This window comes from Platichthys flesus, chromosome 5 (assembly GCF_949316205.1).
Source record: "Platichthys flesus chromosome 5, fPlaFle2.1, whole genome shotgun sequence".
In the NCBI taxonomy this organism is placed as follows: Eukaryota; Metazoa; Chordata; class Actinopteri; order Pleuronectiformes; family Pleuronectidae; genus Platichthys; species Platichthys flesus.
The window spans coordinates 12,567,143-12,621,827 of NC_084949.1; the positions used below are offsets into that span (position 1 = coordinate 12,567,143).

Below are 54,685 nucleotides of genomic sequence, written 5' to 3' on the forward strand. Positions count from 1 at the left end.
AAATAAATAGTTGGAAATCTGAAACTTAAAATGTTTACTGCAAATACATTTATTAACCTCAACATGTGAAAAGGTTCTTGTTTTATTTTAAAGGAAACACTCTGACTTACAACTGGAAAGCCCCATTATTTTCTTACATGACCTTAGAATCTTCTCTAACCAACAATCACAATGTACAAAATACTGTTTCGTTATAAAGCTAGCTAACTATAGCATATTCAGAAATACTCCAATGATAATCATAGTCAGACTCAGTAGAGGTAACTTTTCAATTTCTGGTTTTATCACATTCACCTGTTGAATTTCAGAGTGAGTCACGGACAGCATGTGTCGTCCACACAGGATGAAAATATTAAACTGAATTAAAGAAAACTTACAGAGAGCAAGACGCAGGGAAATGTTGAGAGCAGCTTGCAGGATACACAGGAGTCCGAGGGTCAAGACAACCAGTTTCCTATCTGTGTGCAAAACAACACACATATAGATGCAACACCACCATTGTTATGATTGTTATTGTTATTGTTATTTATTTTAGGAAGCCAGGTCTGATATTGTGTTATTTGAGACAGAATAACCAAAAAACTTGGACACTTTCCCTAGGTGAAAAACAAGCCAGTAAAAATGTTGCATGTTGCTAAATCCAACACAAGAACAGTATCAGTCTGATCACTCTTAAAATAACTTACTTGTGGCTGAAGCATCAGGCAGGTTTTTGTCCATGGTCACCTCAGACTGTGTTTTACGGACAGAAGTCAGAATACTGTGAGCGCTGCAGTCGTCACGATTCTCGGTCTTAACTGTGGACTGCTTCTGTATTTCTGTCCCTGATATGAAGCTGTTCAAGTCAGCATTTTACTTCTCTTTATCTTTCAGCTTGTTGTCACCTCCAGTTTTTTTCATTTTGACCTGTCATTGTGACCTTCTTGTTTCCTTAACTCATAATAACAATAAATGTCAATGAGAGCAGAGGGGTTTTCATACAAAAGTATCATCACGTATTTGTGATTGTGAAACATTTTCAGCCTGCCTGATGTTATATGACCTCAAACTGGGTGTAGATGCAGCTGCTTTGAGCTTTTGCTTTTTCTATGGAAAAACATGGTTTTTGTGAAACCAAGGTTCGGCCACATGTAGACAAATCCTGCTGCCGCATGCCCTTTTGTTCTGGAGAAGCCTCCCGAAGTCAGTCTCCCAGGTTGCAACAGGTTCCATTGTCCTGGAAAAAGTCAAAACACAGGGAACTCACTCTCCCAGGATTCTTCAGCTTCACACAGAGGTGTGAAAAACCACAAGGGTCAACTCCTACTGGTCACTCTGGCCTCATGACCTGTGAGGTCACCTGGCCAATATAACGACAGGACCCTCCCAATTCTATCTCTTTCCACATCTCATTCCAAGGAGTGAGGCTGCAAGCCTTTCTTCCTGCATCGCTGAGGGAGAAACCTGATTTCCTCAGCTCAAATCTTCTCTTCGCATCCAACGAGAGGAACGCAGAGTTGTAGCTCCCAGCTCATCTCATCAAGGAAACCGCATCTCAAACCAAGCTCTACAAACTCCTTGTAGCTCAACAGGGCCGCAAAGGCAAACCTTCCGACCAGCCCGGAGTCGCACAGAGTTGAGAACGGAACTGCAACTCAAATTTCCCCTTTCTAAGGACTGGTAACATAATCTGGGTTCAGTAATTATACAAGGCTGAGCAAGACTGATTATTTGATTCTGTGTGGTGTTTATACGTTTGATAAGTCTGGTGATTATTGTGTTTATAAGTTATTCGAAAGTAAGGTTAGTTTGTAAGGCCCTTCACAGGATCTCTTTGACCCTTTCATTGTCTGACTTAACATTTACACAGACACACGCATAGTCTTCACCTCATTTAAATCTTCCCCCGCTACTATTTGTAAAACCACTTCTGAAGAAAGGGGGGGGGGGGGCTGCTATCTAAAGGGGGCCAGCGACCATTTTGAAAACATAGTAATCAAGGTGTGAACTGTGTCAAGCCACCATTTTAAGAACACCCTGATTTACATAGACACCCACACTCACATACATATCTTTGTTTAGCTTGTACATTGTTAGTGATTTGTGTTTTTATACTTTATTATATTCATAATGTTTTCTTTCACAAATGTTCTTTCATTAATGTTGCATAAGTGAATATTGCAAACCTCTACACTGTCAAGAACTCCATAACCTTCACTGTTCATTATATAATCTATAATAGTAAATATTGAGATTTCTAATTGAACTAGATCTAAATGAGACTGATCTTAATCAATAAATTGGCTATCTTTTCCCTTTCTTTGAAGGTTGGTGCCCCGCGGTAACTCTAACCAATTCAAGTTATGATTTAATATTAATATTTTAAATAATGTTTTTTTATTTTATTTAGCTAAATTGATTGAATGCCTAGAGGCACACCATTCTATGGTATCCCTTTTTAAGCATTATTGCACAAAACCTGAAACTGATAAAAAGGACTGAGTGATTAAAATTAGGAAATCTAATCAAAACTAGAATGCCACTCAGAGCACATACCCAACAGTCTCTTAATTAATCAAGCTGCACCAAATTACACACATTTATAGATATCAGTTTCTTGCTCCACCTTGGTATCAAACATTGACTATGAACAAGTACCAGAGAAGTAAAGGGTGTGAACAGACCAGCTAAAAATAAACTGCACATGCTGCATCCGAAGACCCATTATTTTATTGGTTCTGTGGCTATGTAATCAAAGAATAAGGAATTAAAAACCGGTCGAGGTCCCATTATACCTTTAACATTTGAGAAATATGATAAACCGAGCTGGTGGCCGCTTTATGGCCCCTGATTTAGAAAAACCCCACATCCCCCACTGAGCGACCAGTTCACAGTTTTTACTATGACTTAAAGAGAGACAATTTTTTCACAGATGCAGAAGTTTTTATTTTCTCATAGCAGGTCATACCAGCTGTTGGATGGTACTGCACAGTCTTCACTTTGGCCCAAATTGTTGGGTTCCCCAGTATTCCACTTGCACAAACCCCTAATATCACAAGTTAATTTATCAAAACCCATGAAGCCTTTGACGGACAGTCAGCAGTTACTATAAGGTCAGAAGGTGCAGCTTAATAACAGAGTAAGCTGTGGACCTTTGAGTCAGCGGAGTGCCATCCACCCATTTCCATGCCCCTTCTTTCCCCCTGTCAGTCAGTCCGATCCACATGGACTTTTCAAATAGAGCAAAAAAGTCCTTGTTTACCATAAAACTGAATATATTCTCATATTAAGCTGCTCAAGTCAGCATTTTGCTTATCATTATCTTTCAGCTTGTTGTCACCTCCAGTTTTTTTCTTTCTGACCTTGCATTGTGACGTTCTTGTTTAATTTACTCATAATCATAAGATTGTAAATGAGAACAGAAGGGTTTCATACAAAAGTATCATCATGTATTTGTGATCGTGAAATATTTTCAGCCTGTCTGATGTTATATGACCTCTAACTGGGTATAGATGCAGCTGCCTTGAGCTTTTGCTGTTTGTATGGAATTAATATCAAGGCATAACCTGAAACTGATAAAAAAAAACACAGTTAATCTAGATCAAAACTAGAATGCCACTCAGACCATAAACCCAACAGTCCCTTTCATACTAATCAAGCTGCACCAAATTACACACACTTATAGATATCAGTTTCCTGCTCCACCCTGGTTTCAAACATTGTCTGTGACCACCAGAGAAGTAAAGGGAGTGTGAACAGCCCAGCGAAAAATAAACTGCAAGTGTTAGCTGATCCGAAGACTGTGTTATCAGAAAATAAGGAAGTAAAAAACAGTCCAAGTCATATTTTACTTTTTTTTTAAATTAGATTATAGTTACATAGTCAGGGTTTACATGATTGTATTTTTATTATATCTTGAACATAAGACAAATATGATAAACCTAGCTGGTGGCCGCTTTATGGGCCCTGATTTAGAAAAAACCCACATCCCCCACTGAGCGACCAGTTCACAGTTTTTACTATGACTTAAAGAGAGACAATTTTTTCACAGATGCAGAAGTTTTTATTTTCTCATAGCAGGTCATACCAGCTGTTGGATGGTACTGCACAGTCCTTACTTTGGCCCAAATTGTTGGGTTCCCCAGTATTCCACTTGCACAAACCCCTAAATACACAAGTTAATTTATCAAACCCAAAGAAGCATTTGACGGACAGTCAGCACCTTGCTATAAAGTCAGCGGGTGTGGCTTAATGACAGATTAAGCTGTGGACCGGGAAACAGCACCAAGGGAATTTAAATTGTTTTTTTCTTTATGTTGTTGTTATCTTCCTGTTTAATATTCACCAAATATTTCCAACATCCTGTTCAACTGGTCCCCCTCTTCTGTCAGCTCTCTGATCACAGCCTTGTAATCTGGCTTCCTCGCACCAGAACAGTCTTTGTGAGCAAAGAGATTTACACATGACCTTTAGTTACTCTCTTCAACTCTGGCAACTCCGCTCCAGGGTTGGATAAGGATCCTAAACTTGCTGTGGATTGACTGCACCGTCATAGGAGTTCCATATCCCGAGTCCACTCCAGCACAGCCTGATGATCTGTGGATGACAATGTGAACAAAGCCAAAAATAATAGCCAACTCCGTACCATGCTCCAGTAAAGTCGCGATAATGTCGCAGCATCACACTAAGCACAGGGGCCCCACAAGGATGTGTGCTCAGTCCCCTGCTCTTCACCCTGCTGACTCACGACTGCACATCAACCTACAGCACAAACCACATGGTGAAGTTTGCGGACGACACAACTCTGGTGGGTCTCATCACCAAGAACGATGAGACCCACTACAGGAAGGAGGTCAACCTCTTGACCACCTGGTGCAGAGACCACAACCTCCTGCTGAATGTCAGCAAGACAAAGGAGATGGTGGTCGACTTCAGGAAAAGCCTCACTGAGCACCCCCCACTGACCATCGATGGTGCTGCTGTGGAGCGAGTGAGCAGCACCAAATTCCTGGGGGTGCACATCAGCGAGGACCTCTCCTGGGCCACCAACTCTGCATCACTGGTGAAGAAAGCCCAGCGACGCCTCTACTTCCTCCGCAAACTCAAGAAAGCGAGAGCTCCCATACCCATCCTGAAAACATTCTACCGGGGCACCATTGAAAGCATCCTGTCCAGCTGCATCACTGTGTGGGGCAGTAGCTGCACTGCACACAGCAGGAAGAGACTGCAACGCATAGTCGACAAAGCTGGTAAGATCATTGGTGCCCCACTCCCTTCCGTGCAAGACACTTACACCACCCGCCTCACCCAGAAAGCCACCTCGATCGTGGGCGACAACAGCCTCCCCGCACACGGTCTGTTCAGCCTCCTACCCTCTAGAAGAAGGTACAGGAGCCTCCGTTGCCGCACCACCAGACTCGGAAAAAGTTTCATACACCAAGCTGTCAGGAAGCTAAATTCTCTCCCCTCACTCCCCCCAGCCATACCTCTAGACTGACTGGAGGCTTAAATCCCCCCCCAAAAAACTAAAAACACTCAGGACTCTCTTGTACTTCTTGTACTGTTGCACTTTATGACTTAAATCACTACGTTTACACTTTTAGAGAACTTTATGCTGCTGTACAAAAATTCGGTATGTTTACTTCTGCAACAAACTGTCTCTTGTACTGTTTGCACTTTATCACTTAAATCACTACGTTTACACTTTCAGAGAACCTTATGCTGCTGTATTAAAAAAATTCTGTATGTTTACTTCTGCAACAAACTGTCTCTTGTACTGTTTGCACTTTATCACTTAAATCACTACGTTTACACTTTTAGAGAACCTTATGCTGCTGTACTTAAACAATTCTGTATGTTTACTTAGTATTAGGAAATGTCTTGTGTTATCTGTTGTGCCTGTGCACTTTATATGTCTCACTGTGGGAGAGTGGGAAACGTTGTATCGATTCCTTGTATGTTCTGAACATGTAAGAAATTGACAATAAAGCTACTTTAACTTTAACTTTAACTGTACTGTGAAGGCTCTGACTGCTCCCTGCAAACAGGAGCAGTGGATTGTAGCCGGAAAAAGGATATGCACTGTGCCGGACGCCTGTCACCCCCTCATCCACCTCGAGACCTCCATCTGTCCAACAGATTTGACATCCTGAATACTGAGGACTTCTCGCCTATGGAAGCACCATAGGCGAGAGACCTGTGGTCAAGTCCACCACCTCCGCCCGCTGCAGGTTATTGACGGATGTTGTGATCAGGCGTAGCAGCGGAGTTCTCACTGGATTGGCAACAGCAGGGAAGCCATGCCCTCAAAGGAAGACACCACCTCGCTTCTCCACCCTACGGTCTCCTCCATCATGAGAAATAGCCACTTCATAAATGCAGTCACACACTGCTTTCCTGGAGCCACAATGCCAGAAATCTTCGGCGAAAACCTGGCTCCAGTCCGTACGCTCAACTCAGAACATTGGTTTAATCCACAACTTCGGTTTATTCTGGAATCGCTCTCTATGACTATCTACAATCACCTGCTACCCCCTGCTTTTCTTCTACCACTTTAAACAGTCATGCTTCCCATACAACCACTAGCCCCCCACTGTGGAGAATTTTCAGTACTGCCCCCGGTACACTATCTCCCACAGCCTCCGACATTCCTGTCATGATTACTCCCATGCTTCGTCTGCGCTCAAAGCTGTACAGTATTGACCTAACTCTACACAATGTTCTGATTAGTGCTAGGTCTATAACAAACAGACATGTTGTTCAAAATGACTTTTTCACATCCCGTGATCTGGACTTTATGCTCCTGACGAGACCTGACTTCAACAAGGACTTTATGCAAGAGTTTGCTGAATTGATAGTGGGCATATCGATGGATTATTACTACTTTTGAATTTACATTTTAATGTACACATATGCTGTGAAACTAAACCTATGGCTAAAGACTTCTTGAAACGTATATATTCCTTTAATCTCACCCAGTCAATCTCTGGACCCACACATGAAAAGGGGCACACATTAGACCTTGTGTTTTCTTATGGCCTATAAGTTCATGTCAATGAAATATGTGATACTTGCATATCACATCATCTCCCTTTTTTGTTTACAGTTACTGTCCCTGGCTCTATAGTCAAGACAGCTCCTCCTGCATGCTGCCGCCATATAACTGATAGTCAAACTGTGTTGCATTTCTCTGCTATTTTTAAAGACTCTGTGCTCCTTAACTTGGATTGTGGTGATGTTCTCAGTGCTGATGAGCTTATCTCTCTTTTTAATTCAACCTATGCAAGCACTCTGGACTCTGTTGCTCCTTTGAGGACGAAACGCACCAAAGCACTCTCAGAGCCATGGCTAAACGACTCTAACCACGGTCTCAGACGTGCATGTCGTCAAGCAGAGAGGAGGTGGAAAAAGGACAGACTCAGAGTATCATTCAGAAATCTTACAGAGCCGTCTATCTGATTACCAGAAAGCGGTAAATGAGCAAAAACTAAGTTTATATCTAAACTGGTCTCCAATAACTATTGCAGGCCTCAGTTTCTTTAATATTTTTAATTATATTATAAACCCCGGTAATTCCCTGTATGTAGGCTTAGACAAATCCTCCATTAAATGCCTGCAGCTAGTCCAAAATGCTGCTGCTCGCCTGCTGACTAGGAAAAAAAAAAATATATAGACCAGAGAGACCATATCAAACCCAAGTTGCGCCTCCTACACTGGCTTCCTGTTTGTCACGGGATCGTTTTTAAAATCGTACTTTTAACTTTTAAATCTCTTAAAGGACTGGCACCGTCTTACTTAACTTCTCTTTACGCACACTCCAGTTAGGGAACTGAGATAAGCAACTCAACTGCTCCTTGACAAACCTTAGACAAGGCTAGTAACCAGAGGTGATCACGCAGTAGCCGTCCCAAACTTGTGGAACAACCTACCACTTCACATTAGATCTGCCCCGTCTTTAACACACTTTAAACCACTACTAAAACACACCTGTTCTCCCAGGCGGACTCCTCGAGTTGAGTACGTTTCATCGCAGCTGATTCTATTTATCTTATCATATATATTATATATTATATATACATATATTTTTTGTTTATTATTTTACGATGATAATTGTATTTGAGTTGTATTACTTGCTATTGATATGATATGACATATTAGGTTTTTATTGTCGTTTTGTTGTACCATTACACCTGTAAAGCGCTTTGGTCAACCAATATGTTTAAATGTGCTTTATAAATGAAATTGACATTGACATTTACATTGACTATGGTTGATTGTGAGTTAACTGTACTACAAAAGTCTGTGTGAGACCAACAAGATGAACATGTTTTTTGAGAAATGCATTCCACATACAGAGAGACAAACAGACATCTGGAATTATCAGATAGATGATATAAATCCTTCTCATACGTACCAAGTGAAGAATTAGGTTTAGGGTCAGAGCAGGGTGTCTTCTCAGATTTTTATAACTGGCTGCAATAGCTGTTTTTTTATCCCATATGATTGTATTGTAGCCACTGATGCTGTGCCGAGGCTGCCAGCAGGCCCAGGTTGAGATAAACTGTAATTCCCCTTGAAAAATTCATATAACATTCTTTTGTTTTGATGTTTTGCCTTGTTACTCTGTGTGACTCTACACTTCCCCAAATTTGTTTCAATCTGAACATTGAGAAATTCTTATGCAATAACTAGAAGGTTCAGCAAGTTGAACAGGATATTACTAAATTGGATAAAAAACAGAATTTGAATGAGGCCTAGCTACTGCATGTTATATTTAATACATTTACACAATAAAAATGTATGAAGATGAGAACTTGCTTGTAACACTCAGATAAAGAGATTGCCATGTCTCATATATGAGCAATTGTTCAAACTGTCCACCTAATATTAAAAGAGTTCATAATTTGTTTTAATGTCTAGGAAAGCATTGGTAAAGATAAGAGACACAGTTTAACTTGACTCACAGAAAGCAAGGTGCATGGACATGTTGAGAGCAGCTTGCAGGATACACAGAGTCCGAAGCTCACACCAACCTGTCTGAAGAGTTTTCTTCCTTCCAGCAGAAATCACACAGACAATGATCACTGGATAACAACGAGAGCCGGCTGCAAGACACACGCTGGTTTACAGAGTAAAATCTGACACCTGCTTTGGCTTTTAATTGAAGTTACTCATTGAAACAGCTTGTTGTTGTAAAATGCAAGCATGAGTATGAATAAAAATGCATAATTATAAGTATACATATGATAGGGAGGCTGTGGCAGCCTTCAGTTCTCTCAAAACTCAAAAGATGTTTATTTTGATACAGTAATTCATGGGTGGTGTAATTTTGTTCACAGCTACATCCCTATCTATAATATGATTTTTTCTTTAAATCAGACTTTGCAAATTGGTTACAAAACATTTATTTATAAGAAAAAGCGTGATTCTGATAACAAATAGTCAGAACAGCAAACACATATTGACAGAAGCTACAGTATGAAAACAAATGACACAGGCAGCATGTACAATACCAGGAACCAGGAACAAATCAAATATATATCATACGTTTAGTTACCAGTGCCTCTTACTATGGGGACAAGCAAGGCTGTTTATGTCTTTGCATTTTATTGATTCACTTCCTCTGCAGCTAAGCAGTTACCAGTGTGGTGCGTGTGGGTGCAGCGTTATCAAGCCAAACTCTTTTCACAGATCCAGATGTTCAGCTCGGTACATTGTTCATCGTTCCAGTTGTTTTCGACTTCGTTGAACATTGTCTCTCCACAGTCTTCATTAGGGAGATCTCCAATACGGTTTTGATAGGAGTTTGGTTCCCCAGGGTGCCAGAAGCTGAAACCAAAACAGATAAACAGCTGATAAACAGCCAGAAACTATGAGGCAGATTAAAGATTGATATTGAATATGGTTATGAGACATTAGCCTCTGTTTAGAAACCTGCAGCTGATGGTTTGTACATGCAGCTTCTTGTCAAACCAGAATATTGGATATATACAGTTGATGTGGATTATGAATAAAACTAGATTGCTTTGATAAACAATATGTCTACTCATATATACCACCATTATTGGTTATATCCCTCTCATTACATTTGTCATTTCTGCTCACTTCATCTCTGTCAGATATTTTCGTTTGTATAAATACTTAAAATATAGTGCAAAGTGTTGCAGAGTAAATGGATTTTATATGTTGCGTAGGACAGCCGTCAGGGTTCAGTGTCTGACCAACAGACAGTTAAAGAAAGAGATTATCTTTTTATTCAGTAATAGGACCATAATACAGAAGTGCAACTCATAATAATAAAGAGTTATTTATGAACCTTGTTGTTGTGTTCAGCAAAGTCCCATCCACCCATTTCCATATCCCTTCCGTCTCTGTGTCAGTCAGTCCGATCCAGAAGGCCCTTCTGAACTGTCTTGTGAACTCCTTGTTTACAGGGACAGAGGGACAGACCATAATTATATCAAATTGGAATATAACCGGTATGATTTTACTCTTTCAGAAGAGTCACTCTCATACGCACATTTTCCTCTTTGCTGTTGATAATCACCAGGTCGGCTCCTTTCTGCAGACAGTCGTCTCTACTGTCTCCCCAGGATTTCTCGTCAGAGGAGATGAAGTAGAAACTAGAGCGGAAGTATACCCATCCTTCTCGGGTGTAATGATCTGTTGAGGATAAGGAAAATAAAATAAACTTGACATCTCAGCAAAAAAAAGAGAAAAAAATAGCAAAATTAATTAAAGTTGTGTAGTGAGCATCTTTCTTTATGTTACTTTTATCTTATTCCTTCCATGACATAAAGTGTTCAGCTCATATTCACCAAATATATTCATCTTCTTCTTCAACTGGTCCCTCTCTTCTGTCAGGTTCCTGATCACAGCATCACAATCAGGTGCATCAGAACTGTCTGTGTGAACAAAGAGATTTACACATGACCTTCAGTCTCTGGTTGATTGTGAGTTCACGGTACCATGGAAAAATGGGAAAGACACATTCCTCTTGTGTTCCAACTCAGTCACAGCTCCACTGTGTCGCAAGTAAAAATATTTAGATGTTTGACCAATATTTCCATTACATGCAATTACATGTACATATTATTGCCGAATGTCTGGTGGTTTTCTGTTAGACCAGCCCCCTCCAGAGGATGTTCAGAGGATCTGCTAAGTTCAGTTTGTGTGTAATGAAGTGTCAGAATTGAAGATTTGCAGTTACACTTTATCATTTTTTCTATTATTTTATCTGAATATAGACTTCTTAATTTATAATTTTTATACAAAAATAATCATTTGAATACTGGAATGATGTGGTTTGGTATCATGTGTTTCTTTGGGTAGGGAGTTGGCATCCAGTTCCTTTGCCTAGGGCCCCCAAACTCCCTTGTAATGCTCCTGAATGTTTGTATTACATTTAGTGTTAAGCATTCAATGCCAGACAAACATCTAAATCTTAACATTGAAAATAAATAGTAAGAAATCCAAAACTTAAATGTTTTCATCAAATCCATTTATTTGCTATTGTGCTATTCCTGAATAAAAACATGTGAAAAGGTTCTCCTTTTAATTTAAAGACAAACACCCTGACTCACAACTGGAAAGCCCCATTAGTTTGTTTTATGACCTTAGAACTATCTCTAACCAACAACCACAATGTACAAAATGCTGTTTCGTCATAAAGCTAGCTAATTATAGCATATCCATAACTTACTAACTATAGCATATTCAGAAATACTCCGATGATAATCATAGTCAGACTCAGTAGAGGTAACTTTTCAATTTCTGGTTTTATCACATTCTCTGAATTTCAGAGTGAGTCACAGTGAGGAGATGTCGTCCACACAGGATGAAAATATTAAACTGAACAATAGGGCCTCTCACCATTCGGTGCTTGGGTCCTAATTAAAGACAACTCACAGAGAGCAAGACGCAGGGAAATGTTGAGAGCAGCTTGCAGGATACACAGGAGTCCGAGGGTCACACCAACCAGTCTGTAGTGTTTTCTTCCTTTCAACAGAAATCACACAGACAATGTTCACTGGATGTCAACAAGACGCACTCTGGTTTACAGAGTAAAATCTGACCCCTGCTCTGGAACATGGACTAATGTCCAACATCTACTCTGGGTTTTAATCATGATTACTCGTTAAAATGGCTTGTTGTTGTAAAATGCAAGCATGAGTATGAATAAAAATGCATCCAACATTAGTATTTTTGTTCTCTTACCTGACATGGCAGGAGTCACTGTTCCATCTTCACTAGTGTGGCTTTTTGAGGCGAGACCTTTAGCAGACGAATCAGGCTCCGTAGTAATCTCAAATCGCTCCTTATGGGAAACCATCACCAGACTTTACACAGGGTCCTGACAATGGCGATGGAAAATGTTCTTCTTCTGAAGACTAATTACGCAACACTTTCTGTTCCTGTTTTCGACAAAATATAATTTTAACCACTGCTCCGGCTACATTTTATTGCCTGTAAAGTGGAACATTTTCAAATTTAAAATAAAAAATGTACCATGTTTTACATCAGGCACTGTATAAAGTCATGCAAAATGTAACTTATGTAAATGTGAAAGTACCATATTAACTATTCTACTTGAGGAAATTAAAGCAAGTATTTGGTTCTAAATATACTAAATAACAATTGAATAAAAATAAATATTAAAAGTACAATTACTCTGTAGCCTATTCCCTAATCCAATGGTCTGTTTTGTTTTCTACCAGAATAATACAGAATACTACTTCAGAAAAGAGCAGATACATGAAAAATCGACTTAAAGGTGCGGTCTATAAAATGTAGTGAAATCTAGTGGTGGAGTTAAACGTTGCAGCTGAATAACCCCTTCAAAACATGAGAGAGAAGCTGTGGCAGACTTCAATTGCATTAAAAAACTCAAAATGTGTTTAGTTTGTTCAGTCTGGACAACTTTTAGAGATTTGAGAGATGTTAGTATAACGTATATAAATATAAAGGGTCCATAGTAGAGTAAAGAAAACAACAATTCATACAATTTATGTGATCACACACTAGTGTTCCATTAGACCCCTTTCACCTAAACCTTACACACTGAACCTTTAAGTCCCAGCATCTGTGGAAAACCGTTGTGACATAATGTGACAACACCACCGTGTGGTAAGTGTTATCACAGATGTACACACACATTCCACATAACACAATGTGTCACTAAGCAACAAAACCTCTCTTAAAATGTATAAATCTGTAATCACCAATAGCGACATTTGTTTTGACCCTTTCAATTCTTTTTTTTCCCTTTGGATGAATAATCTTTGATGATTGGGATTTTTGGAGCAAATTTGAGTTTTTATACTGTCGATTTAGGATGCTAACAAAGGTGAAAGGAAGATGAAGAAATGCTGTGAATTTAAGTTTTTGAGTTAATGCTTTCAACTCCACAAGAAGAGAATGAAACAGGTTCTGCCTCAATTATTGAAACGATTTTAGTGTGAGTTACATTTCCACATGTTTTTTTCTGTGACTCATCTGAATCTTGAGCATTAGGCCAATCATATGAGGAACCAAAAGAAGAAATTTGCCGATCAGACCTGAACTTAACATTTTACTAACAACAAGGGTGTTCGCAATGGCAACATCCACAGAGCTGCCGGACTATATTAATGAGCAACCGAAACATGGACAGAAATGCAGCAGCAATACAAATCAAACAGGTAATAAAGCAGCATCTTATTATATATATATATATATATATATATTTTTTTTTTTTTTTTTTTTTTTTTTTTTATATATATATATTTCTTTTTAAAGTAAGCCATCTATGTATCACTGAACATGAAGTAAGCAATGATATCAATTCACTTGTTCTTTTAAAAGCTAATATAATATTTATTGTTGTATTTTTGTTTAAATTTGCCAAAAACTTTTAGGTTTCATAAATTACATCTGCTCCTCGTTCAATGAAACCCAGAACAGACACTGGGCTTCACCTGTTCTAACTAAGCACAATATTGTGTCTGATGATTCAATGATCAGGTTAAACTAATTTATCCTTGAAGTAAACATTTTCACGTTAACATGTAAAAATATACATTTCTGTAGAGCAGAAATTCATCTTTCCGTCTGTGAAACAACAACAACAACATGCTGCCATTGGGGTCACAGACTTTATTAACGTTAATTTGCTTTTGCAGAAAGAAGAATCCCTCAGCTGCTGCTACTCAGCTTTGGTGTGCTGTGCATCGTACAAGCTGTTCTCAATATATCCCTGCGCCTTTCCTGTGAGTATATGGTTTATTTCCTTGGAATACGCATTTCATAACCATGGCATTGTGTCATCTAAGATTTCCAGGAATGTTGCACAGACAAAACCGTAATTGACGATTAGGTCACACTGTGGTGCAATTAAGGGCCCGCCACAGATGATGCAAAGAATTACACTCGACTCAATCCATCATCTGCAACTCATAAGTAGCTATTCTTGTAACAGAAAAATGTAATTCTGTGGTGGCCTTGATAAAAAGAACAAAACATGGACCCAGGCCCCCCCCCCACCCTTGACTACCTCATTGGAAAACAAAATCCGCAAAATCGCTGACCCCCAACTCATAGTCATATGGAGTATATGTGCCTTTTGCAACCCTTGCAACGGATAAGATTACAAATATTAATACAGCTCAACCGATCATTCTTCATCATATGGTTTAAAAGGGCATCTGGATGACATCGTTATTAAATTGTATTACTACAGCAGATTTCAGACTAATTGGGTGGTATACCGCGTAAATGCAGGGTCTGCAGCCCCTCTTTTTACACAGTAAATTCCATGTCCCTAACCTACATGTGCTGGTTCACACTCTGATTTGTGTCTTTCCTGGGTTATTGCATGGCATATGCTCTGCCCCCAACATTCACAAAGGTGCGAGGGCCCATTAAAGCAGTTTATAGCTTGAATTTGATATGTTTCTGTAAAAAGTTCTCTCACAAATTTTTTCTTCTATTGAATTCTATCTAATGAAAATGGTCTGTTTCATTTCAATCAGTGAACTCCGGCCAGGTATCAGATCCCTTTGTCTGCAACACAACTACCAACCAAAACAAGAAGACGGATCTGGTAGATGACTGTAAGAGGATGAGGCCCAGTGATTTCAACAGCCTACAAGACCGCTTCAATGCCCTGACTAGAGAGAACAACCTGCAAATAAGTAAGCTGAAGGAGGAGCGGAACCAACTGAAAAGGTGGATAACGGGTGAGGAAAGAAAATCAGGTTGATAAGTCTTCGAACTTTAACTTCAGTTTCTTTGTTTTTACCTTCCTTCATTCCAAAACTGTAGCTGTACGTTTAAAAATAAATGTTTCTTTTGAAAACTACCTATACCATTTAAAAATGAAATTGTAAAGATTTTAAAGATTTTTTAGCTTTTGTGGTATATTAGGCCTTATATAAGAATTTGTTAGTTAAGTTTATAAATGCACAGCTGTAGTTATGTTCTAGTCATAATTCTCAAGTCGATAGAGTTATTATTTTTTTACTTAAATTAGAATTTAATGTACATTTCTTTATTTTGTCTTCCAGAGCAGAGTTGTTGTGTGCCCTTTCAACCATGTCCGACAGACTGGATTGAGAGGAACTCAAGGTGTTACTTTCAGTCCAGTTACAAAACCACATGGGAGGAAAGCAGAAACTACTGTAAGAGTAAAGGAGCTGACCTGGTGGTGATCAACAGTGAACGGGAACTGGTAAAGTATAGTGAATCGGTGTGTGTGTGTGTGTATGTGTTTGTGTGTGTGTGTGTGTGTATGTGTGTGTGTTTGTGTGTGTGTGTGTGTGTGTGTGTGCTCGCATGTGCGTGTGTGTGTTTGTGTGTGTGCGCATGTGTGTGTGTGACATTCTTGATGTTAAAGGGCTATTTTAGAAATGTTTATGAGTTTGCCTCCATCATATGAAGAACACAGCAGGAGATCATCCAAAACACCCATGCAAGGGGTGGCGTCTGGGTACAGCAGCAGGAGGTGGGGCAGGATGGGCAGACTGCCAATGTGGAAATCACACATTTTTGTAACACAGGCATCTGCCCTTAATCGCCTAAAGCTCTCTCTCTACATGCCGTCTTTCCAATTTGACATCTTCGTCGGTGTCTTCTAAGTTAATGGCACTGCCTTTGCACCCTGTCCGTTGGGTGTAAGAAATGTCATCAACACGACAACATTTTCCTTCTCACTTGGTCTCACTCTGACATTCTCCGGATATTTTACCAGAGGGCTGTCAGGACAAACATCAGAAATAGGTGTAGCAACTGACTCTGACATTTGAGTGTCCAGAATTGAGTGCAGGTCTGAAAGCAGCTTTAGTTACATTCTGTATTACATTATTTTCAACAGATAATCTTGAGCCATCTGACCCGTTTTCTTCCCGACCACTGGATTGGTCTGCATCGTACGAATGGGGACTTCAAATGGGTGGATGGATCTGCACTGACCAAAGAGTGAGGCCTTTACAATAACCCTCATTATTTCTGCTTGATGTCAGATGTTAGTAACAATTGATTATGTTATTTATGAAAAAGCGTTTACACTGCCTTTGATGAACTTGGTTCCTAGGTATTTCATAGATAGATAGATAGATAGATAGATAGATAGATAGATAGATAGATAGATAGATAGATAGATAGACAGATAGATAGATAGATAGATAGATAGATACATACATACATACAAAGATACATACATAGATACATACATAGATACTAGAAACATAGATACATAGATACATAGATACATAGATACATAGATACATAGATAGGAGCAGGAATTGGGGAGGAGTGCATCTCACTGAGCTCCATCATTGTGCTCTCCTTTAGATCCTGGGAGCCAGATGACCTGAGAATTTCATACAAATGTGTAGCGATGAATAGCTACACATCAGTGCAGAACAGCTGGAGAGAAGCCCCTTGTCGAGAGAAGCATTACTGGTTTTGTGAGACAGATCTTTGCCCCCTGTCCCCCTGAAGAACATAATATTATGTGTCTATACATGTGAATAAATTAATAAGCTTTTACACATAAGAACGTTTATGTTCACATTCAAATAAATATGCATAGATTTAAGCAACAATAGACAATTTGTACTTGGCTTACACTGGCTTCTTTATGTTTTAATTGGCATTGATGTGGTTTTACTGTACCTGATTTAAAAAATACATACAAATGATTAAACAATCCCACATGACTGGCTGTGTTTCAAAATGTTTGCCTCTGAAAATGGCTCTTTGGTGAAGATAAACAAATAATATGATGGACTTTCATTCCTCCCCTGACAAATTCCAATGGATTGTTTGAATAAAATAATCCAAATCATTAGACTTTTTAAAATCAATATTAAATGTTTCATTTTGAGATGGAAAGAGAAGACATTTTAGATTATTACAGTGAGTATGATGAAAAATAAAGCATTAAATACATTAAATATATTAGATCTTACAAGTGTGTGTGTGTGTTTGTGTGTATGTGTGTGTGTGTGTGTGTGTTTGTGTGTTTGTGTGTTTGTGTGCATGTTTGTTGCTAGATATATAAATTGTGTGTGAGTGTATTTCTATCTTTGTGAGGGCCATTTTGGATTTAGTATTACGGTGTGAAAGGCTTGAAATGCTAATATCTTTAAAGAGAGGACATTTTATGTGATTCTGGATAATGATCTGGATTTTGTGAATCAAGATAAGTATTTGTATGTGCTGGGTTGATATGTATTAGTTAACTGTACTGTGCATGAGAATAAATATTTTGCCTGTGTTTACTGTGAACTGTTAGCAGAACATTTCTTTATTGACACGCCGTAGCTAGTTGCAGCAGAGATATAAGCTCTCCTTGTGCCTTTCTACTTTAAAAAAAATGAAATGTGAATCTGACATTGTTAGAAATGATTAAGCTTCAACACCGGAGTACATTACTCTGACCGTTGTTGTAATGACACCAAAAGTGATGCATTGGATTTATTGTTGCCCAGCAGAGAGCAGATTGCCAATACTACATACAGCCATCTGGATGCTCTGTTGTTTCTCATTTGATCCATATTAGAAAAATACAAAGCAATGAAGCCTTGATAAGCATAAACAGGTAGAAACCAATTATATAAATGTTGGATGGATTGGAATGACATTTTGTACATTTGGCATTCCAATGATTATTTTATATCCTCTGGCTTTGTTTTATATATTCAATGTTATGTATTTGTTATGTATCTGAATTCAAAGAATGGCGCTGCGTGAGTGGCAGCCTGTTACAGCAGCTCTCACTTTTCGCACCTCTTTTTTGTGTGTAAATAGTGTTTTTAGTGTATTTTTCTTGTTGTTTTTTTTACCACATTGACACTTTAAGCAAGTGCGCAGCTATGGATGTTCACATTTTAACATTCGTAGTTTGCTCCTTGCTGTTTTCGGCACTTTTTGGTGTGGCTGTGGGGAACCCATTCAACCAGGATGGAAGAGTTGACGGCGCTGACCCGACTGCAGAGGGAATACAGGGAATGCAGCCTCATGTGCTTCACAGAGACGTGGCTGACTGAACTTTCTCCGGTCTCACACGTAAATCTGGACGGCTTCCAACTCGTACGAGCGGACCGAAAAGCAACGGAGTGCGCTAAGAAGAAAGGAGGGGGGGATCGCTGTGTTGGTTAACGATAGATGGTGCCACCCAGGACACATCAGCGTGAAGGAGATACTCTGCACCAGAGATTTGGAGCTGTTAGCGGTCAGCATGCGGCCATACTATCTCCCGAGGGAGTTTTCACATGTTATTGTTGTGACTGTGTACATCCCCCCCCCCCCCCCCCCTCGGCGGTCGCTGCTGTAGCTTCAGATCGGATCCACACAGTCATCTCGCATCTTCAAAGCCAGCACCCCCAAGCCCCCCTCCTCGTCTCCGGTGACTTCAACCATGCCCCTCTGTCCTCTGCTCTTCCCACCTTTACCCAGTACGTGAACTGCCACACTAGAGAAAACAAAACTTTGGACCTACTGTATGCAAACATCCAGGGCCGGTCTTTCCTACAGGCGACATAGGCGGTTGCCTAGGGCGCCACTCCGAGGGGGGCGCCAAAAACTGCGCCGAGCAAAAATGAAAATAAAATAAAATATTTTTTTTTTTTGCTAGGCAGAGTTTTTTGCGCCCCCTTCTCTATGTTGTATGGCCAAAACTATTGTATTTAATTACTCTGACAGTAATTTAAGTAGGTTCATTAGAAAATCAGTAAATGACAGCAGCACTCAAGTGGAACGTTTGGCACCGGAGCAGTTGCACCCCGTACTGTCAGGTGCAGTTTGGATGAGGAACTGAATGCTGCGTGTCGTTCATTAGGTCTATATTGTAAATGTTTATATTTCTTTATGAGTGATGATGTATATTAAGAGGTTTGGAGGAAAGAGACACCATAATAATTGAATGTGTGTTTTATGCAATTTAAAATGCAGTTACACTCAAAGAAATGCTTGTAATTGAAATTGTGTTTAATTTGAATAAGATGCAGTCTGGATGTGGAACTGAATGCTCCTTGTCGTTCCTGCTGCTGCATTCATGCTGTATTCTACAGATATACTTTGTTGCTGTGGTATCAATTTTTGGACCCATAACATACATCTCCAACCAATACTTGACATTAACATTTTTTATCTAACATTAGCGTAAAATGAGGCAAAAATTGAGGTACGAACCTCCTTGGTGTTGTCAGAGCATGTTAGCACATTGAGGCTTATGGTTAGAGTGTGTGTGTCCAAGCAACTTCAACGAAGAAATAAATAATTTTATAATAAGTTTTCGTGTGTGGGGGGGGCGCCAGGTGTGAAGCTTGCCTAGAGCGCCAAATGTGCTAGGGCCGGCCCTGCAAACATCAAGGATGCATACACTTCATCCCCCCTCCCCCCGCTTGGTCGCTCGGATCACAACCTTGTTCACCTCGTCACGGACTACACCCCTGTGGTGAATAAACAACGACCTGTGAAGAGGCTTGTTAAGGAGTGGTCTGAGGAGACCAGTGCTAGGCTCAGAGACTGCTTCGAGACTACAGACTGGGATGCACTCTGCAGCCCCCACGGCACTGATATTGACAGCATGACCCACTGTATCACAGATTATATTAACTTCTGCGAGGAGAACACTGTGCCCTCCAAGCTGGTACGGTGTTTTCCCAACAACAAACCCTGGGTGACCCCCAAGATAAAGACCCTGCTGAACGAGAAGAAGAGGGTCTTCAGTTCGGGGGACAAAGAGGAGCTGCGCAGAGTCCAGAAGGAACTCCGGCTGATGATCAGGAAGGGGAAGGACAGCTACAGGAAGAAACTGGAGAAGTGGCTGGAGCAGAACAACGCCAGGGACGTCTGGAGAGGGCTGCAGACCATCGCAGGCCACGGAAAAGGTGTGGGAAGACAACAACCCAGCAGGGACAAGGACTGGGCAGATGAACTGAATCTGTTCTTCAATAGATTTGATTCCCCCCCCGCCCCCTCTTCACACCTCTCCTGGCCAGCCCCCCCTCCCCCTCCCCTCCTCAGCCTGCCACCTTCGACACCTGACCCGACTTCACCCACAACACCACACACTGCCACATCCAGAAGTTCTCTGATGACACAGCCATCGTTGGATGTGTTCCTGAGGGGAATGACCTGGAGTACAGGGCGGTCATCACAGACTTCGTCAGCTGGAGTGAGCTGAACCAGCTTCAGCTGAACACCAGCAAGACGAAGGAGATGATCGTGAACTTCCGGAAAAAAGCATCCAACTTAACACCAGTGAACATCCAGGGATTGGACATAGAGGTGGTGGAGAACTACAAATTTGTTTTCATTACAATAACACTTAACATCATTCCACTTTATCCCCAGCACCTGCTTTTGCACAGTGTCTGTTTTGCAGGTTGTTTGTTTCTGTACTCTTATTATGCGTAGTTTTAGTAGTGTACATATTGTGATCTTTTTTCCTTTTTTTTTTTTTTTATTGTGCTTCGGCACTGTTACTTTAATTCTGTTTTTCTATTATTGCTCTAACAAGTGAATTTCCCCATTGTGTGGATAAATAAAGAAATCTAATCTAAGAGACCAAAACAGTGAGCTCTGAAATAAACCCCCCGTATTTTAGATGCGCCTTTGTGTAAAGAATGTCCATGCTTTGGTTTGAACCAGCATTCGACATCCTATTTCAGTACATGTCTGACCCTGTGCAGCTGTTCGGATGTGTTTATGACCTTGGTCTGCATGTCCACTTCTTCTATGGCTGCAGGGAGTGGATATCCACTCCCATTTCATGACTATGTCGATAGTGTGGTTTGTATCCCTTCTTCATAGGCCAGTAGTTTCCTTTATTTTTCTTCCCTCTGTTGAAATCCAAGTTGCAAAGTGAACTCTCATTACTTCCCTATTTCCATAAAACAGACAGAGCTTCAGTATCACATGCATGTCATATACGCACTTGGTCCTAGCACAAGAGACATCTAACTCAGGTAGAGTGTAGTGATAAAATTACGCAGTAATGTCTGAGGATATCTATGCCATGCCAGACCTCTCCAAAAAAGCGAGATTTCAGACAGGGGAGGAGGCAGACGGTAATGCAGATGTCTACGAAAACACAGACAATGTGAACATTTATGACAACTACTTGCCACCGGGGAGTACGCCGCTAGAACAAGAGGACAGCACCACTGAGGAGCCACAGAAAGGTACCAATCCGTCTGCCTGTCTCTGCCTGACTTGTATGTACGACATACATACGCACATGACATGACCTTTTTATTTGCAAGTGTTGACGCTTTTTATTTTTGAATTATGGACCTAAAAACAGGGTTAATTTTAACCTAGCTCAGTACTCTCACATCTTACTTTAAATAATGCACCTGGCACAATTCACTTGGACTCATGGATGGTCATGAGTGAAGGTCCCTGTGACCTCTCCAAACTAATATCTTGACTTATGATTTTTAATATCTCATGGGAACACCTTTGGGGAATTCTAAGATGTCAGGGGTCAAAGGTAAATGTCAGGGTGACATTAAATGAATCTGTCAACAAATGTATATTGATGGTAATTGCACTGGTTGGGAGAGGCGTAGATACGCAGTAAGGTATTTCTAGTTTTTTAGATTCGCTTTCAGCTCGCCAACCACAAACTTGCCAATGAAAAATGTCCCTCCCTGTTTTAAAATAAATGCTCATCAGGTGTTTGTTTGTGCTCTCAGCCATTTCGGTCAATGTACCTTCAGGAGGGAGGAATCTTCTCAGACCTGCCACAATGTTTCTGCTGCTCCTGTGTCTTCTCTTTCTGGCTGGAGTCATTGTCCTGGTTGTCCTTTGTAAGTTTTCAAAACAAATCTATTCTAACCAATGGCTGTAGTAAATTATTCAAATATGTCTTAGTGAGCTTTTATCATTCACCTGTTGGACCCTTTCCTGTGGCAGGGATTCAAGACAAAGGCCTCAATGCCGACCTTACCAGAGCGAGAGATGAACTACAGACAAGTTATGGTGACATGAAAAGCCTCAATGACAACCTGACTCAGAAGACAAACCAGCTGGAGAAGGAAATTGATAATTCGAGGGCCATTGAAAGCAACCTCACTACAGAGATATACGAATTAAAAGGGCAGCTAGGCAAGTGAAAATATGCACAATGCTTTTGGTTTAAAGATTTTTTTGGCATTTTCTCAAGTATTCTCATTCAGTTTAGTCCCATTGCTGGTTTTCCTATGGCACAAATAATAATGAAATGAAAGGCTTCTCCACCACTAATGCAGCCAAAGCTCTTAAATTAAAAAGTTGCTCGGTGTCTGTTTGATTTATACCAAAATTCAAGTGTAAAAGCATGGTGGACCCTTCCTTTGTTGATAACAGTTGCCAGGCAACCATCCGAAACTGTGATCAATTCTTAAAATCCCGAGATTGGGCCTTTGAGACAATTCTGGCTGACATTGGGTAAGAAGAGGGTTACACCCTGGACAGGTCGATAGGTCATCATGGGACAAAATACAGAGAGAAACAACCATTTACACTCACATTCTCCCCTACGGCCAATTTATGCTTTAATTAACCTAACGCCAATCTTCATGTTTGTGGACCTGAAGAAAACCCATGCAGGCATGGAGAAAATATGCAAACCTAAAAAAAATCTCAGAACAAATGTATAGCAAGTACAACAAAATGATCATCAATCTTCCGTGGGATAAGGAGAGGGACAAAAAACAAAGGAGGACTCAGGTTCCTCTATCTTTTGATATAACCAACTAAACACTGAGTTATGCTGATCCAACAAACATCTATAACAAAAGTCAAAATTGCACAGTGAGCATTTGGATCACAATCCACAAGGCTTATGCAATATTTATTTCATAACTGGATCCTAAGATGAAATATTACATAAATAATATAAGGCATAGACTGTATATAAATATGGATGGATGAGAGCTCCCTTAAAAGTCAATTATAGTTATATAAACAGCTTGAAATGTCACGATTGACAGCTGAGACTGATTCGCAGCCTCTTGCTCCAAATGTGCAAAATGGCAGCTTTTGTATCCAGGATGGACGTGAGGAAGTGTAGACACATCATCCATCTTTATGCAGTCTGTGGTATTAGGCAATGAAGCGGAATCAATAGTCTCATCTAACTCTCTGAAATAAAGCATATTAGCATATTTTCCAAAACCCCAAACTATCCCTTGAACAAGTTTTCTGTTTTAAGTGTTTTAACTTTGTCTTGAGATGGAATTACATGGTGTATTGTGACTGAAACGTGTTATTTTGTGTTGTTTAACAGAGCGCTCACGCTGTCCTGACGACTGGATAAGGTTTGGCAGCAGTTGTTATTTATTCTCCACATCGAAAAAAAATTGGACAGAGAGCAAGAGCTTCTGTGAAGATCGGATGGCTCAGCTGGTGATCATATCTAGCGAACAGGAGCAGGTGATTGAAATCATTTCTCTTGACTCAATTTTCATTGACTGAATACTGTTGTTATTTTGGCCTTTCAAATGGTGAAAGATTTTAAATGACCCGTGTGGTAAAACAATTTTACTCTTCCCCAAATGCCTGAAAAGTGGAAGTAGAAGTACAAAGCATGCAAATGAGGCATTGAAATGCTTCTTTTGAAGTATTTTGAATCTCGTCCACCCTTATTCACATTACAACATGACACATACAGCAGACATTTTAACTTGTCATATACAAGCACAGGTGTTACTATAGTAAACAATGGCCATGTTTTATTCAAGTGTCCCAGCTTAGCTATACACAATTTTCACCATTTCCCAGGTTATAATTAATGGGTCTTGATGAAAAGAAAATCAGGCACATTAATGGAACTTATAAGTCTGTGAAGTTTTGTGCAGTTTGTTGGGCCTTAGCTGACATGTGGTCTCCCTTAGTGCCATTGTAGTTCCTGATCTCTTTAGAAGACCGGTAAAAACTGGAATGGCACTCAGTAGAGCAGATACCTCCACCAAGGCCCTGCATGGAGGTATCTATTATGAAACGACAAATTCACACGATTGTTATTTGGATTTAATTCAGGGCAAACTCACAAAGTTACAGAAAAACCTAGATCGGCCTCCTGTTCTGGTTCAGGTTATTTAGCGAAATCATCTGGTTAAACCCTGACCATAACCCTAACCCTACACAAAATTACCAGTCAACAAACTGGTTGGCAAACCCAACAAAAAAACGGATAGGGGGGACAACATACCTTCCTTGGTGGAGGTAAAAATTATAAAAAACATTATTTCCTAATATTTCTTGATCTAGAATTTTATCCGCTCATTCGGCAATGACATCTTGATTGGTCTGACTGACGAGGAGACGGAAGGTTCCTGGAAATGGGTAAATGGATCGGTGGCAATTCAAACGTGAGACATTATTATATTGTCCATATCTGTGGTAACCATCAATATGCATTTCAGAACATTGTCAGCTTCATTCATCTATTTAAATTAAAGCCTGGCCGTCATTTTGCAGCTCTGAAAGCAAAGCATTTACGGACTTACATCTAAATATTGAATAACAAACATGATGTTGTGCTTTATACTGTAAATTGGTAGGAAACATGTACATTTTAAATCTCAAATGAAACTACTGTGTTCTCTGTGTATTTTTATATTCAAATTTCCTTTAATGATGTGCTATGGATATATAATGTACTGATGCCATCAGTATTGATCTTTAATTTCAAAATAACAACATACATGTTTTGCTGAGCAGTTTTTGTTCATCTCCAGGTATTGGGGAAACAACCAGCCGGACAACAAAGGATCAGAAGACTGTGTTGTTGTTCTACACTATGAAAGTTCAAGAAGCTGGAATGATATAGCATGCAGTACCAGAGAGTACTTCCTCTGTGAGAAAATGCTTGAATGAAATAAAAAATGTTGTTACAATCCTTGACTGATTCCACATGCAAAATAACAGTGATAAAGTGCACATTCACCTTAAGTGCAAAGAATCTGCTGTTTATCTCCCATTAAACTTCTGAGGTCCAATATTTCAGTAATCTTTCATTTTCAATATTGTTTTTTCGTATGGTATCTTGAGGCCGCAGGAAGACCTGAATCTTGCTCCCAGTCCTTATGATAGCAAGCTGTCAAGGTGTAAGTGCACTTGAATCACTTTAAATGCTGGAAAGAAAAGAACCTGTAAATTTCCCTCTGTTTGAAACTGTGACGGAAAAACTTTGATCTGAAGTGCAGGAGCTGAATCCACATAACAAGAAATTAATAGTTTTCTGTGTTGTTTTCAATTTTTTTTGATATTATGTCGGTACTATACTTCCGTCTTTACATTGGACCAGCCTTGTAGGACTTTGTATTGAGTCTTTGAAATATCAATAAAAGTTAAATAAATAAATAATAAAGGAAATTGGAGATGGTTCTCTGATTGGATTATTGTAAATGATGCCCAAAACGCACCCATGAGCTAAGATTGTTCAAATAGATCTTTATGGGTAGTGAATGCACCACAATGTTGGCCACAAAATTGTGGTGAATTTGCAGTATCAGAATCAGAATCAGAATCTGAAAGGATTCATTGCCAAGTAGGTTTACACCTACCTGGAATTTACAAGCAGATGCCCAAACGGTGCTGAGCTTTGACTTCCCGTTTTTTCTGCTGTTCTTCTTTTTCACGCTGTCATCAGTGTCCAGTCTCTTTCAGAAAACAGACAGAACTACTCAAATATATTCAGTTTGGGTGTTTGATGTGTGATAGCCGTCATGTCGGAGCATGTGTACGCTAATCCGGACATCACCAAGAAGGTTCGCTTTGCTCAGGACGTCAAGGAGAATAAAGTGGATATCTATGTCAGCGCGGAGAGCCTGAAAGTCTACGACAATCCCTGGGTAGAGGATACACCAGGACCTGCAGAGGCTCAGCAACGAGCAAGTATGAGCAGCAAGTGTGTGTGAAAACTCACCAGGGATGAAATCGATTTTAAGATCGATTCTCAGATTTGTATTTGTATGTTCAAAATCAACATGATTATATTTCTGTGGTGATTGGTTTGATGTGTGATATTATATCCTCTGAATGTACATCTACAGCTACAAGTATATCATGAATTAAATGTTTTTTTAATGGGTTAGAGTTTCCTAATACATGTGTTTTTGAAAAAAAGTGTCTGTGATCAGTGAGAGCTCGGGACAGAGTCGTCACATCAGGGCTTCAATATTTCTGGCTGCAGCGTGTCTTCTCCTCCTGGCTGGTATCATTGTTATTGGAGTTCAGAGTGAGTTGCTCAGATCAGTTTTGTCACTATAAGAAGAACCACAGAATGATTAAAGTATTAGTAGTTATTAATGATAGAAAGACTGCAATAATATGAGGGCATGGCGGATGTTCAGATGCTGTTTTGTTGTTTACCTTGACACAGAGAGAGACCAGCTAGCAGCAGTTCGCGCTGATCTCAGGAAAACGATCGAACAACTAACAGCCAACAACACCATCCTGGGCAGAGAGAGAGATGTACTGTGGAGGTTTTGTTGTGAGTGAAATTTCACCATTTATATTTCATCACCTTACTCAGTTATTATACGCTCGGTCAGTTACAACGGGTTTCTGTATATTTTGAGCACTGAATGTCCATTGAACATGTCTTGCTTTCGTGCATGAGAGCAACATTTAGCATTTATTTATTTCTAAACTTATAGATGCAGATTATCTGCTTCTAGAATTACAGTTCATAACACATATTTTAAAATAAAACAATAAGGAATAATAACAATTATTATTAGCTTCATTATTAGTGTTATTAAAGAATGGAGGATTTACCATAAACATCACAAAAGTATAAATACATTTTTTTAAAAGAAGGTGCAGGGGGGTTTATAGACATATGACATACAGATTGGATATCGTACATTTTACACACTAGATGTGTATATTGATTCAATATACTGCTATTGATTATTGATAGAAAATATCTTGTTCAATGTGCAAATATTCATTGCAGTTATTATATTCCATCTTTTCTTAAATACATCTTCCGTATTTCTTACTTTGTGAGTTACTTTCTTCACTGTTGCACTTTTTGAACAATTATTTCCATTTTATTTTATCAGGGGATTTGTTTGATTTCCACACTTTGGTTATTGGTTTCAGTGCTTTGGTTCTAAAAATTCTAAATAAATATCTTCAGTAGGAAGTTTGCCTAAAATATTATTCTCTACTTTTAAATTCAGAGTTCTATTAAAAATCCTGCTCTATGGGCATATTGTATTTCTGTTTCTTCCATTAACGACAGTAGTGATGGGTTGATATTTGTGAGAAACATCATCACATCATCTGCGTAAAAGTGCCAGTTTATGTTCTTCATTTCCAAATTGAATCCACTTATAATTTAGTTTAGTCACATGCTTTTATCTTAAGGTCCATGCTATATAGCCAATACTTGTGGTAAGAGAGGATCTCCTTATCTTGTACCTCTCTTCAATGTAAATGTAAACATTTTGCATTTAACGATAAGAAACTAGCTGGTCTAGCTCCTAAGAGTTTAGAAAACTGAAATTCTAGTGTGAAATATGAAGGCTCATTCAAATGTCTCCTCTCTCTGATACAGGCAAAAGGCAAAAACCTTTCAAATGTAGAAAACTGCTTAATCCGGATGACCCTGGGACAGAAGACGAGGACTGAGTGGGTGCAATGACAGTGACCACAGAGCAGTACATATTATTAGGGATGCACCGATATGGAAATTCTTGGCCGATACTGATACCGGTGTTTAAAACAACAATCTAGCCGATAGCCGATACCGATACAGATATTTGTTTATTTTGTTTCTGCTGTTATTCATTCACCCTTTTGTACCAGGAAAATAATTAAATCATTATTTAAAAGAGACTATTTAAAATTATTTTAACCCTTTATCACTCTTATCTTTTATTGAGCACAAATTCAATCAGATGTATGAAACAATCTTTAGTTTAACTAAACTTTACTTAAAGGAGACATATTATGCCCATTTCACCACAGTTGATATGGTTCTTGGGGTCTTAATGAAATGTGTGTAACCTATTTTTGTCAAAATACCACAAGGATCATTTAAAACCACACCCTTTTTACCATGTCTAAAACAGCCCTCCTCAAATTGACCTGTTTTATCTCCTCATTTTTTTTTAAATGTACACAGAAACGACCATTTAAAAAAATGTAAAAGATGAATCATCCGACACCTTGAATGTAAAATCATCGTCACACACATTTTTCAGCCAAATGAAAAATGTGTAATGATAGAAATGTCACAAGGTGAAGATAGTCATTGTCAATATGAGTGTTCATAGAAAGAATGATTTATTGGGTTGAAATACTGTTAATTGTGTTAAGTCGGAAATAAGAACATTTGACGTACTGTATGAATAAATGTAGCCTACCTGATTGTTAACCGATCACCGAACTAGACGTTGTTACTGTGATGTAGCTTTATCCCTGGTAATTATAGTTCAACCCTTTATGCCTAGAAAATATGTTGATCAACTACAATTTTGCTTGATGAACATCCTTAGTGGTTGAGTTAGTTCACCTGAATGATTTTCCTTTGCTTCCTAATGCACAGAAGTAATAGAGGTGCTAAGTGTGGATGTTTGAGCATAGAAAACAAACAGCTTTGACACCAGACACTGAGGTTCATCTCCTGCTGTGCACATTGCTGTTGGGTTAACGATATAATTTGCTGTTCAGTATGAAGATTTTAATAAAATCTGAACCAGCACACACAGGTTTTTAAGGTGAAAGGAATCAGTTTTGTTAAACTTTGGAAAACGTGTGCTTTCTCCTTGTTCTGATGTTAACGTGTAATCTTTTTTTTTTTTTAATCTATTTTTCACTTTTTTCTCATCTGTAACAACTTTAATTTCAGTATCTGTGCTCTATTACTGTGTGGTCCTCAAACTGAAGATTGATTTTTTTTTTATTAAATCAAACTGTGTTTTAAAATGTGCTTTATAAATTCATTTGTTATTATCATTAATTTTCTCACACTATGAAATCAAACTGTTCCCATTCATATTCGAACTTGAATCACTGTTTGTACGTAGACCGTCAGTATACGGAAGTAAAATAGTACCATGACGTCTGACGCATGCCGCGGTCTGAGGCGCAATGATACAAAGGTGAGCCGCCTCCTCTGACGTCACATCCGTCTCTGCAAACTGACTCTTAACTGCCGGCATTTTATTTTTATTTTCCCTGTGCCAAGCCGCAGCTTATAGATTAATCTCCTGGTTTGTTGTTCGGCGACAGTGTCACAGACAAACAAAGTTTATTTTTGTTTTGCCAACGGTAGCCTGCTACACAATGCCGGGCTTTTCAGACAGAGATCGCGGCAGAGATAGAGGGTAAGTCAGCTGTCAGCTCCGTGTTCTCGAACGCCAGCCAGGGTTAGCAGCTGAGCTAGCGGCATTGCTGTCACGGCTGTATTTGACCAGACACTTGATACGCCAGTAGCTGTTACTTAACCGACCAGGTGTATTACAATGAAGGCGAAATCCGTTCTTGTGTGGTCCGGCGGCCCTGAAGTGACACAACGTATTTGTAAATATTTTCTGGCCCCAGTCGGTTGGACGTAAAATGGCAGCTAACGACTCCTCTGTGCGCTGCGCTCTGCAGCCAACTTCTTTCTTGCCCGTGTGACGCAGTCATGTCTCTGGCTTCCCCCCCCCCGTCGTCACATGGGTTGTTGTTGTTGCCCGAAGCCCGTCACGTCAAACGGGTTACAGTGAAATGACAGTTTGATGTTGCCGTGACTGCACCTGTGAATCAGCTCTGTGGTTGACGGCCACTTTTTGAATTAGATCACGTCCAGCCAGGCTTCCTTTTTTTTCTTTTTTTTTTCAAAGGTTTTGTTCAGAGTGGCCAGAGATGCACAATGTTTGTATTTTATTTGTTTATTCTTCACTTCCACGTTTGGCCTAAAGGGTGAAGATTTGTTGTCATTATGCCATGAAACAGGGAAGAGAGGATTTGAGTAGATGAATATGGAACGCTTATCTTGTGAGCGCGAGGACAACAGATGAAGTACCTCTTCTTCTTGTCATAATTTTGATTTGATTTGTTGCGCACATGGTGACCGCAGGTGTCTGATTATTGACCACAATGGAGTATAACTGAGGCCATGAACTTCAACTCCTAGTAGAACTACCCATGTCTAGTTCACTGGCCTTTTAAGTAGTGCATTGATGCAAAGCTCCATCTGTGCTTTATCTTCCATGCTCTTTTCTCATGCACAAGGTATGGTGGGGGACCCCCTCGTTTTGGTGGTGGTGGTGGAGGAGGCAACAGAGGTGGACCTCCTTCTGGAAAATTTGGCAACCCTGGTGAGAGGCTGCGGAAGAAGCACTGGAACCTTGACGAGCTTCCCAAGTTTCAGAAGAACTTCTACCAGGAGCACCCAGATGTCACCCGCAGACCAGTTGTAAGAATGGCTTCCCCCCAGTTTAATTTGTTAGACTTACGATATATACTAATGATATTATATATGTATGACATTATCTATAACTGATGTTTGCCAGTGCACTCTTTTCTTTTCTTACTCAATGTGTGTTGACATCTGTTTTATTTAAATTTTTTCTTCCCACTCCAGCAAGAGGTTGACCTGTACCGAAGAACTAAAGAAGTTACAGTCAAAGGCAGAGAGTGCCCCAAACCAATCATGAAATTCCACGAAGCTGCATTTCCAAGTGAGTAGAAACCCATGCTCCCAAAAGTCCTTTTTACCTAAATATATATCAGTGACAACTAATTGTTGACATCATGAGAAATTCAAGAATGTTATAGACAAATTTTTTTAAATGCATAAATTGGGTTAAAACTTTTTTTTTTTTTAAAGACTGAAAGTGCCTTTTAAATGTCAAGTGTTGTAACCTCAAAATAATGAATGAATGGTGAAAACACCTCAAATAGTCTTTGACTGGACTTTTATTTTATTTTCCCAGGCTATGTCATGGATGTTATCGCCAAACAAAACTGGACTGAACCAACCTCTATTCAGTCTCAGGGGTGGCCAGTTGCTCTTAGTGGCAAAGACATGGTTGGCATCGCTCAGACTGGATCCGGAAAAACCCTTGCAGTAAGTGATTTTTTTTTTTTTCTCCTTTATAATTTTCCCAAAACTTTCTGCTCGGCACAGACAAGATAAATTTGTGTCATCTCTTGTTTGAATCCCAAAGTTGTTGAGACATAATGCCACTTCCTTTATGCAAACCTTGTTCTGAGAAAGCAGTCCTTTATTGGACAGTACCAGGTTTTGATGTAACCTCCTAAATGAGACCAAGAAACCAGCTACTGTTAATGTGGTAGTCATGGTCATGTGTGCTATGGATTTGGCATGGATATCACGTAAATATAATATAATATAATATAATATATATATATATATATATTAAGAGACCTTTGCAGCTTGAAATCAACCCTGCTGATCATATGGAAATTACTTCTCGGCAGGAAGTCCTTGGTTTTGGATTACATTCGTGCAATGTTTTGTGTTATAAATTCAAGTTGCATCTAGAACTCAGTCTTGTTTCTTTCCTTTTTTTATAGTACCTTCTGCCTGCAATTGTGCACATCCAGCATCAGGCATTCTTGGAGCATGGAGATGGACCTATTGTAAGTACACATCAGTACATTCTGTTGTAGTTTGTGATTAGCACAGGATGATATGAACAGATATTGATTCGTTCATTATTCAATTATTTCACTATTTTTGTCAAAACATTTTAAAGCTAGTAAAAATTTACAACTGAGGGCCAAGCTGATAGTCAGCAATATGCCCACACTACTAAATATATTGACCTGTAAATGATTAAAGTTCGACCTTTTGCTTAAAATTTGAAAACGTTTCTCTATGCACTAGATGCTGTGAAAACATAATGTAGTGTGATCTTTGGGTTGTATGATATTCTTTACTTTTAATCAGCAGATAATTTCAACATGCTTATTAATACCAACATCTATCAGATGTTACCTCCTCTGTCCTCTGCCATCTGGATCAGCTTGGGGTTAATGGCCTGGTTAGCCTCGCGGAGCACAGCGATCAGGTCGCCCAAAATGGGATATTATGCAAATAATAAATCAGAATCCAGTGCTACTGTTTGTCTAGATTCTTTTGTATCGTTTGGTTGCAAGAAGTTTTTCCCCTTGGTGGACAACATTTCCTTATCAGTACTGTAGTATTGCGGCAACAGCAGGCAGGTATTGCTACCTTCTGTGAGGGAGCTGCTAAATTGCATATGATCAGGGCATGCTGTACAAGGATGCGGCTTAAGCAAGCAATACTTGCTTTTCCAGTTCTAATAAGTATTTGTGCCTTTGGCCTGGAAGAATGTTCATTGTTTTTACATAATTTGAGAGATACACATCACATGCTGCTGCAAATATGTAGTATTATATATGGTTTTTTTTAATATTATTTATATTTATTTTTATATTTATTTTTTTTATATTTATTTTTATATATATATATATTAATGTTATTTAATTGAAAACAAAACTTGTTATTCCTCTTTCTTCAGTGCTTAGTGCTGGCGCCAACCCGTGAGCTGGCTCAGCAGGTGCAACAAGTGGCTGCTGAATACGGCCGGGCCTCCCGTCTCAAGACCACCTGCATCTACGGTGGTGCACCCAAAGGACCCCAGATCAGGGACCTTGAGAGGGGTATGTTCTCTATTATCATATAACTAAATTCATTTTGAATTACTTTAGTATTGCACATATGTTGTCAATTTTGTTTGAAAAACTGTTAGTTGAGTTAGTGTCTGTATCAATGTTTTTTTCTCTCCAGCTAAATAGAATTATTGTTTATTGCTTGTTCTGTTTTTAAAGGTGTTGAGATTTGCATCGCTACCCCAGGTCGGCTCATTGACTTCCTGGAGTGTAGTAAGACTAATTTGCGTCGTTGCACCTATCTGGTGCTGGATGAAGCTGACCGCATGCTGGACATGGGATTTGAACCTCAAATCCGCAAGATAGTTGAACAAATCCGGGTACGCTGATTTTAGTTTTTTACCTGCCAAATTTAACATTTTGGAAACGGATGTGAAATAAGATTGTCACACAGAATTTGGTTGTTAATACTCTTGCTACAAAAGCCTTTCTGCTGACACTGTAAGTCCTTTCTCTTTTCCTAACCAGCCAGACCGCCAGACTCTGATGTGGAGTGCCACCTGGCCCAAGGAAGTTCGCCAGCTGGCTGAGGACTTCCTGAAGGATTATGTCCAGATTAATATTGGAGCTCTTCAGCTCAGTGCTAATCACAACATCCTGCAGATAGTTGATGTTTGCAATGACATGGAGAAGGAGGACAAGTCAGTAGTTATCTTTTAGTATTAGTAGATCAATTAATGTGATGAGAAGAGGTTTGGCCTAACACTCTGTTGTACGCTCTGTTAGACTGCTCCGTCTGCTGGAGGAGATCATGAGTGAAAAGGAGAACAAGACCATCATCTTTGTGGAGACCAAAAGGCGTTGTGATGAGCTCACCAGGAGGATGAGACGAGATGGGTAAGGATCTCAACACCCAGCCATTAAATGGATGTTTGTTCTTTTTTTTTTATCTGTAATGTTCTCATTGCTCCTACTTGTTGGCTATTGAACCCAAACCCACTGTGACAATTTGTCTGTCACAGTTGGCCAGGAATGGGAATTCATGGAGACAAGAGCCAGCAGGAGAGGGACTGGGTCCTTAATGGTGAGAAGCCAGCAACATTTTAAGAATATCGACAGGATTCAGCTGCACAGGGTGCCCTGTAATTTATATATAAAAAATATATACTGTCTCTCTACCCTCAGAGTTCAGATATGGCAAAGCTCCCATCCTCATTGCTACGGATGTGGCCTCCCGCGGCCTAGGTCAGTATGCTATTGCGTAGCATCACGTCCTTATCAGTGTCACACTTATTTTAAAGAAAGAGGTTTTGCTTTCTTTAACTTCTCTATGCATTTTCTGAGTTTTTCTCACCTTAAGGTGGAGTCTTTGTGGCAGGCGCTAGGCATGACAAGTCCCAGGCCTCGAGAGGGAGAAGGATGACATATTGGAAGTGCTCAACTGGCTTGCCACCCAGTGGGCCTAGAGAGGCGAAAGCTCTTGTGTGCCAGTGATCTTCAAAAGGCTGTGTGGCTAAGCCTTTGTCTCTGATCTATGGTTGAAATACACACACATCTGTTCTCTATCCATGGATTTCACCTGACAAATGCCATCCAGCTGTTTCCAACTCAAATGTAAACAAAAAAAGATATGCTTGATGGTGTGACTTTTGCCTTGCATGAAGTTGTGTTAGAGATCGCTGTATTGCAAGTCACTGGTTTGAGATTTGGAACAATTGTTACCTTTCGGAGCTCGTATCACAAAGCACGGGTGCTTGTGAGCCTCTCTTTAAGATTTCAGTTGTTTTCTTTTCCCATCAAAGTGCTGGATTTCTTGAAATGGAGAGAGCAGTTTGAAATATTGTGTCTGAAAATTGATGAGACCTGGCACATGTGTGTAGGGGATAGTGGGAACACCTAGTAAGAGGAAAAAGAGAATGAGAGCTCAAACCAAAGATCCTCCCTCGCCTGCGTTTTATAGTCATGTCGAGACCTGCCAACGAGAGACATTTTCTCAAGTGAACACTGGCTTCTTGGAAGATCTTGCCTTGATGAGACTGATGAAGGGTGTAGGGGGAATTGTTCTGTGCTCGCTGAGGGGTCCCACTGGGTTCAATGGTTGGGCCTTTCCTTTTTTCTTTTTCTTTTTTTTTCTCAAGGGGCCCCTGTTCAAATTAGAACCTGGTCTATTTTGTCTTGGCAAGACATGCAGTGCGGCCTTAAATATCAAGCTTCTTTTGAGAGTGTACTGGGAAAAATGGACCTGCAAAAATGTACCAGTCAATGGTCCAATATTGGCAAATGAGGACGTCCCAGTGCATATCGTGGCCCAACTGCATAGAAGCTCCTGGATGTCACTTGACAATTTGTGGGGGATTTCGCTGCATTGGGAAAGGACTAGTGAATGCATACTCCTTTATGGTAAGACTTAAATCATTTTTTTGTCTCCCTTGGTAAGAAAGGGGAGAGTGAATGTCTTTTGGATCTTTTTGATTATGGTAAGCAATTGGAGTGTGCTTCGTTTCTCTCTTCCCACAGTAGTATTCCCATGGAATAGATGTATACCCAATATTGTGTTGTTTTAACATGTTTCCTCCGCAGCCTAACAACCTTTTTTCCCCCGGCCATCACAGTTGCTAACTTGTCCCTCTGATCTGGCTGTTGTGGTGTGCAAAATCCTGTGTGGCCTCCATGTTTTGTTTTGCCACACTGCAACACTTTCACAGATGTGGAGGATGTGAAATTTGTCATCAATTATGACTACCCTAACTCCTCCGAGGATTATATCCACCGCATTGGACGCACAGCCCGCAGTCAAAAAACGGGCACAGCATACACCTTCTTCACCCCCAACAACATGAAACAAGCCAGCGACCTGATCGCTGTGCTCCGCGAGGCTAACCAGGCCATTAACCCCAAGCTGATCCAGATGGCAGAGGACAGAGGAGGTAACATCTGATAGATGTTGGTATTAATAAGCATGTTGAAATTATCTTCTGATTAAAAGTAAAGAATATCATACAACCCAAAGATCACACTACATTATGTTTTCACAGCATCTAGTGCATAGAGAAACGTTTTCAAAGCATGTGAGCAAATAATAATTAAACAGTCAAAATTGTTCATAGAAATAATTGAATCGATGAATGGGATGTATCTTTTGCAGTTTTCAAAGTGCAGCCTGATCTTGCCAGCTTTTCCAGGAAGTTGCTGCCATTGTAGTTTCACTGTATTAATTGTCTGAACCCACTCCTCTCTTCGTTTCCTTTTCTTGTCTTCATCTCCTCCAGGTCGTGGAAGGGGGGGAAGAGGTGGCTACAAGGATGACCGTCGCGATAGGTATGGGGGTGGGAGGAGCAATTTTGGCGGTGGCAGCTACAGGGATAGGGAGAGCGATAGAGGGTTTGGCAGTGGGCCGAAGAGTGCCTTCGGTGGCGGCAAGGCCCAAAATGGTGGTGCTTATGGAGGCAACAGTGGTAACTCTGGTGGCAGCTATGGCAACAACAATTATAGCAGCAGCAACGGACAGGGTAATTTCGGTAATCCGGCAAACCAGGTGGGTGCCTTTGGTAACCAAAGCTTTCAGGGCCCCCCTCAGTTTGGGGCCATGCAGAGGGCTGCTCAGAATGGAATGAACCAGCCGCCATTCCCATTCAACTCTCAGGCCCCACCACCACAAGCCCAGCAGGCTGCACCGCCACCACCCATGATGCCCTACCCAATGCCACCACCTTTTCCACAGTAGAAATCATATAAGCACAATATATGGGAACCAACATGATTTTTGTTTAGTCTTGAAATCTTACAGTATGACTAATATTATTATTAATGTTTATTCTGAACTGTTTTAACTTTGTTTTGCTTACAGCAGGGTTGGAATTATTCAGTTAACCCAGAGCATTAAGTGGCGTCATAGACACGTCTCCTATAGTGCAACTATGATGCTGCACTTTTCCTTGACTGTTTTTTGTTACATTCCTCAGTAATTTATTTTTACTAGGTAATGCAGTGTTTTCAGTTTGTGTTCAGTTTAAAGCGTTGTTCTTGAAGATATGAAAAGGGTGCGTGTGGCCCTTTTGAATAAAAAGAGACAATGGAAACTTTGTTGTGTGTTTGTGTGGGATGTTTGGATCCTTCATACAGTTTCTGCCATGGCCTTGGCCCAGAGCACGACCTGGGGTACTTCTGTACAGTAACTCAAAATGCAGCCTGTTGAATGAACTGTTCAGATAGCCTGTGTATCCTAACCTGAGTAAAGATGGCATCTCTATGTTTGGGTCCAGGTATTTGTTACCACTTGAGCTAATGAGCTGTTGTATTGTTTAAAACGTTAAGTTAATTATTTCATCTCACTGCTCCCATGTTTCTTTTTGGTTCTTCTACTAAGACCTGTTTATAGACATCGTTGAACTGTATCGTTATATCATATGATTACATATTTTTGTGGGAAAAGTTAACAATTTGGAGAAAAAAAATATTTAAAAAATTTAGTAAAATTTTAAAAAAAAGTTCACTTCAGCGCAGGAGGTGCGCTGTTCACTTCTGTGCAGGAGGTAGTTCAATTTTTTTATATCCAACAAAAAAATGTATTAAATTAAAAATAATATTTCGCACTAAATAAAAATAATCCTTACAATTTCAATAGGGCCTCACTGTCTGTCAGTGCCTGTCAGTGCTCGGGCCCGAATTATTAAAAAAAATTGCACACAACTTACAGCGCAGACAGGGTTTCGTTTACATCTATGGATGTGGAACTTGACCAATAACAAGAAGAGATCTGCCTGACATACGTTGCAACCCGGAAGTACAACTGTAACTTCCGGTTCATGCATCACATGTATCTCCAGTGAAACTTGAAGTTCGTCCCGCCGCATTCATTGAACACAAACCATCTAACCACCGCAGTTTCTCTATTAGCGCTGACATGTGCTTACATCTGCGGTATTTTCAGGCTGTTAGCGCTCAACACATTGAGGACGAGGCAGAGACTCGCCTCTCTGAGCGTCTGTTCGAGGGGTAAACAAGATAAGGAACGGGCAGATTTTTACTCATGAGGATCCCTCCTTGCAATAGACGATCTTTGGACACTGGGACCAGTCTCTGGAGCTTATCGCCATGGCCACACACTGTATCAGACACTGTGTCACACGCCTCCACACACTCTGCACGGTCCTGTCCACACACGCCTCCTCATTGAAAGCCTCGCAGCGGCGTGTAGCCGTTGTCCTGCGGTCCACCAGGGGGCGCTGCAGCTCATCGGGGAGCGGGGATGTGGGTGAGCTGAGGACACTGCTGCAGCTCTGTGTGGACAGACACTTCGTCTCACCGGGTCACACCAACACCGAGCTGTTCGGCCGCGGGCTGAGCTGCAGCTATGGGCCCTTGGGCATGGAGCTGAGGAGGAACCTGCTGGAGCAGTGGTGGCTCTCAATGAGCCGGGCCAGAGCTCAGCTGTTTGGGATAAACACCCTGAGCAGCAGCCGCAGGGACGGAGACACCGAGGCAGGGGGACAGCTCAGGATGGTTCAGCCTGAGAGTTTAAGACAAATATTTGAGCAGCAGCATCTGAGCAAGGAGCAGATGATCCAGGAGGTGCAGACGCTCCTTCAGAGGTCCCCATCCGTGAGAACAAACCTACTTCAAGGTGAACTGCTGCATGACGTGTTCCACTAGTCTACAGTCTGTGTGTAAAGACATCAAATTCATCCATTTAAACTGTTCACATCCTGTATTATATACTATTGCTGCAGTGGAATGGCCCCTCCAGCTCAGCCAGTGCACTTACTGATCTGAGCTCAGTACTACTGCACAACTCAAACAGCAGCTTCAGGCTCCGAACTTAATCAGTTTGCTTGGAGTTGCAGTTTCCCTCTTCTGTTGGATGAAGTTGGCAAAATAAAATCCTTCCATCGTCTGGCTAAAAGGGATAAATGCTAGAGCTCAACTGGTGTGGCTTTTAAGAGGAGATGCTGATATTGATATTTAAGTGTACAAGTCAATAATTTCCCATACAAATTGATCACCAAATGGAGTTGTTAAAAAATATTGGCAATGATTCCTAAGATGTCGTTATTAAACCTGTTTGACAGAAATATCTACTTGAGCCTTTCTAGTAAACACAATTTCACTATTCTGAATTGTTTATTCTGTACAATAAGTTTCCATATCTGTAAACATATAGGTATTTTCTAATATGTCAAAATAGATTCATAATGACCAATCTTTATTGGCGAAACGATAAATCAGTCAAATTTTTTAAAATCTGAATTAGATCCAAATCACTGGTTAGAACCAGTATTGCACTTTCTGCGACACAGCATTAGTGGCTACAGTGTAATTTTGTGCATGTTTAAAAAAGTCATGAATTTTACAAAAAATCCCAAAAGTTTTGTATGTACAATTAATTTACACCCACATTTTTAAACCTAGGGCCCAAATTTATTAGGATTTTTAACGAGATCTGGGTCTTCTGCTAGGTGCCTTGGAAGAGTTTGTCCCCTCGGTGGAGCTGGTGAACAGGAAGTTGCCTTTCGGCCTGGCTGAGACGGGTCTGTGTTTTCAGCCCTCAGACGGGTCTGGTTGGTGAGGATTCATCTTCTTCCGTTTGTCTCTGTGGGTGTAGAAGCACGTTTATAAAATATAATACATGATTGGAAATGTTGTTACACAGTTTCATTCTCAGGCTGCACACAGTCTGAAGTCCAGGCTATCACCAAACCAAGCTTTATTTCATAACAGAATAGTACTACTTCAACATAGTTAAGTGTTTAAAAATATCATGTAGTGCTACTGTAGTTATACAGCATCTGCTCTTTTTCAACCAGCCCTGCTGAGGTCAGCCAGGCGTCTCTGGTGTGGTTCTGCTCTCCTCGCACCTCTTCCCAATGGCTCGATCACTGGGCACGACAGAGGTTGAAATGGTGGAGAAAAGTGAGTATCGTTTGGAGTGAGCTGCCACAGGTTCATTAAAGTCCTACTTGTGTCATTTTAAATTTGGTGTTCCTGCTTGTCCTTATAGATGCTCTCTGTAACTGTAGTAGAACTCATGGAATGGCACAGCCCTCACCCAGGATTTAGAGAAACGATATCAACTTCTTTAGTTTCCACTCTGCTAAAGGCTGTTTTCATCCAATTATTTTCTACAGACGATGTTTAATTGTATTCAAAGAGAACAGATCTTGAGCATTCCTCAGACAAACACATTTTGGTCACAGTGTAGTTATATTAAGTGTATCTGATTATTATTCTATATATTCTCATATTAAATATGTTAAGTAGATGGTTTCAAGCCCCATTCCCTGAGGGTCAAGATCAGTAATAAACATTTGCTTTGTTTTAAAAGACTGTATATTTCATATGCACACTTCACCACCCTTCATTTTATTTCAAATTAGAAGATAAAGTGTAGTCTGTGCTGAATCCTTAAATTTCCCATGTAAACGGATATTTTTTGTAAATTCTTCAGTTGAGTGTCAAAACTAGTTTTACAATTTCACGATTTTCTCGCGATTTTTCGAATCCCTATGGCTGCATATTCAAGAAAGCATATTGAGGACTACATCAGGATAACATAACTCATTGTCTTCTTCTTCTCCCTCAATCCGTCCTTGTCCAGTTTTCCCTGTCCCCCTCCGACTTCAGCAGCAGCGAAGTCCCGGCAGATGAACTTGTGGGGGCGGCGTCACGAGGTGTGAGGATCGTCTACAACTTCCCGTGGGGACCAGAGCCCCTGGAGACACTGTGGAACCAAGGAGATGCTGAGCTGCTGCAGACACACAAAGGAGTCTGGACAAAGTTGCAGGTCTGTCCGCTTCTTTCATTCAAGGTCTTGATGTGGACACAACCTTGTTTATAGAAGCAATCTCACACGGCTGCTACACTGGACCTGTCAAGCTGCTTCTGCTGAACACTTACTTTTTGGTTGCACCATAAATGTAACTTATTAACCAGACTTATTTGCTACTTATTAATATTATCTGATTGATTATAATAGTTAGTATATGCAGAAATCAAGCAAGGAAACGCACAAGTATGATTAATAAAATGAAACAAAGGCTGCATTCCATTTAGCCTTGCCACTTCCAGGGGCCTGGAAATGTGCTTGCTGATTCACTGGTTTGGTTTACTGGTAAATTGTTGCTATTATTGGTAAATCCTGTTTAGTTTTTTCTTGCAATGACAAGTCAATTATGTCTGCAGTGAAATGTCCTATTGTGTATTTCCAGGTAAAAATTATGATTCATTGTTAATAATTTAGGTCACAGGGTGAGATCTGGTTGATTAGATGTATTCATCTAAAATATTCAGATTGGGTAATATTGACCTATAAGGAAAAGACTATTCAATCAGCTATGTCACTATTGTTGTTGTGTTTTTTAACGTCATCCCGTTCTATATCATTTGCTCTGAAAAAACTATTCCAGTGTCGAAACGGGCGCAAGTCGGTCCCTCACGTCGTCTCCGTGACCGGGAACATGGACCGAGGGTTGATGGCCTTTCTGTCCAACTCGCTGCAGCTGCTGAAGAAAGGAGACAGCAAGCAGAGGCTGCCGCAGAGAAAGGTAATGATGCTCGACAGCTGAGCCACATTTGAAGAAAGACAAGAAAAAAAGCAGATATGTAATAATTTGTTTCCTCATAGTTTCATCATGTATCCCTCTTTTATTCTGCCATTCCGTCGCTGAGCTCTAGTTCTCCATTGATTTCAGGTTCTGAAGTTGCATCCTGTGTTGGCTCCAGTCAAAGTGGCTTTAGACATTGGCAGAGGAGGAACTATGGAACTGAGACAGGTCAGAGTAACTTGTATGCCCTCTCCCAATTACTCTCCCTTGGCCCTACCTCTAGATCTGTTTTAGGGTTATTTCGAGAGATTTCATGCTTACGTTTATGAGCATATAATCCACTGCGTTCACCATCTTGATTTGCTTCGTGAACCATTTAGGATTTTCCATCTACCTTTTCAATTTTTGGGGGATCCTGAACACACTACGGTTGAAGGGTTGTTTGAAGGGCTAGTGGGCCACTACCCCTACATCACATAAAGAAATGGGACAAGACTTCCCCTTCAAGGTCATGTGCAAAGTGTGCGTCCGTGTAGCCATCAACAGTATTTTGCATGCTTGGCTGACTTTGACATATTTCTACAGGTCCTGGTCATTAATGGGCAGAGACTTGCTGCTGATTGAGAGAGAGAACCTAGTTTAACTCCTCAAATTTTGAACGTCATGTTCAAAAACATTTGACAGTGAGATCTTCATGGCTTGTCCCTTTTGATTGTTTTGTAGGTTTGTGAAGGCCTTCTGCAGGAATTCATGGAGTCTAAGATCTCTGTGTGGCCCGGGTACCTTGAAACTGTGCCAACATCAATGGAGCAGCTGCACGCCAAGTAAACAGCTACTCAGTGTTTTAATGGAAGCAGAGCCGGAGCTAATGAGTGATGTTTTGCCTGCTTCGGAGTCAACATCTGTATCTGGTCTCTGTGTCATTGCACTGTAGGTACGATGAGATGGGAGTGCTCTTCACCGTGGTGATCAGTGACAACACGTTGGAGAGTGGACTCCTTCAGGTCCGCAGCAGAGACACCACCATCAAAGAAACCATGCACATCTCTGAGATCAAGAACTTTCTCTCCAGATACATTTCTGCTGCCGACAAAATCTGAATGGACGACTTGTTGGGCGAAAACAAAAATAGCAGATTGAATATTGTATATATAATACTGAATATTGTGCTGTCTCAATTCTAGACACACAACTATTGTACATCTGCAAGTGCTGAACAGTGAATGTAATAAAAATAAAAACCTTTTTATCAGTGTGACCCAAGCGGAAACTGTGGATTTGACTGATGGATGACCACACTGTAGAACATCTGCAAGGCAGAGGGACTCATCACGACTTAGTTCTGAGTCCATGTGCACACACCCATTGTGCATGTACTTACCATCTCTTACTGGGTGTAGCCTAAGGACTCTCACATCCTTCAGCCCAAATGCAAAGAGGTGGATAATATGTTTTTCAACCCTGTCCAGTTGCTTGCAAGGTTACACAAAAAACAACTACAAGGATTTCTACAGAACCTCGAGTCAGGATGTGGGTGAGGGGAGAACTTTTGGTGCGTATCTGGATCAGGTGGCAGATTTTATTTTATTGCTTTATTTAATAACATTGGGAAATTTGTTACATTTAGGGACCTTAACTCAATGAGTGACATTTGGCGCTGTTGGGCCTTGGGGGAGGTATGTGTGCTCTCTCTCTGAGAGAAAGAGAGAGATCAGCCTTTTATATTGTTTTTTTTCTGTGTATTTTCTGTCAGTGATTCATCTTCATGTGTATGATTCCGTTTCTCTCTGTCAATGCTTAAAAATAAAAATATTCTTTAAAGATTAGAAAAACGTACCACAGAAATCTCGCGAGACTGGAACACAGTCCTGAGATTCCCTGGCTCCACTTGTGACTGAGCATGTGTGAGCGTTAGCACCGCGTAGCAGCTAGCATCTAGACATGGCCGCAGACAAGCAGAACGAAGGGAAAGTTTCCCTCACGGATGAAAACAAAAAGAATTCGTCGGACGGAGGACTCGGACTGGAGAGTATCCTTTGCAGCAGCAGACGGGAAACGTCCTTTTGTCTTATTTCGAATTCTGTGTTGAATCTGTATTGGACTCCCGAAGCTAGCGTTAGCTTCTTAGCTAGCTCGGTCAGAGGATAACGTTTTATAGGCGACGTGTCACAGTGAAGCAGGCGCTGAGAGCCTGATAGAACAAAGCTGATTTACGAACCAGGTCAGGTAAAGAAGGGGTTGGCTGCCAGGATGGTAAGTTAAATGGAAATATTAGTTTTTGTTTGGTGTGTTTTTATTTGCTTTTAATAGTTGTAGCCTGTACTCAGGGCTGCCGGGGTCTGAACAGGCAGCGCTAACATGACTGACATTCACTCATTGACAGTGGTGATTCGATTTTGTCCCTTAACACTGAATCCCAGTCCTGCAAATCATCAAGGAGTCCCAGCAGCAGCATGGCCTCAGACACGGAGACTACCAGAGATACAGGTGAGTGAGTCACAGATGATCCAGGACCTGCTCCAACTGGGCTCAGCTGTCCACTCTTTACTGTGGGGCTTCATGCAGAAGACATGCATAGATCTTATCTCTTAATCGGTAAACTGACTGTATTGGTTTCATTCATTTTGATTTGTACATGTCACAGTATTTCTGTCTGAAACCAGATTCCTGATTTATAAATGGAGAGTAATGTGTGACTGTGTGGAAACCACTGCTGCCATATGGCTCTATCACACTGCTGGGTTATAAATAGCTCATTGATTGTAATTGTTTGAAATTGTCAAAAAAAAGCAGACACAAACTAATTCAGTCTAACTCTACCTTCATGTAGTTCATGATGCTTACCCCAGACTATTATAAATACTTGAATACAGCTACACTAGCCAAAACTTGAATAATAAACTGATCATTGAAACATCACATCGCTGAAGAAGTGTGTGACATGTACTTGGTATAATGTCTGGAAAAAGGGTCAGCACATTGTCATGTAGTTGCCTTTTAACATATGAACGATGCAGGAGAATATTTTCTGGATTCGACGTGCTATAAAAAACAGGGGATTGTCCAGAGCGCTCAGGCGAGCTGTGGCTCCTGAGTAGAGCGTGCACGAGACAAGACGTGATGTATACAGTCCTCTGCGGAAATCACATTTATTTTTTGTTTACAGCGCAAAAACAGCAGCAAGGGATTTCCCTGTTCATTATGCGAAACTGCGATTTCAAACATTCATTTATGATTTACTGTAATATTAAGTTCTTTGTTTAACCATTTTCAGGGGCTACTGCTCTCGCAGGCTGCGTCGCCTGCGCAAGGCTCTTGGCTTCAAGATGGGAAATAGACACAAGTTCATTGGGAAGAAAATAACGGTCGAAATGCTTTCTGACAACAGGTGAGCAACTGATGATTTGAGTTGGTCACATGCTGTAAACTGGTGACAGTGCGTGGCTCGTGACACTGAAATCTAAAATGCGGTGTAATTAATGGGAGAATGACACGTCCATTTATCCTAAAGGATTCTACTAAACCAAGTTTTGTTTAGAATAAATAGAGTAAATACACTGGTATGCTGAAGACTTGAAAATGTACTTTTACCCCCTCATTTTCCCAACATAAACACCTGGAAATAAAACTAAATTAAATTAAAACTGATCTGTCCATGGAAAATATTGAAATTATTGTAATAATATAATAGTATTGTATTCTACCCAACAACTGATTCATCTCCACCCTTCAGGTATCTATTGCTGGTTTTGATGGAGGCAGAACGTGCATGGAGCTACGCCATGCAGCTGAAGCAGGAGGCCAATACTGAACCACGTAAACGCTTCCACCTGCTGGCACGTCTACGAAAGGCTGCCAAGCACAGTGAGAAGCTGGAGAAGCTCTGTGAAAGCCCCCGCGTCGATGCTAAGACCAAACTGGAGGCACAGGTACGCAGGACCATTTGAATGCTCATTATTATTAATAACATTATTGATACCTAGAATTAATTAAAGCCGTGCTTACAGGAGCAACATTTTTTACGACAGCCACTAACTATGGTAAATTTATTTGATTTCAGGCCTACACTGCTTACCTAGGTGGCATGGTAGAGTTTGAAATGCAGGAATGGAAGCTGGCCATGGAGGCTTTCAACAAGTGCAAGTGAGTTTTAACATCATGCCGTTTCTAATTCAAGTGGCAGAATGAATACAGGCGCGAGAATAAGTGCACGTGTTTGTCATCAGAGGGTTTTTATTAACTTCTATTAACTTAAAATAAACCATTTTCATGTCTTCTCAGAACAATCTATGAGAAACTAGCCAGTGCTTTCACAGAGGAGCTGGCAGTTCTGTACCGCCAGCGCGTGGACGAGATCTCACCCAACATCCGCTACTGTGCTTACAACATCGGTGAGAAACACTCCAATCTTATCCTACAACATAACGTAGCAAACAACATCTACCAACACATGCAAACAACACCTCAACAGACTAACACCCACACGCACGCGCAAACATACACACACACAGTGTAACTAGATTCAATCCCCTCTCTCTGATTGCAGGTGATCAGAACGCCATCAATGACTTGATGCAGATGAGACTGACTGGTGGAGGAGGAGGCATGATGGCTGAGAAACTGGAGGTGAACACAGAAGTTGGAAATTAATTTAGGCTGAACATCAGTTTTTTATCTTATATTGGTGATATCATGTTGGGAGCAGATGGATTATTCTTGCATCCAAACAGGGCAAACATGCCACGGTTTTTTATGTTTGGTTTTGTGTTTTCTTTAGTCCCTTATCACTCAGGCAAGAACCAAGCAAGCAGCCACCATGGGTGAAGTGGAGTGGCGAGGCCGTGTGGTGCCCGTCAAGATCGACAAGGCCCGAATCTTCCTGTTGGGTCTGGCAGACAACGAGTCAGCCATCGCTCAGGCAAGTAGCTTCTAGAGATGCATTGTAAGCATTCATGTCTCATTTTGGCCAATTCTGATTTTAGCCCTATAATAGACATCTAACAATCTTTTAAACTGCTATTTCATAGTGTTGTCCATCAGCATGGATGCAGGGTATGTATTGACCCAAAAATATGACAGACCTACCCTTTGAATGCAGCTATGTTGTGTTCAATCAGAGAGGTAATATCAATCAATCAATTAGATTGTATTTGTACAGCCCATATTCACAAATCACAATTTGTCTCATAGAGCTTTAACTAGGTGTGACATCCTTTGCCCTTAAGCCTCAATTAGAGTAAGGAAAAACTACCAAAAATTTTTTAACTTGGTAAAAAAAACAGATAGAAGTGCAATAGATGTTAAGTGTAACGGAGAACTTCAGTAATATATATCCAATTTAGAGTGGGACGTTAAAGAATGTAACACTACACCCAAATGTGCTTGGACGTGACTATAAAGCGGTTCAGAATTTGTTCCTCATACCTACATGTGCTACATAGCCTCAGTGTGCATATCCTTCTGGCATCAATGTGCCTCCTACGCTGCAGGAGTGACAACAGCGATAAGAAGCTGGCCCATAGCCTGGGAACACCGTTTACACATTATATCCTTGTCCAGTTCCTTAAACTTTCAACAGGTGGCACTCTCCTCTTTACTGTCTCAAATGTACCTTCAGTGTCACAGCAGATTTTTCCTCCTGCTTTGTCTAAGCCTGAAGGCTCAACACACCCTGCGGACACACCCATCACACCCACAGTCACTCAGGGCTCTGGCATGCAGGCTCTCTCATCGCACGACTGCATTCTGTGCATTTCAACCCACACATGAATACAGGACTACACCCAGCAGGTCTCTGAGGACGGATCAGCTTTAAAATGAACTCTAAGGTCATTGTTAAGCTGCGAGTGGCCATGACTGAATGCACTTGAAACCAGTTGGAGATTGGCAGTAATTATTATAGTTTCATATTTTTGACTTCAAGACAAAAGACCAAAATGATTCAGTATCCGGCTTGGGTGCTAATTCTCACTGATTGCTCGAAAGGCATAATTTTAAACTAACACTGAAGAAGTCCTCCGGTGTTGCCCCCAAACCTCAGATGTTAGCCTGTGGGGACAGGAAACAGGTTTGGCCTTACATCCATCTTCAAGCTCCATCGACACCAAACTTCCTCTAATTAGTTTATCTGTTAAACCCTCAATCTGAACAACAGGATGCTCGACAGGTTGAGCTGGTCCTAAAGGGTGTTACCAGGGTGTTGGCACGAGTGTGCCTCTACATAACTTAAGCCTTTTGGGTGGGTGAGAGCAGCATCATGAAACATCTATCAATTATCACCCTGAGGAATTTCCCCGCAACATTCTTCCTCTGAGATGTGCATTTTCTGCCTCCAAATGCAAAATGAGTCGGTAACATCAGACACGTCGGCATACTTTTACAAGAACAATAAATACTATCAGCATTTTCACTGCCATTATCACACTGATGGCATTTCCCCCTTTTACACAAATCCCGCAAAGCCTCCTCAACACAAACATGACATGTTCTGCAGACTCCAGACGATATCATAGGACCACACAGGTGTATTGTCGGGGGGGGGGGGATGAAGAACAATCGTTCCTTTCAGAGAAATCTGAACCCTGAAACTCCTGTGTCTGATTGATGATAAGCTGTGTTCAGGAATGTAGGGGCAGCCGGCCAGGCCACATACCTGTGACTCCCCCCCCACTTTTTCACCGTCACATTCCTGCCTTTACTGTGGCTCTTTGTATTCAACTTCTACAACTTATGAATGCATAAATTATCTTTCAAGTGTCACATTAATCAGGTGGAAGGTTATTGTGAATGTCTTTGTTTCAGACATAATGGCCAGTGTGCGTTACTTTGTTCATCTTTAAGGGTATTGGTGTAACAAATTTACTTTTAGGACTTTGTAAATTTGAGGTTTCAATGTTGCAGTTAGACATATTCACTAAGGTACACTATATAATTTGTGACTGGTTCTGTTGTGCAGACAGCTAATGAGGAGACCAAAGAGCATCTCTATGAGACCCTGCTGGCCGAGTGCAGAGACACCATCCAGGCTGTGAGAGAGGAACTCAAGAGTGAGGCGGTAAGACAACATATTTTTTTCTGACCTAATGTCAAAATTATGGCTTTGATTTACAGTTTACCGACAGTTATGATTTGTGACAGCAACAACAGGAATGTGAAAAATGTCCCTTTTTTAAAAAAAAGCTATTTGAACTTTCATTGTAGAAGCAGCGCGAGAGAGGCACTGATGGCGACAGTGGTAAAGTGTCACACCTGCAGATCCTGCACAGGTAAAACAGACTTCTGTCAGAAATTGTGTTTGTGCTTGTTCAGCTGCCTTCAGACTACAGGGAGTTTGAAATCAGGTGGCATCATGGACATAAGGAGAATCTCTACACATGTTCTTCTCTATAGCTTGAACACCCCTACACTACAAGTTTACGCACCACCTCACCTCTCATGTGACCTCACAGGGAGATTTAAGAAATGGTTCTGTAACCCTTCACGCTACCAGAATATCAGCAACGACTGAGGCTCCAGACTTGATTTCTCCTCAAATTATCTAGTTGATCGACCTGGGCTTAAATTGGCCAGCTCTGGACTTAGCATATTTTTGTCTTTTGAGGTCATCACTGTTTCAAACAAGGAGATTGTATATTATTGCAGCAGAAACGTTTCTCCATTATAAATGTCAATGCCAGCTGTTTTCTCTAATTCCATGTTGTCCATAAAATTCTGAATTTGATAAATTGTCATTGTAATGGTCTCTTTATATTCCTTTGTTTATCTTATCAGCTGTCCAAAACTCAAAGTTGCTGTATTTATTATCATCAGAATACGTACTAATCTGTTTGTTAAATGGATTTTCTGATAAGAAGAAAAATGATTTTAATTCAGCCAGAGGTAACACAACAAGTATCCAGGCCTCTGTCTCCAGCCTCTGATACTTCTAACTGTCTCTTTGATGGGTGAAAAATAAATGTGCTGTTGTCCTGTCTCTCAGTTACCTGACCTACATTAAGCTGTGCACTCTGGTGAAGAGGAATGAGAGCATGGCCCACACTCTTCAGGCAAAACTGAAGGAGCCCGAGACTGATGAGAGCAAGAGGGGCCCCCGTCCTCAGGACCTGATCCGCCTCTATGACATCATCCTGCAGGTAAATATCTGGATGCTGTATATACTGTATATACATCCAGCCCCACCTTTTTCGGGGGGGCTGGATGCCTGCACAAACAATTGCATTCACCAAAAAATTTTAATCATTATAATCTCTTAAAATTGCATCTGGTTGTTGTTGTGATGAGATGGTTTTGATGTTTGATCTGTGTTGTCGAAACACTGTATTGAACTATGACCAACAGTTTCTGTCACATTTTTCTGACCTTATTTATCTTCACATGTCCACACATCTGTCTCTCCCTCCCTCTTCTGTCTGTTATTCTCTCCAGAGTCTGGCTGAGCTTTCCACCCTGCAGGGTCTGGAGGACGACCACACCTTCCAGAAGGAGGTGTCCCTTAAGACATTGGTCTACAAGGCTTATAGGTCAGATACTTAGATTTTTACATGTTACGCCTGCATCTGATCAAAAGATTGTTTGTGAGGCAGTCTTTGCACCCATAATGTATATCTCTATCAGATGGTGCCATGTAGTAATGTGTAATTTCTTCCAAAGTAGACACGATTTTCTGAAGCACCTTGACAGCATTAGTCTGTCTATGACCTTTTTTTTTTTTTTTTTGATACAATGCTTTCCTGTACATTAATACTGCCAATTATGTTGCTAATGCTTTGTTTATCGTCTCTTTTCTTCTTGCAGGTGTTTCTTCATAGCCCAGTCTTATGTGCTGGTGAAGAAGTGGAGTGAGGCACTGGTGCTGTATGAGAGGGTGCTGAAATACGCCAAGGAGGTCCAGTCTAAAGCCAAGAACCTCAACAACAGCCTCAAAGTTTGTCAAGCACACAGCAGCAGTTTCAACCTCCCAGTTAGAAATCAGCCGTGTCATTAAAATCCATTCTGAATTTCTGAAGGACCTCCCTGATGTTCAGGAGCTGATTGCTGAGGTCAATGCTGAGAAATACTCGCTTCAAGCTGCTGCCATTTTAGGTGAGGACACTTTTTGAAATGCCTGATTTCTCGCCCAGCTCATTCATATTTACCATACAAGAACCCACAAAGCCTCATTCTATTCAGTGTCCTTCTGTGTCTAATCCTGATGAATTGTTTGTGTTTTAGACACAGAGGAGACTGCTGAAGTTCCTTCTCAGCTGCAGGTGAAAGACAACAGGGTAAGAGAAGTGACACTAATATTATAAACATCCTTCATTTCAAATGACTAGAATAAGTTTAAAGTAGTTTGACGTGTTAATGTTCATTGATGTTGACTTTCCCACCCCTCTTCCTCCATGCAGCCCCTCTGCGAGCGCCTGGAGACCTTCCGCATTGACACCGCCCTCGTAGGAAAACATCCCAATCTGGTCCAGTTCCCCCCTGACTTCCAGCCAATCCCCTGCAAGCCTCTGTTCTTTGACCTTGCTCTCAACCATGTGGCCTTCCCACCGCTGGATGACAAGGTGGAGCAGAAGGGCAAGGGCGGTCTGACCGGCTACATCAAGGGCATCTTTGGGTTTGGCAGCTAAATCCAACCATCCAGGCATCGGCCTCCACATGAGAACCACAAGGCCCAGGGTTTACCAAAATCAACCAGAACTGGGTCCGGTGATGATTAGAATATTTTCTGTAACTTTTATTGTTTTGATTTGTGGTGCCTAAGTGCAAGATATGTTGAGTTGGCGCCTTTGGGGAAATCACAGTTGGTCTTATCTTCGAAGAAACATGATAGAAAAGGAATTGAACAGTTTCAAATGGCAATATGACCCAGGTCCACCTGTTGCCTCTATTAATACTAGGCTGCATGGGCTTCCATTACTTTAAGCTGTGTAGCCATGGTCATGATGCCAACAGCAATGCTGTTAATCTCGAAATCTTGTCAGAGTAAACTAAGGTACTTTGGCATCACTGGTAAAAAAAATAATTCTGTGTTACATAAGCGCCTTCAATTAATTGTCTTCGTTTTTTTTCTTTCTATGTGTTTCAGCATTGTTTCTTAAGTTTGACAAACTGAAACACAACATTGTTCAGCTGTGTCCCATCTTTTTCTTTCATCTTTACCATTGTCCCTCGCCTAACGCTATGCTCACTGCTGACAACTGCAGAAGCTAACTTTTCTGCTACTCCCTTGCTAACTTCTGGCCATCATCTCAGCTCCAGGGTGTATGTCACCTCGGTCATGCAATGTGAGAGCAATGGCAGATTGATTGGTGACAAACAGGTACGCCAACCAATCATTTCCTTCAGTCCAAATGAATGAAATGGTCGTGCCTATTACAGTCCTGCGAGGTCAACACAGTGTTTTAGAGACAAATGACCAACCGGACCTTTTACCACATTACCTATGACACTACAGGTCAGTACTTCAACATGAAAACTACATGAAGCTGCTGAAAAGCACAGGAAGTCAAATATCTTGACATGTCTGTTGTCCTGTTCTTTGTAATCTGCTGCTGAACCAAATAAATGGTTTGCAGTTATGTTACCCCTTTAAACAGAGGACTGAAATATGAAAAGAGGTGTGGGAAGAACTGGGATGCAGCTCCAGGTTAAGTTTTAGATGCATCAACAGGAAGATGGAGGACGAAGCCATGAATCAAAGAGTGAAATGGTTGTTTTCAAAAAGTAGCTTAGTGATTCATTGTTTTAATTTATTAATGTCAGAAGCAGCATGCTATGTTTATGTTGCACTGTGTGACATGTGGTATTGAACGTACCATAATGTCAGACAAGGGTCCAACAGCTCCAGCTCGCGTCCACGCAGAACTCTCATTTTTATCACCCCTCTCAAATGTCTTAGCCACGTTTCTTTCCCCCTACAAAACATTGTCGTGATGATGACCATGATTCAGATGATTGTTCGTTATACTTGTTTTTATTTGATTTTTATTTACATAGTATTACAACAGAAATGGATGGTCAGGACACGGGGGAGTTTTTAGCAGCTCACTACCACTGCGCCTCTTTGTCCTTCATCAGTAGGACTAAACCATTAAAGCACCAGTTACATGTCTCTACTGTAGTGGCAGATGATGTTTTGTCATTGGCTGTTTCTCAGTCATGATGTGGCATCAGATCATCTCTGAACAACAAAGCCCTTCAATTCCTCTGATCCTTAGGGGACCTGCTTTTCTGTAACTAGAGGATCGTTTCACTCACTCACATGGTGACTGTTTTGCTTCCAAATTGTTATCACTGTGTTGTTTCTTTTTCTCTCCAACCCCTCTGTGTTTTTTGTTAATGAATTAAGACCTTGAACAGCCTGGAAAACGATTAGTTGATCAATAATTCATATAATGAGAATGTATGATCTGAATCTCCAGTTCTATCAATAAATATATTTGCACCAAACACATAACTGGGCTCCTTGTGATTCAGAAGAATATTAAGATTTATAATATTTATCGTTGATCTTGTTAGAATGAAATGTAAAATCCAATCTAAAATTGTTTTATAAGAAAAAGGGGAATGTCTGAACGAAGGAAAAGTGTAAAGGTGTGTTTGTGTGTGTGTGACTTGTTTTGGGTGTGGTTGTGTCACCAGGAGTGCGTAGGATGCCATCGAAGGGTGTGAATGTGATAAGTTCAATTTACGTATATTCATTTCATGTAAGAATGAATAATTACATAGGTGTTTGTCACTGAAACACAACCTGTCATGAAAATAGATTATTTTCTACACAAAACATAATTTACGAAAACATCTAATTTAGCTGCACTTGACACACAAACACACACACACACCAAGGACACTATAAGGACTTTGAATCCCTACCTTATCATTAACATCATGGTACCACTATCCACACACACACACACCGTTGTAAATCCAGAAACCGAAATATTCTCTGCCTGGCTGAACGGAAGATATTTGTGACGTGATGAAGTGGATTTAAATGCTTATCTGCAGGGAGACACTCGATATGTGATACAACAGTGCTTCCGGTTTACTGCATGTTTTAATATTTCTAAATTGTCACTGTCTCATTAATGTTGCTGGTTCATTTTACTGATATAAAAAAAAAATAATAATTGTTGACATCACTCAGATTTTCCCTGTTCAGCGCAAGGGAGACATGAAAAGGTCCAAGGTGCAATTCAGATAACAAAGCTTTGTCAGACTTACTTTGTAAACCAGACAACCATGCTGTGTTTGTCTGCTGTGTGTAGTTAAGGAAAAAGACTGACACACCCATACCGTGTTTTCTTGGTGCCACACATATAAATTCTTGCCATGTTTATGTTGCCCTGCGACCTACTAGTAACTTAAGGATGTTTGTGATTGATTTAGTTCATTTAGATTTAATCTCCAGGGATACCTCTGACCTGACATCTTAAAGCAACTCTGACATCCGAAGTTGCCACCTTCTCTAGTGGTGTTTATCACTTTTAAAGTTCTAAAGTGTTAAAGAGCTTTCTTTGGGGATGGCAATGATAGTTTGTTGATTCAACATTACGATCCAATCTGAAACAGAAACTATTGGAGTCATTGTCCTAACATTCTGAGCTCACAATCATGGTCCCCTGAGGATGAATGGTAATAGCTTTGGGGATTCTCTGTTCGTTTATCATTAGAATTGGGTCAACATTTTGATGTCACCTACCAATGATGCTCATCAATTTCAATTGTGACTCCTGTTAACATCTGAGTGGCAAGTGTTAACACACTAAACTAAGAAGGTTGTCATGAGCTGTGTCTCCATTCAGGGGCTGCATCCTTCGAAGGCTGCATTTGAAGTACGATTCCGTCACAGCGGTGTTCGGGTTATTGGCGGGTGACAACTAACGTCAAGGTTCGTTACCGAAAAATACTGGGCTGTCGTTTTTGAAAGGCTCATTCAAATGTGGCCGACAAATGCTTCCTTCCATCCCAGAGGAACAAAGGCAGCAACAGGTGCATCCTTCTCGACCCAAACTATCCCAGTAGGTAACAGCACAGACAAGTTACGAGACGTCCAACGCTTCGGTATCAGGCTCCAAGTCAACCGACCAACTAATGCTTTA

The 54,685-nt window shown here is 40.6% G+C and overlaps 7 protein-coding genes across 8 annotated transcripts in view; 5 read left to right on the forward strand and 2 right to left on the reverse strand.

Annotated features, from left to right (window-relative positions):
* Window positions 1-1,711, reverse strand: part of LOC133953777 (CD209 antigen-like) — a 4,233-nt gene extending 2,522 nt beyond the window's left edge. The window contains exons 1-2 of the mRNA XM_062387860.1: window positions 687-1,711; window positions 378-458 (exon numbers count right to left, since the gene is read on the reverse strand). Coding sequence (XP_062243844.1) covers window positions 378-458; window positions 687-720 — 115 coding nt within the window. The 5' untranslated portion in view covers window positions 721-1,711. The remainder of the gene's footprint in view (window positions 1-377; window positions 459-686) is intronic.
* Window positions 1,712-9,110: 7,399 nt separating this feature from the next.
* LOC133953779 (CD209 antigen-like protein C) lies at window positions 9,111-12,362 on the reverse strand. 2 transcript variants are annotated; one of them, XM_062387861.1, is made up of 6 exons: window positions 12,196-12,362; window positions 11,851-11,976; window positions 10,797-10,883; window positions 10,499-10,641; window positions 10,295-10,401; window positions 9,111-9,807 (listed from the first exon to the last, which is right to left on the reverse strand). In XM_062387861.1, the coding sequence occupies exons 1-6, from the start codon at window positions 12,308-12,310 to the stop codon at window positions 9,648-9,650; spliced, it is 738 nt and encodes a 245-aa protein (XP_062243845.1). In that variant the 5' UTR covers window positions 12,311-12,362; the 3' UTR covers window positions 9,111-9,647. The 2 variants fall into 2 exon arrangements, with proteins under 2 accessions (XP_062243845.1, XP_062243846.1); XM_062387862.1 differs by having other exon boundaries at window positions 11,887-11,976; window positions 12,196-12,359.
* Window positions 12,363-13,300: 938 nt separating this feature from the next.
* LOC133954497 (CD209 antigen-like protein E) lies at window positions 13,301-17,745 on the forward strand. The gene is made up of 6 exons (XM_062388947.1): window positions 13,301-13,658; window positions 14,139-14,225; window positions 14,988-15,194; window positions 15,522-15,685; window positions 16,328-16,431; window positions 16,807-17,745. The coding sequence occupies exons 1-6, from the start codon at window positions 13,574-13,576 to the stop codon at window positions 16,952-16,954; spliced, it is 795 nt and encodes a 264-aa protein (XP_062244931.1). The 5' UTR covers window positions 13,301-13,573; the 3' UTR covers window positions 16,955-17,745.
* Window positions 17,746-21,412: 3,667 nt separating this feature from the next.
* On the forward strand, window positions 21,413-25,824 carry LOC133954496 (CD209 antigen-like protein E). Its single transcript, XM_062388946.1, has 6 exons — window positions 21,413-21,647; window positions 22,164-22,277; window positions 22,384-22,575; window positions 23,738-23,883; window positions 24,721-24,821; window positions 25,191-25,824. The coding sequence occupies exons 1-6, from the start codon at window positions 21,461-21,463 to the stop codon at window positions 25,327-25,329; spliced, it is 879 nt and encodes a 292-aa protein (XP_062244930.1). The 5' UTR covers window positions 21,413-21,460; the 3' UTR covers window positions 25,330-25,824.
* A 3,761-nt stretch (window positions 25,825-29,585) lies between these two features.
* Window positions 29,586-37,140, forward strand: LOC133953547 (probable ATP-dependent RNA helicase DDX5). Its single transcript, XM_062387497.1, has 13 exons — window positions 29,586-29,795; window positions 30,688-30,871; window positions 31,040-31,136; window positions 31,392-31,525; window positions 31,996-32,061; window positions 32,967-33,108; window positions 33,277-33,437; window positions 33,586-33,758; window positions 33,844-33,954; window positions 34,080-34,141; window positions 34,243-34,302; window positions 35,763-35,984; window positions 36,327-37,140. Exons 1-13 carry the CDS (start codon window positions 29,755-29,757, stop codon window positions 36,779-36,781), a joined length of 1,908 nt encoding a protein of 635 aa, XP_062243481.1. The 5' UTR covers window positions 29,586-29,754; the 3' UTR covers window positions 36,782-37,140.
* Window positions 37,141-37,860: 720 nt separating this feature from the next.
* Window positions 37,861-43,341, forward strand: polg2 (polymerase (DNA directed), gamma 2, accessory subunit). The gene is made up of 8 exons (XM_062388938.1): window positions 37,861-38,680; window positions 39,513-39,618; window positions 39,861-39,966; window positions 40,652-40,837; window positions 41,460-41,597; window positions 41,745-41,825; window positions 42,321-42,421; window positions 42,532-43,341. The coding sequence occupies exons 1-8, from the start codon at window positions 38,152-38,154 to the stop codon at window positions 42,695-42,697; spliced, it is 1,413 nt and encodes a 470-aa protein (XP_062244922.1). The 5' UTR covers window positions 37,861-38,151; the 3' UTR covers window positions 42,698-43,341.
* A 138-nt stretch (window positions 43,342-43,479) lies between these two features.
* srp68 (signal recognition particle 68) lies at window positions 43,480-53,040 on the forward strand. The gene is made up of 16 exons (XM_062387671.1): window positions 43,480-43,626; window positions 44,018-44,084; window positions 44,872-44,985; window positions 45,331-45,526; window positions 45,658-45,740; window positions 45,879-45,988; window positions 46,144-46,223; window positions 46,375-46,519; window positions 48,557-48,651; window positions 48,798-48,862; window positions 49,576-49,729; window positions 50,022-50,116; window positions 50,391-50,520; window positions 50,603-50,678; window positions 50,808-50,860; window positions 50,984-53,040. Exons 1-16 carry the CDS (start codon window positions 43,539-43,541, stop codon window positions 51,209-51,211), a joined length of 1,779 nt encoding a protein of 592 aa, XP_062243655.1. The 5' UTR covers window positions 43,480-43,538; the 3' UTR covers window positions 51,212-53,040.
* The last annotated feature ends 1,645 nt before the right edge of the window (window positions 53,041-54,685 follow it).

What these genes read in the sequence shown, in the direction of transcription:
- LOC133953779 (XM_062387861.1), bottom strand. Translation starts at nt 12,310, where the DNA reads ATGGTTTCCCATAAGGAGCGATTTGAGATTACTACGGAGCCTGATTCG. An exon ending in AGTGACTCCTGCCATGTCAG is followed by an intron (nt 11,977 to 12,195) that starts GTAAGAGAACAA and finishes TTCTGTTGAAAG; the next exon opens with GAAGAAAACACTACAGACTG. An exon ending in GAAGAAGATGAATATATTTG is followed by an intron (nt 10,642 to 10,796) that starts GTGAATATGAGC and finishes TATCCTCAACAG; the next exon opens with ATCATTACACCCGAGAAGGA.
- LOC133954497 (XM_062388947.1), top strand. Translation starts at nt 13,574, where the DNA reads ATGGCAACATCCACAGAGCTGCCGGACTATATTAATGAGCAACCGAAA. An exon ending in ACTGAAAAGGTGGATAACGG is followed by an intron (nt 15,195 to 15,521) that starts GTGAGGAAAGAA and finishes TTTGTCTTCCAG; the next exon opens with AGCAGAGTTGTTGTGTGCCC. An exon ending in GGATCTGCACTGACCAAAGA is followed by an intron (nt 16,432 to 16,806) that starts GTGAGGCCTTTA and finishes GCTCTCCTTTAG; the next exon opens with ATCCTGGGAGCCAGATGACC.
- LOC133954496 (XM_062388946.1), top strand. Translation starts at nt 21,461, where the DNA reads ATGTCTGAGGATATCTATGCCATGCCAGACCTCTCCAAAAAAGCGAGA. An exon ending in CGAATTAAAAGGGCAGCTAG is followed by an intron (nt 22,576 to 23,737) that starts GCAAGTGAAAAT and finishes GTTGTTTAACAG; the next exon opens with AGCGCTCACGCTGTCCTGAC. An exon ending in TATCTAGCGAACAGGAGCAG is followed by an intron (nt 23,884 to 24,720) that starts GTGATTGAAATC and finishes TTCTTGATCTAG; the next exon opens with AATTTTATCCGCTCATTCGG.
- LOC133953547 (XM_062387497.1), top strand. Translation starts at nt 29,755, where the DNA reads ATGCCGGGCTTTTCAGACAGAGATCGCGGCAGAGATAGAGG. An exon ending in CCACGAAGCTGCATTTCCAA is followed by an intron (nt 31,137 to 31,391) that starts GTGAGTAGAAAC and finishes TTATTTTCCCAG; the next exon opens with GCTATGTCATGGATGTTATC. An exon ending in GATGGCAGAGGACAGAGGAG is followed by an intron (nt 35,985 to 36,326) that starts GTAACATCTGAT and finishes CATCTCCTCCAG; the next exon opens with GTCGTGGAAGGGGGGGAAGA.
- polg2 (XM_062388938.1), top strand. Translation starts at nt 38,152, where the DNA reads ATGGCCACACACTGTATCAGACACTGTGTCACACGCCTCCACACACTC. An exon ending in AGAGGCTGCCGCAGAGAAAG is followed by an intron (nt 41,598 to 41,744) that starts GTAATGATGCTC and finishes CATTGATTTCAG; the next exon opens with GTTCTGAAGTTGCATCCTGT. An exon ending in GAACTATGGAACTGAGACAG is followed by an intron (nt 41,826 to 42,320) that starts GTCAGAGTAACT and finishes ATTGTTTTGTAG; the next exon opens with GTTTGTGAAGGCCTTCTGCA.
- srp68 (XM_062387671.1), top strand. Translation starts at nt 43,539, where the DNA reads ATGGCCGCAGACAAGCAGAACGAAGGGAAAGTTTCCCTCACGGATGAA. An exon ending in CACCTGCAGATCCTGCACAG is followed by an intron (nt 48,863 to 49,575) that starts GTAAAACAGACT and finishes CCTGTCTCTCAG; the next exon opens with TTACCTGACCTACATTAAGC. An exon ending in TCTATGACATCATCCTGCAG is followed by an intron (nt 49,730 to 50,021) that starts GTAAATATCTGG and finishes TATTCTCTCCAG; the next exon opens with AGTCTGGCTGAGCTTTCCAC.